Source organism: Triticum aestivum, chromosome 4A (genome assembly GCF_018294505.1).
Source record: "Triticum aestivum cultivar Chinese Spring chromosome 4A, IWGSC CS RefSeq v2.1, whole genome shotgun sequence".
Taxonomy (NCBI): domain Eukaryota; kingdom Viridiplantae; phylum Streptophyta; class Magnoliopsida; order Poales; family Poaceae; genus Triticum; species Triticum aestivum.
Genome location: NC_057803.1, coordinates 176,225,066 through 176,297,154, shown reverse-complemented (window position 1 = coordinate 176,297,154; position 72,089 = coordinate 176,225,066).

The following is a 72,089-nucleotide window of genomic DNA, read 5'->3' as shown; positions in this document are numbered from 1 at the left end:
AACGAGAGCATCACCGCCAAGTGCCTCGTGGCTAAAGCCACCAACAAGGTAACTTCCAACATCAAAAGTACCATCATTAATCATCCTTCCTCGACGGATAGCATTAATGAACTTGAGGGAGCTAATGTGGAGACTAACGAGTTTGAGGCCTTTATGGGCAAACTCAAGGGAAAATCCAAGAAGCACTTTGTTGCTCTCTTGGAACAACTTGGTGAAGCCAATGACATGATCGAGGCTCACGAAGACACCATCTCTAAGATGGAAGGGCATAGTCGTGACTATGCCGATGAGATTTCGGATCTTTCCAATGCTCTTGAGGAAGAGCGTGGTCTTCGTTTGGCTCTTGAGGAGTCACACAACGTTGATCATGCTAAGTTAAAGAAAGATTATGATCATGTCCTCATTGTTTCTCGTGTGCTAAATTCCGAGAAGGCCAAACTCGGGGTTGATCTTGCTAGACTCAAAGAGGAGTTTGATATACTTGACAAGGCCCACAAGGCCTTGAAGGGTATTCACGCTAGTCTCAAGGAGTCTCATGATCAACTCCAAGTCAAGCTAACTAAGGAGAAAGCAACTTTTCCTCATATGGTTCTAATTGATAATGCAAATGCTACTAACCCGTGTTGTGAGCATATACATCTTGTTGAGGAAAATGCTAAGTTGAAGGAGCAACTCGAGAGAGGTCTTGCAACTTTCATACAAGGCAAGAAGAACCTCAACGATCTCTTGATCAACCAAAAGGGAGGTGTGGCCAAGGAAGGGGTTGGGTACGTGCCCGACTCCAAGAACAAGAAGAAGAATGACAAGACCAAACGACCTCCTCCCCTCATGCAAACCTTTGTGAGGGAGGGAGAGAGTGCCCCCGAGGAGAAGAAGAAGAACAATGTCAAGAAGGGCAATGTCACCCCTCTCAACAAAGCCGGTGATTTTAACCCTTCTTATGTGTTATGCCGTGCTAGTGATGGGCATGTTTATGCCAAATTTGTTGGTTATCTTCATGAACACATTGAATGGTCTATTTGGGTTCCAAAAACCCTTGTTACTAACATCAAAGGACCCATTACAAAATGGGTACCTAAAACCAAGCATTGATCTCTTGTAGGTGTTTGCTTCTGGTGGGGGATCATGGTTGCTCGATAGCGGAGCTACAAATCATATGACCGGAAGCAAGGACTTGGTGGTGGACGTGCACAAGGTTCCATCTATGCCCACCAATGTCGAGTGGGGTGACGCCTCATCTTCTAAGGTATTGGGACTTGGCAAGGTGGTCATCTCTCATGATCTCACGATCGAGAAGGTCATGCTTGTTGAGTCCCTTGCATACAATTTACTTTCCGTTCGTCAACTTGCTATCATGGGCTTTGCCACTTTCTTTGATATCGATACCGTGGCCCTCTTGTGGAGCAAGACTCTTAAAGTAGCTTTTGTTGGGCATGTCGAGAACGGTCTCTATGTGATCAACTTTTCGAAGCGACCCACTAAGACCGCGACATGCCTAATGGCTAAAGTTGATGTGGGATGGCTTTGGCATCGCCGTTTAGCCCATGTCAATATGAGATCTTTGCAAAGTCTCCTCAAGGGGGACCATGTCCGTGGACTAACGAATGTTAGTTTTGCTAAAGATCGTGCTTGCAGTGCCTGTATCGAAGGAAAGCTACATGAGAAGGCTCACCCTCCCACGACTATCATTTATTCAAAGAGGCCTTTGGAGCTCCTTCACATGGATCTCTTTGGGCCTCCATCCTTCGATAGTCTTGGAGGTAGGAAGTATTGCTTGGTGATTGTGGATGACTACTCAAGGTACACGTGGGTGTATTTCTTCAAGAGGAAGAGCGAGACCCAACAAACTGTCATTGACTTTGCAAATGAAGCACAACGTCAACACAATGCAAAGATCTTGACAATAAGAAGTGACAATGGCACCGAGTTCAAGAACTACACCTTGGATGAGTTTCTTAGTGATGAGGGAATCAAGCATCAATATTCCGCACCCTACACCCCTCAACAAAACGGTGTTGCGGAGAGGAAGAACCGGACGTTGATGGATGCGGCAAGGACCATGATGGCGGAGTTCAAGTCTCCGTACAACTTTTGGGCCGAAGCCATCAACACCGCGTGTCATGCATCCAATCGGCTCTACCTCCGCAAGGGCTTGAACAAGACTCCATATGAGATACTCACCGGTAACAAGCCCAACCTCAAGTACTTCCGGGTATTCGGGTGTAAGTGTTTCATTCTCAAGAAAGGTGTTCGGTTGTCTAAATTTGAGGCTAGAGCTTATGAGGGCATATTTGTTGGCTATGCTACAAACTCTCATGCTTACCGTGTCCTCAATAAATTCACGGGACTTATTGAGGAGACGTGTAACGTGGAGTTTGATGAGAATAACGGCTCCCAAGTGGAGCAAAGTGGCACTTGTGATGTAGGTGATGAAATTCCTCCCCAAGCCATAAGAAGAATGGGTGTTGGCTTTATCCTACCCATTGAGGAACCCCTTGTGGCCGAAGGAGAAGGACAAAGCTCCACTCAAGTGGAGCCATCACCAACCCAAGGCCCACACGCTTCCGAAGAACAACATGAAGGCCCTCATCCTCAAGAACATGACCAAGGGCAAGATCACGCTCAAGACGGTGTTGACACATCAAGTGATGCCCAAGGTCAAGTTTTCTCATCCTCCGAGCAAGTTCAAGAACAAGAACAAGCCCAAGACGATGCTCAAGATGATCAAGTGACCACTCCTCGTCTCACCCCCGAGGAGGAATTAGAGCGTCGTGCCGCCAAGGTTGCTTCCAAGCTCTCCACCAAGGATCATCTCATGACGAATGTGCTTGGAAGCTTAAGAAAGGGGGTAAGCACTCGTAGACAATTAGCAAATTATTGTGAGCATCACGCATTTGTCTCTTGTGTGGAACCCCACAAGGTCTATGAGGCGCTAGAAGATCCGGATTGGCTCAATGCCATGCATGAAGAACTCAACAACTTCGAGCGCAACAAAGTGTGGAGATTGGTGCCAAGACCGACCGGGAATCACAATGTCATAGGAACCAAGTGGATATTTAAGAACAAGCAAGATGCCCATGGGATCATCATTCGCAACAAGGCTCGTTTGGTAGCACAAGGCTACTCCCAAGTCGAGGGTATCGACTACGGTGAAACCTTTGCTCCCGTTGCTCGTCTTGAATCCATTCGCATGTTGATTGCATATGCTTCTCATCACAACTTTAAGTTACAACAAATGGATGTGAAGAGTGCTTTTCTTAATGGTCCTATTAATGAATTGGTTTACGTCAAGCAACCCCCCGGGTTCGAGGATCCCTACTTTCCCGATCATGTGTATCAACTCGATAAGGCACTCTATGGCCTTAAACAAGCCCCACGTGCGTGGTATGACCACCTTACCGAGTTGTTACAAGACCGTGGTTTTGAAGTTGGGCTAATCGACCCCACTCTTTTTACTAAGAAGGTCAAAGGGGAGTTGTTTGTGTGCCAATTATATGTTGATGATATTATCTTTGGTTCCCCTAACAAAGCTTTCAATGAGGAATTTGCCGCTCTCATGACCTCAAAGTTCGAGATGTCTTCCATGGGAGAGTTGAAGTTCTTTCTATGGTTCGAAGTGAAGCAAAGAAGAGAAGGAACCTTCATCAATCAAGCCAAATATACTCAAGACATGCTCAAAAGATTCAAGCTAAGTGATGTCAAGCCGGCTTCCACTCCCATGCCTACCAAGTGCCAACTTGACATAGATCCCAATGGTAAAGCGGTGGATCAAAAGGTATATCGCTCCATGATAGGTTCATTGCTTTACCTTTGTGCATCTAGACCGGATATCATGTTGAGTGTGGGAATTTGTGCATGTTTTCAAGCTGCACCTAAGGAAAGTCACTATGTGGCGGTCAAACGAAACTTTCGATATTTGGCTCATACCCCAAACTTTGGCCTATGGTACCCAAAAGGAGCAAACTTCAAGCTTGTAGGGTATTCGGATTCCGATTGGGCGGGAGACAAAGTGGATAGGAAGTCCACTTCCGGAGGGTGCCAATTTCTTGGTTGCTCTTTGGTAAGTTGGTCCTCCAAAAAGCAAAGTTGTGTGTCTCTCTCGTCCATCGAAGCAGAGTATGTGGCGGCCGGTAGTTGTTGTGCACAACTCTTATGGATGAGGCAAACTCTAAAGGATTACGGTGTCATTTGTGACAAAGTGCCTCTTTGGTGTGACAATGAAAGTGCCATCAAGATCTCTCTCAACCCGGTGCAACACTTCAAGACGAAGCATATTGAGATTCGGTATCACTTCATCCGGGATCACATTAGGCGAGGAGAGATCGAGCTCAACTACGTCAACACTCATGATAACCTTGCAGATATCTTCACGAAGCCCTTGGATGAAGCAAGATTTCGCGAGTTAAGGCATGAGCTAAATATCATCGATTCGAGCAATGTTGCTTGAACCCTTGCACACCCCACCATACTCAACGTGTTGTCCTATTTAGATGTAGGCATGGACATAGGGGGAGTGATGTTCTCTCAATGAACTCTCCCTCCCCCCATTATGCATAAATCAATCAAGTCTTTCACATTAGCCATGTTTGATGGTACTTGTGCTTCAAAGACGAGTTTTGGTCATGGACCCAAGGATAATTCTTCGCGGTGCCATACCAATTGACTCAAACATAGGTGGCTACGGCCACCGCCCTCTCTTTTGGAGAGGTGGTGTCTCGTGGTTGGTTCGTTTGTCGTGTGCCTTTCTGGTTTTGTGTGTTGCGTGGTCTTGTGGTGTCGTGTTGGATCATAGTGTTTTGTGCAAAGATCCAGTTTTTCGTGTGCTCGAAACGTGCATCTTCTTGAGCTCACGGTACTACCGCGTCTGGCCGCGGTACTACCGCTTTGGGAGGCACGGTACTACCGCGCCACAGCACGGTACTACCGCTCTGGTGCGATACTTCGGAAGTACCGCGCCGGGCGGTACTACCGTGTCTGGGCACGGTACTACCGCGCCGTCGAGGGTGCGTGGGGGTTATGACTCGGGCAAGGGAGTTCCAACTTCCCATACCCATTCTTTTGTCTCTCTCTCCACGTCTCTCTCTCTCAAGAACGGCACCAGAGGCCCTCGCCGGATCTCCGTCTCCGGCTACTCTCCTTGGATTCCGACCGGTGGGATCGTTCCCCACCACTTCCTCTTGCCATGGACCAAGGTTTTTCCCCAAATCCCTCTTTTTCTTGGTTGTTCTCTTGCTTCTAGGTTTTTGGGGAGAAACTTGTCGTTCTTGAGATTTTAGGCCAAATCTGTGCAAGAGTAGGATGTAGGAGAGTCGTGATGCATAGGAAACATACTTGATATGCTCTCTTGTGGTAGCTTTGTCCAACCGTAGTACCGCCATGGTTTCGCGGGCTTTTTTCAGATTTGAACCTGTTCAGATCTGACGCGGTGCGGTACTACCGTGCCTAATGTGCGGTACTACCGCTCTTGCGGTACTACCGCCGGTCAGGTGCGGTACTACCATACCGTGCAGTACTACCGCTTTGCAGACGCGGTACTACCACGGCGCTAAGGTCGTACTACTGCTCCTACACCTGGTACTACCATGATCTTGCACGGTACTACCGCGTCTAAGAGCCGTACTACTATCTTAGCTCCGCAGCACTTGGTAGTACTACCGTAGGGATCAAATCTCTCTCTAGGCATTTATCATGTGTGCGTTCTGCTTGTTTCACTTGCTTTGTTGTGGTCTTTGCATTAATATCTCTTGGCTGTTGTGGGTGTTTTTGCGTTCTGTGTCTCAGGTGGTGGCTCTCGCCGTTCCAATCCCAGTCGTGACACTGGCTCCAAGCGTCTGCACAACCCCCAAGATGAAGCCCCAGAGGGCTCCAATGCCCCCAAGCGCAATGTCAAGACCACTGCCAGCTAGCAAAAGGAACCTGCTAAGGGCATGGACGAGATTTCTGTCACTGAGTATGTCGAACGCCGGAGGGTCAATCCCTATGTGACTCCTCGGGCTGTGCTCAGAGGCACTGAGATGTTCTGGAACAAGCAACAGGTTCTCATCTATCTGGATGTAATCAAGAGCAAGCAGAATACATTCGTGGAGGTCAAGTGGATAGACATGCATCACATGCGGAAGGACAAGTTTCGTGACTATTTTGGAGAGGCTCTGGACTTGGTGGAGCAGTTTGCTATTGAGCCGGTGATCTCTTTTCACCATGACTATGACCCTGAGCTCATCTGTCAGTTCTTTGCCTCAGTGTACTTTCATCCCGGGGAGGAGCGGAGGATGACCTGGATGACCAATGGCCGTCAGCTGTCTGCTACATGGAAAGAGTTCATGGATCTGCTGCACATTCCTGATGACGGGCTTCACACCCCCGTTGGTGTTCGCCCCCATGCCAACTCTGAGTCTGCCAACAAGAACCTGCTTCAGCCCTTCCTTGTTGAGAAGGTACTCCCCAATGGCAAGTCATCTTGGGTGTTAAACTCCTTTCTGGATATCATGCATCGCATCTTCCGCAACACTCTGTTCCCACGCATTGGCGACAAGGACAAGGTACATGCATATCTAGTGGACATGTTGCTCTTGTGTGCAGAGGCACGTTCTTCTCAGACTCAGCCACTTGATGTCTCACACATCATGTGGTGTGAGCTTCGGTTTGCGGTGTTCACTCGCAAGGTACCTATCTATGGACCGTACCTGTTTCTGCTGCTCTCCACCACTTGGGAGAAGATGTACCCGGGTGATGAGTTCCTTGCTCCAGACTGGATTCGCCATGAGTCCATCAGCCTCCGCGTCAAGCCCAACTGGGCCAACACCACTACCCGTGCTGAGGCCTCTTCTGCTAGGAGGGCTGCTGGTGAGGGGGAGGCTGCTGCTGCTGAGAATGTTGCTGAGGACCGTGCTGCTAGGTCCACCACTTCTTCCTCTGAGCCGTCATGGGCCAAGAAGCTAAAGGACAAGATGAAGACTCTCTTCTGCATGCAGGCGAAGGGACAGTACAGGGCTCACGTGGCAGACAAGGAGAGTCGCCGCCGTGACAAGAAGGTTATGAGGCTCTTTGGAGAGGATGTGTCTGGCGGGTCTGAGGACGTCATCACACCTGAGGCTGCCTGGATGTCAAAGCAGGGATACAAGTGGACCAGTTCAGAGGATGACCTCGAGGAGACTATCCCCGCCGCTGAGTCTGACGAGGAGCACGAGGAGCAGTGGGACGACTTCTCTGCCTGAGCCACCCCGTGTGTGTAGGTGTCCTCTCTGCCTTTTTGGCGTCTCGATGCCAAAGGGGGAGAGAGTGTAGGGATTTGCGTTGTGTCGTGCTTGTTGCGTTTATTTGCTTTGTCTTTTGGACCTCGTTTGTGCTTGGTTGCTCTTGTTTGGTTTGTGCTTTCAAGTCCTTTCCTTCATATGGTGTAAGACATATGCACTTTATCTATCGTAGTTAACTTATATGTGTGCTATCTTGTCTAGTGATAGATATGCCTTGTCTCTATAATATAGGGGGAGCTCTGTTCCTAGTATTCGTGTGCCATGCAGTCCATAGCACTCATCTAGGTGGCACACATCTAGGGGGAGCCCGTCTATATTATAGAGAGGAGGGGTTTGCATTTACTTAATAGTATTTTCTTTGTGCAAATCCCGTTTTGTCATCAATCCACCAAAAAGGGGGAGATTGTAAGGACATATTTATCCCTAAGTGTTTTGGTGATTGATGACAACACATTTGCGGACTAATCGTGTGCCATGAGTATTCCAGACACTTCTTTGCTAGGCACAAGACGATTGGGTGCCCCTCGAAGACTGACGAAGACGGCGTCTTTTCTACGTTTCTTTTTGGTGGATTTGAGTCGTAGGAAAGCCGTACTATTAAGAGGGGGTCCGCGTTGGAAAGGTCTGGGTGGAATCATCACGTACACGTCTCCTTCTTATCCCCTCCTTCTTCCTTGGAGCTTCCTCTGTTTTCTTGCCTCCCTTGTCTAGCTGCCGTTGTTGGTTGCGGTAGTACTACTCCCAGGTCAACGATAGTACCGCAGGTGCCCACGGTAGTACCGCGTTCGCCGAGCGGTAGTACCGCACTATGCAGTCATGCAGTAGTACCGCCCCTCGGCAGTACTACTGTGTCAGGTTTTTGCTACTTCCGTTTCTTTGTGGAAGTAGGCACGGAAGTTTCCCTTCTCCCCTGGCTGGGATTTTTGCCTCGCGGTAGTACCGCATGGGGGGGCACGGTAGTACCGCGCTTGCGGAAGTACTGCCCCCAGCTCCTGTGCGTCTGTTTATCGGTTCTGTGCTGGGGTTGCGGCAGTATCGTGGGTCGGTACGGTAGTACCGCACAGCCGTGCGGTAGTACCGCTTGGTTGCAAGCAGTAGTACCGCGCGGCCTTGCGGTAGTACCGCTGGCCACGCGCGGTAGTACCGCTGGCCGCGGGCTGGTTGGTGGGTAATGGTTGGATCTTTTCCACACAGTATATAAGGGGTCCCCTTCTTTCCCGTTGACTAACCTCTTCCACCACTAAGCTCCACTATTGCTCCAAGCTCCATTTTCGCCCGATCTCACTCCCTAGCCAACCAAACTTGTTGATTTGCTCGGGAGTGGTTGAGAAGGCCCCGATCTACACTTCCACCAAGAGATATTTGATTCCCCCACTAATCCCTTGCGGATCTTGTTACTCTTGGGTGTTTGAGCATCCTAGACGGTTGAGGTCACTGCGAAGCCATAGTCCATTGTGGTGAAGCTTCGTGGTGTCGTTGGGAGCCTCCAATTGAGTTGTGGTGATTTCCCCAACCTCGTTTGTAAAGGTTCGGTCGCCGCCTCCAAGGGCACCAATAGTGGAATCACGGCATCTCGCATTGTGTGAGGGCGTGAGGAGATTACGGTGGCCCTAGTGGCTTCTTGGGGAGCATTGTGCCTCCACACCGCTCCAACGGAGACGTACTTCCTCTCAAAGGGAAGGAACTTCGGCAACACATCCTCGTCTCCACTCTTGGTTATCTCGTGCCTTTTACTTGTGGAAGCTTATTTGTTTCATATATCTTGCTTGCTTGTGTTCCTATCCGTGTTGCATCATATAGGTTGCTCACCTAGTTGCATATCTAGACAACCTACTTTGATGCAAAGTTTAAATTTCTAAAGAAAAGCTAAAAATTGTTAGTTGTCTATTCACCCCCCTCTAGTCAACCATATCGATCCTTTCACCGGTACTAAAAGTCGTTTTTCTACTAGTGTAAGTTAAAACAAGACTAAACCAGAAATGTTCTGGAGTATTTTTGTCCGTAAAACTAAGCACAAAAACTACTACATTAGATGTAAGAGCTTCAGTTAAGACTGTAAGAAAATGCGAAGGTCAGGAAAGATTATTGAATCTACTGAATAGTTCACCCTAGAAGAAGATGAACCTACGAACTACGAGGAAGCAGTGATGGCGCCCAGCTAGAGAGGCATGACTTAAACAATTGAAATCCAAAGTGAATTCCAAATACAAGAAACAAGTTTTGAACTTGGTGAAACCTTCAGAAGGTGTTTTAGGCACAACAATGTAAATGGATCTTCGAATATTCATGGATAGTGATCCTGAAAGAAAGTTTTTACAACAGAGTTTTCTAGGAAGGGAAGAGTTGATCTTGTCAAATCCTCTTGTTAGTAGCAATACTAAAAGTATAAACGGATTACAATGGTGAGTGTTGTATATTATTGATATATAATAGACGAGTAACAAAACTATCACTAGTGCAGAAAGCCTAGCTATGGCGTGCCAAAAAGTGCCTTGTTGGCGTAGGAGCCCGATGATATGTCTCCAACGTATCTATAATTTTTGATTGTTCCATGCTATTATATTATCTGTTTTGGATGTTTTATGCATTAATATGCTATTTTATATTATTTTTGGGACTAACCTATTAACCTAGAGCCTAGTGCCAGTTCTATTTTTCCTTAGTTTGCAAAAAAGGAATACCAAAGGGAGTCCGAACGGAATAAAACCTTCACAATGATTTTTCTTGGACCAGAATACAACCAGGAGACTTGGAGATGAAGTCGGAGGAGCCACGAGGCAGCCACAAGGACGAAGGGCGCGCCCCCACCCTTGTGGGCCCCTCGTGCACCTCCTGGCCTAATTCTTTTGCCTATATATTCCCATATATCCCCAAACCACCAGAGGCATCCACAAAAAAGACTTTTCCACCGCTGCAACCTTCTCTACCCGTGAGATCCCATCTAGGGACCTTTTCCGGCACCCTACCGGAGGGGGATTCGATCATGGAGGGCTTCTACATCAACTCTATTTCCCTTCCGATGAAGCGTGAGTAGTTTACCACAGACCTACGGGTCCATAGCTAGTAGCTAGATGGCTTCTTCTCTCTCTTTTATTCTCAATACAATGTTCTCCTTGATGTTCTTGGAGACCTATTTGATGTAATACTTTTTTGCAGTGTGTTTTCGAGATCCGATGAATTGTGGATTTATGATCGGCTTATCTATGAATATTATTTGAATCTTCTCTAAATTCTTTTATGCATGATTTGATATCTTTGTAATTCTCTTCGAACTATCGGTTTAGTTTGGCCAACTAGATTGGTTTTTCTTGCAATGGGAGAAGTGCTTAGCTTTGGGTTCAATCTTGCGGTGTCCTTCTCCAGTAACAGTAGGGGAGGCAAGGCATGTATTGTATTGTTGCCATTGAGGATAAAAAATGGGGTTTTCATCATATTGCTTGAGTTAATTCCTCTACATCATGTCATCTTACTTAATGTGTTACTCCATTCTTTATGAACTTAATACTCTAGATGCATGCTGGATAGCGGTCGATGTGGGGAGTAATAGTAGTAGATGCAGAATCGTTTCGGTCTACTTGACACGGACATGATGCCTATATTCATGATCATTGCCTTAGATATCATCATAACTTGCGCTTTTCTATCAATTGCTCGACAGTAATTTGTTCACCCACCATATTATTTACTATCTTGGGAGAAGCCTCTGGTGAAACCTATGCCCCCCGGGTCTATTTTCCATCATATAAGTTTGCGATCTACTATTTTCCATCATATTAGTTTCTGATCTATTATTTTGCAATTTTTTACTTTTTAATATATAAACCAAAAATACCAAAAATATTTACTTTATAGTTTATCTATCTCTATCAGATCTCACTTTTGCAAGTAACCATGAAGGGATTGACAACCCCTTTACCGTGTTGGCTGCAAGTTGTTTGATTGTTTGTGCAGGTATTCGGTGATTTGTGCATTGTCTCCTATTGGATTGATACCTTGGTTCTCAAACTGAGGGAAATACTTATCTATACTTTGCTGCATCACCCTTTCCTCTTCAAGGGAAAAACCAACGCAAGCTTAAGAAGTAGCATCAAACCAAGTAAGGATCTTCTTCAACCTGGCTAACTTCGCCTGGTCGCTGCCGGTGATTTGCCCAATTCGCTGTTGGATCCTCTCCATAGATGTCCTTCTGAGAGGTTCAGTGCTAGCTTTGGAAGATGGGAGGAGAGATGTGTTGGAGATATGCCCTAGAGGCAATCATGTATGCTGGTATTTCCTATGTGTTTATGAATAAAGATAGTCCTTGGACATTATCAATGATGTGTATCAGCAAGTACGTGACTTGTTTGTGGGACTATGCATTGTATGATGGCTGTCCTAAAAGGTCCCTAGTCGAAAGGGTTGTGTGGATGCACATCCGACTAGACTAGCCTATGACATGGTCGATGGCTTCTCACTAGACATGGAGCATTGGATGCTAACCGGATAATATGGACTCAGAAGGATCTGGTCGGATTCGACATAGTCGGATCCGAGTTAAGATAAGGTCCGAGTCAGACATACCCAACTATGAGACACAACGATATGTCATATGTGAGTCTCTAGTACAACATACGTTCTATGTCCTAAGACCTGAGCTGGCGCATGTACTTGGGATGGTGACAGACTTGCTTTGGGCCAACCAAATGCTACTCCGTGACTGGGTAGTTACGAAGGTAGGTTTCGGGCTTGTCCAGGCCCATGCTGCCAGACATGGTCGAGCAAGATGGGATTTGCCCCTCCGATCAGGAGAGATATACTCTGGGCCCCTTGTGTGATCCGACCAAGATAAGCAAAACCATGCGACATGGATTATGAGATAATCCGGTTTGTGGTCGGCATCACTGGAACGAGAAAGAGGTCGGGCTAGCACAAGGATGACAGACTCGCCTTGAGCCCGACAACATATATCGTGTGGCAAAAGGAATGGAAGTATGATGTACAGGTTCGCCTAACCAGCTTCATAGTTTGCTTGGTGTTCGGCATGCCTTGCTAGAGGCCGCTACCAACCATGCAGTTCGGAGGTGATCCGAACTACGACCAAGCCGGCTTGAACCTAAGGGGCCATGCGCTTAAGGGAAGGAACCTATGAGGTCAGATCCGGGGACACTGGTCAGATGTGATCCGAGCTGTATTTGGATCGTGGCCGAGTAGACTTATGGGCTTTAGGGTCCGTGCGAGGCCCAAGTGTTGAGCCCGCGATGGACGCCTATATAAAGTGGGGTGCAGCACACTCATGCGGTTGATCGCTTCGGTGCTCTCACTAGGGTTTGCATGTGTTGCGAATAGACACCTCCACTCGCCACCAGTTGTGTGATCGAACCTAGCAGTCCGCCGCACGATGTTCCTCCGGCACGCATGGATACTGATGTCTACTACACAACCTTCTTCTTGTAGACGTTGTTGGGCCTCCAAGTGCGGAGGTTGTAGGACAGTAGCAAATTTCCCTCAAGTGGATGACCTAAGGTTTATCAATCCGTGGGAGGCGTAGGATGAAGATGGTCTCTCTCAAACAACCCTGCAACCAAATAACAAAGAGTCTCTTGTGTCCCCAACACACCCAATACAATGGTAAATTGTATAGGTGCGCTAGTTCGGCGAAGAGGTGGCGATACAAGTGCAATATGGATGGTAGATATAGGTTTTTGCAATCGGAAAATATAAAAACAACAAGGTAACTAATGGTAAAAGTGAGCGTAAACGGTATTGCAATGCTAGGAAACAAGGCCTGGGGTTCATACTTTCACTAGTGCAAGTTGTCTCAACAATAATAACATAATTGGATCATATAACTATCCCTCAACATGCAACAAAGAGTCACTCCAAAGTCACTAATAGCGGAGAACAAACGAAGAGATTATGGTAGGGTACGAAACCATCTCAAAGTTATCCTTTCTGATCGATCTATTCAAGAGTCCGTAGTAAAATAACATGAAGCTATTCTTTCCGTTCGATCTATCATAGAGTTCGTACTAGAATAACACCTTAAGACACAAATCAACCAAAACCCTAATGTCACCTAGATACTCCAATGTCACCTCAAGTATCTGTGGGTATGATTATACGATATGCATCACACAATCTCAGATTCATCTATTCAACCAACACAAAGAACTTCAAAGAGTGCCCCAAAGTTTATACCGGAGAGTCAAGATGAAAACGTGTGCCAACCCCTATGCATAAGTTCGCGAGGTCACGGAACTTGCAAGTTGATCACCAAAACATACATCAAGTGGATCACGTGATATCCCATTGTCACCATAGATAAGCACATGCCAGACATACATCAAGTGTTCTCAAATCCTTAAAGACTCAATCCGATAAGATAGCTTCAAAGGGAAAACTCAATTCATCACAAGGAGATAGAGGGGGAGAAACATCATAAGATCCAACTATAATAGCAAAGCTTGCGATACATCAAGATCGTGTCGAATCAAGAACACGAGAGAGAGAGATCAAACACGTAGCTACTAGTACATACCCTCAACCCCGAGGGTGAACTACTCCCTCCTCGTCATGGAGAGCGCTGGGATGATGAAGATGGCCACCGGAGAGGGATTCCCCCCCTCCGGCAGGGTGCCGGAACGGGTCTAGATTGGTTTTCGGTGGCTACGGAGGCTTGCGGCGGCGGAACTCCTGATCTAGGTTATGTTCTGGAAGTTTGGGTATATATAAGAGGTGTTGCATCGGGGACAAGTCAGGGGGGTCTCCGAGGCGGCCACGAGGTAGGGGGCGCGCCCAGGGGGTAGGGCACTCCCCCACCCTTATGGTGGCCTCGGGACTCTTATGGCCCATCTCCCGTACTCCGTGGGCTTCTTCTGGTCCAAAAATGATCTTCGTGAAGTTCAATTGGACTCCGTTTGATTTTCCTTTTCTGCGATACTCAAAAACAAGGAAAAGACAGAAACTGGCACTGGGCTCTAGGTTAATAGGTTAGTCTAAAAAATCATATAAAATAGCATATAAAACATCCAAGGTTGATAATATAATAGCATGGAACAATCAAAAATTATAGATACGTTGGAGACGTATCAAGCATCCCCAATCTTAATTCCTGCTCGTCCTCGAGTAGGTAAATGATAAAAACAGAATTTTTGATGTGGAATGCTACCTAATGTATTTATCCATGCAATTCTCTTTATTGTGGCAAGAATATTTCAGATCCATAAGATTCAAGACAAAAGTTTAATATTGACATAAAAATAATAATACTGCAAGCATACTAACTAAGCAATTATGTCTTCTCAAAATAACATGGCCACAGAAAGCTTATCCCTACAGAATCATATAGTTTGGCTATGCTTCATTTTCGTCACACAAAAATGCTCTCATCATGCACAACCCTGATGACAAGCCAATCAATTGTTTCATACTTTAGTAATCTCAAACTTTTTTCAACTTTCACGCAATACATGAGCGTGAGCCATGGACATAGCACTATGGGTGGAATAGAATATAATGATGGGGGTTGTGTGGAGAAGACAAAAAAGGAGAAATTCTCACATCGACGCGGCTAATAAATGGGCTATGGAGATGCCCATCGATTGATGTCAATGCGAGGAGTAGGGATTGCCATGCAACGGATGCACTAGAGCTATAAATGTATGAAAGCTCAACAAAAGAAACTAAGTGGGTGTGCATCCAACTTGCTTGATCACGAAGACCTAGGGCATTTGAGGAAGCCCATTGTTGGAATATACAAGCCAAGTTCTATAATGAAAAATTCCCACTAGTATATGAAAGTGACAAAACAAGAGACTCTCTATCATGAAGATCATGGTGCTAATTTGAAGCACAAGTGTGGAAAAAGGATAGTAGCATTGTCCCTTCTTATTATATATTTTTTATTTGGCCTTTCTCTTTTCTTTTTTATTTGGCCTTTCTCCTTTTTTTCTATTTTTCGGGACAATGCTCTATTAATGATGATCATCACACTTCTATTTATTTACAACTCAAAGATTACAACTCGATACTAGAACAAAATATGACTCCATATGAATGCCTCCGGCGGTGTACCGGGAAGGGCAATGAATCAAGAGTGACATGTATAACAAATTATGCACGGTGGCTTTTCCACAAATACGATGTCAACTACATGATTATGCAAGGCAGTATGACAATGATGAAGCATGTCATAAATGAAACGGTGGAAAGTTGCATGGCAATATATCTCGGAATGGTTATGGAAATGCCATAATAGGTAGGTATGGTGGCTGTTTTGAGGAAGATATAAGGAAGTTTATGTGTGATAGAGCGTATCATATCACGGGGTTTGGATGCACCGGTGAAGTTTGCACCAACTCTCGAGGTGAGAAAGGGCAATGCACTGTACTGAAGAGGCTAGCAATGATGGAAGGGTGAGAGTGTGTATAATCCATGGACTCAACATTAGTCATAAAGAACTCATATACTTATTGCAAAAATCTACAAGTCATTAAAAACCAAGCATTACGCGCAAGCTCGTAGGGGGATAGATTGGTAGGAAAAGACCATCGCTCTTCCCCGACCACCACTCATAAGGAAGGCAATCAAAGAAACACCTCATGCTTCAAATTTGTTACACAACGGTTACCATACGTGCATGCTACGGGACTTGCAAACCTCAACACAAGTATTTCTCAAATTCACAATTACACAACTAGCACGACTCTAATATTACCATCTTCATATATCAAAATAATCATCAAGTATCAAACTTATAGTATTCAATGCACTTTTATGAAAGTTTTTATTATACCAATCTTGGATGACTATCATATTAGGACTAAATTCATAACCAAAGAAAATTACCATGTTGTTCTAAAGACTCTCAAAATTATATAAGTGAAGCATGAGAGCTCAACAATTTCTTCAAAATAAAACTACCGCCATGCTCTAAGAAGATATAAGTAAAGCACTAGAGCAAATAACAAACTACTCTGAAAAATATAAGTGAAGATCAATGAGTACTCGAATAATTATGCAACTATGTGAAGACTCTCTAACATTTAAGAATTTCAGATCTTGGTATTTTATTCAAACATCAAGCAAAACAAAACAAAATAAAATGACGCTCCAAACAAAACACATATCATGTGGTGAATAAAAATATAGCTCCAAGTAAAGTTACCGATGAACGAAGACGAAAGAGGGGATGCCTTTCGGGGCATCCCCAAGCTTAGGCTCTTGGTTGTGCTTGAATATTACCTTGGGGTGACTTGGGAATCCCCAAGCTTAGGCTCTTGTCACTCCTTATTCCATAGTCCATCAAATCTTTACCCAAAACTTGAAAACTTCACAACACAAAACTTAACAGAAAACTTGTAAGCTCCATTAGTATAAGAAAATAAATCACCACTTAGGTACTGTTGTTAACTCATTCTAAATTCATATTGGTGTAATATCTACTGTATTCCAACTTCTCTATGGTTCATACCCTCCGATACTACTCATAGATTCATCAAAATAAGCAAACAACACATAGAAAACAGAATCTGTCAAAAACAGAACAGTATGTAGTAATCTGTATCAAACGTATACTTATGGAACTCAAAAAATTCTGAAATAAATTTTTGGACGTGAGGAATTTGTCTATTAATCGTATGCAAAAATAATCAACCTAATAGCACTCTCCAGTAAAAAATGGTAGCTAATCTCGTGAGCGCTAAAATTTCTGTTTTTTACAGCAAGATCACAAAGACTTCACCCAAGTCTTCCCAAAGGTTCTACTTGGCAAAAACACTAATTAAAACATAAACCACATCTAAACAGAGGCTAGATGAATTATTTATTACTAAACAGGAACAAAAAGCAAGGAAAAAAATAAAAATTGGGTTGCCACCCAACAAGCGCTATCGTTTCACGCCCCTAGCTAGGCATGATGATTTCAATGATGCTCACATAAAACATAAGAATTGAAACATAAAGAGAGCATCATGAAGAATATGACTAGCACATTTAAGTCTAACCCACTTCCTACGCATAGGTATTTTGTGAGCAAACAACTTGTGGGAACAAGAATCAACTTGCATAGGAAGGTAAAACAAGCAAATCTTCAAGATTTTCAACACATAGAGAGGAAACTTGATATTATTGCAATTCCTACAAGCATATGTTCCTCCCTCATAATAATTTTCAGTAGCATCATGAATGAATTCAACAATATAACCATTACATAAAGCATTCTTTTCATGATCTACAAGCATAGAAAATTTACTGCTCTCCACATGAGTAAAATTCTTCTCATTCGGAATAGTGAGAGTATCATAAGATACTCAAATACTATAAATTGTTTCCACATTAAAAGAGTAATGTTCAGAAAAAGGGTAATCAAAATCATGACAAGTTTTATAAATATAATCATCACTACTTTTTATAGCATAAGTATCATCACAATAATTATCATAAGTAGCTACTTTGTTCTCATCATAATTGATTGAAACCTCTTCCAAGATAGTGGAATCATTACTAAATAAAGTCATGACCTCTCCAAATCCACTTTTATAATTATCACAATAAGATTCAACATCCTCCAAAATAGTGGTATCATTACTTCCTAAAGTTGACACTCTTCCGAACCCACTTTCATCAATGTAATCATCATAAATAGGAGGCATGCTATCATCATAGTAAATTTGCTCATCAAAACTTGGGAGACTAAAAATATCATCTTTATTAATCATAGCATACCCAAGCTTGGGACAAATATTAATTGCAGCAAATACATTCTCAAACATGTCATCCTCATCAAACATAGCATCCCCAAGCTTGGGCCTTTTCATATCATAAGCATAATCACTCTCATCATTAATAGTATGGATAGCACCAATAATATAACAATTATCATCATCACAATGAGTAATAGGAGCAACATCATTTGGGAGGGATACATTTTTACCTTTGCTTCTCCATCTTTTCTTTCTATTCTTCACATCATGTGTGGGTTTAATCCTCTTTTCGGAGCTCCTTATTAATGAGATTGGTTGAATAGAAGGCTCCTCCTCATTACCTGATTCATCATAAGAAATAATAGGAGGATATTGGTAAGTCTCTTCCCTTTCATTAGTATTTTCTCCATCTTCTATTTGTTTTCTTGTCTTTATGTAATTGCCAATATAAGGATTTTCAATGCAATTCACCGCACAATAAATATAAATTTCCTCTAGATCAAAATCAAGAACTTTATCGAGGGCAAATTCTGGAATATCCTTAGTTATACATTTCATTTCTTCATAACCCAGAAGCAAACTAAGTTCATTATGATGCGCGAGGGATATCAAGTCATCCCAATTTTTGGACACGATTCGATCATGAAACAATTTGCATTGGATTTTTAAATGACCATGTTCATTGCAAAGTTCACAAGGATGGCTAAGAAAATTTAAATTTTTAGCACAAACATCTAGACTTTCTTGCAACCATTTAGTTTCTAAATACTTATGCTTCTTGCAAAATCTATCTTCCCTATTTGTTGTGTACTTGCAAACTCTATGCACTCCACAAAAAATGGCATGCTTATAAGAGACATTTTCATCATGACTAGTGCAATCATCATTAGTACTATGGATATTCAAAGAGTTCGTACTAACAACATTGCAATCATGCTCACCATTCAAAGATTTGGTGCCAAACATTTTAATGCATTCTTCTTCTAGCATTTTGGCACAATTACCGGAATCCTTATTTTCATGAAAGATATTAAAAAGATGAAACATATGAGGTATCCCCAATTCCATTTTTTTATAATTTTCTTTTATAAACTAAACTAGAGATAAAACAAGAAACTAAAAGATTCGATTGCAATATCTAAAGATATACCTTCAAGCGCTAACCTCCCCGGCAACAGCGCCAGAAAAGAGCTTGATGTCTACTACACAACCTTCTTCTTGTAGACGTTGTTGGGCCTCCAAGTGCAGAGGTTTGTAGGACAGTAGCAAATTTCCCTCAAGTGGATGACCTAAGGTTTATCAATCCGCGGGAGGCGTAGGATGAAGATGGTCTCTCTCAAACAACCCTGCAACCAAATAACAAAGAGTCTCTTGTGTCCCCAACACACCCAATACAATTGTAAATTGTATAGGTGCACTAGTTCGGCGAAGAGATGGTGATACAAGTGCAATATGGATGGTAGATATAGGTTTTTGTAATATGAAAATGTAAAAACAGCAAGGTAACTAATGGTAAAAGTGAGCATAAATGGTATTGCAATGCTAGGAAACAAGGCCTAGGGTTCATACTTTCACTAGTGCAAGTTCTCTCAACAATAATAACATAATTGGATCATATAACTATCCCTTAACATGCAACAAAGAGTCACTCCAAAGTCACTAATAGCGGAGAACAAACGAAGAGATTATGGTAGGGTACGAGACCACCTCAAAGTTATCCTTTCTGATCGATCTATTCAAGAGTTCGTAGTAAAATAACACGAAGTTATTCTTTCCGTTCGATCTATCATAGAGTTCGTACTAGAATAACACCTTAAGACACAAATCAACCGAAACCCTAATGTCACCTAGATACTCCAATGACACCTCAAGTATCCGTGGGTATGATTATACGATATGCATCACACAATCTCAGATTCATCTATTCAACCAACACAAAGAACTTCAAAGAGTGCCCCAAAGTTTCTACCGGAGAGTCAAGACGAAAATGTGTGCCAACCCCTATGTATAAGTTCACGAGGTCACGGAACTTGCAAGCTGATCACCAAAACATACATCAAGTGGATCACGTGATATCCCATTGTCACCACAGATAAGCACATGCAAGACATACATCAAGTGTTCTCAAATCCTTAAAGACTCAATCCGATAAGATAGCTTCAAAGGGAAAACTCAATTCATCACAAGGATATAGAGGGGGAGAAACATCATAAGATCCAACTATAATAGCAAAGCTCGCGATACATCAAGATCGTGCCGAATCAAGAACACGAGAGAGAGAGAGAGAGAGAGAGATCAAACACATAGCTACTAGTGCATACCCTCAACCCCAAGGGTGAACTACTCCCTCCTCATCATGGAGAGCGCCGGGATGATGAAGATGGCCACCGGAGAGGGATTCCCCCCTCCGGCAGGGTGCCGAAACGGGTCTAGATTGGTTTTCGGTGGCTACGGAGGCTTGCGGCGGGGGAACTCCCGATCTAGGTTATGCTCTGGAAGTTTGGGTATATATAAGAGGTGTTGGCGCCGGGGACAAGTCAGGGGGGTCTCCGAGGCGGCCACGAGGTAGGGGGCACGCCCCCCACCCTCGTGGTGGCCTCGGGACTCTTCTGGCCCATCTCTGGTACTCCGTGGGCTTCTTCTGGTCCAAAAATGAGCTCCATAAAATTTCAGGTTAATTGGACTCCGTTTGATTTTCCTTTTCTGCGATACTCAAAAACAAGGGGGAAACAGAAACTGACACTGGGCTCTAGGTTAATAGGTTAGTCCCAAAAATCATATAAAATAGCATATAAATGCATGTAAAATATCCAAGGTTGATAATATAATAGCATGGAACAATAAAAAATTATAGATACGTTGGAGACGTATCAGATACCGTTAGAGGCGGTGCGCCGCTCCGGCGAACCTATACGTGGGAGCCGACGACTGGCTGTTCGAGGGAGATCGAACAAGAAGGAGATGATCCACGCGGACGCGCCGCGCCAACTCTTCTTTCGCTGCACGGCACTACGTGTCTAGTGGTAACGAACTATGATCCATCTCCCATAGCATGTCCTTGGTTGTTCTGCATGTAGGATTTTTTTTATTTGCAGTTGACGCACCCTACCGTAGATCCCAACAAGATGGTGGTCTTGCAGTGGAGAAGAAGGAGAGGCGAGATGATGGTTTTGCAATGGAGAAGATGGAGAGGAGAGGGGTGGTTTGTAATGGAGAAGAGGGAGAGGCGAGACAATGGTTTTGGAATGGAGATGATGGAGAGGAGAGGAGGTGGTTTTGCAATGGAGAAGAGGGAGAGGAGCATGCGGCAGTGATTTAGGATTGGACAAGAGGGCCGGTGATAACCCACAAGTATAGGGATCGCAACATTTTTTGACGGTAGAGTATTCAACCCAAATTTATAGATTCGACACAAGGGGAGCCAAAGAATATTTGCAAGTATCACTACTGCAGGATGCTGCTAAGGCGACACTACGATCACAGACCCTTCGAGGAACTGTGTGTGATGCAATAATCGCGAATGGTGCTGTATGAAAACCGTCAGAAATGTATAAAATGTTTGCGATGACGGATGCATCAAACATGGTTCAGGTTTTAATTGCGTGTGCGATGAAGGGCATACGGTTCAGTTCAATTAACTGTTTGCGATGAGGAGGAAGAAAAGAAACGAGCAGTCAGATGAAGGCGTGTGCGATACACAGCATACAGTTCACTTGGATGAACTGTTTGTGATTAGGAAACACAAAAGAAACAGTCAGCCAGATGAAGGTGTGTGCGATATACAACATATGCTTCATTCGGATGAACTGTTTGGGATGAGGCAACACAAAAGAAATGGTCAACCAGATCAAGGTGTGTGCGATATACGCATGTGGTTCACTCAGCCCTTGTCGTCAGTGTGTGGCCTCTATGGCAACCGTTCGCTCCCCAGGTGCCTCTTCGTGTACCATGGCAACCGTCCACCGCCTCTTCGCCTTTCCCTCTCGATTTGGAACTGCTGTCGCACGCTCTTCCTCCCTCCTCCATTCGCCTTCACCCTTCCTTTTGCCATTGTTCGATCATCTTCTCCATGGAAGGAACAGGCCGGAAACGACCCTGTTATCTTGCCCCGATCTGAATGATGACGTGGTGGAGGAACTCATTGATCGGTGCAACATGTTGGAATATGCCCTAGAGGCAATTATAAATTAGTTATTATTATTATATTTCATTGTTCATGATAATCGTTTATTATCCATGCTAAAATTGTATTGATAGGAAACTCAGATACATGTGTGGATACATAGATGTGATGCCCCAAGACCGGAACTTCAGATACCTTCCTTGGGTTCTGAGTTTCGTTGGTGTTTTGTTTGGTCCCTTGCATTTCATCTTTGCATCATGTGCATTGCATCATGTCATCATGCCATCATGTCATTTCTTTTTTTAACTCAACTAAATAAATGGCATGGATCTTTGATCCATTTAAACCGAGGGAATTCACGTGGTGATTTCTCTATATAACATATCCTCTAAATATTTTAGGGAGCTATATTAAATATTCCTTTATTTTGGAATTCACCTCAACACACTTGCAAAATAATTCCCATGCCTTTGTCCCATGCATCATCTCCTTCTCCTTTCCTTCTAGTTCTTCCTTCTGCAAGTGCCACTTTCCCCTTCTCAATTAATGTTCATTATTTCCCTATAAATTCTCGACCATGCCTTCAACCTCTCTGTCAAATTTCATCTCGTTTGAAATTGTTTTGGTTAGGGTTAAAATGGTTCAAGTTTGAATTTAATTCAAACTTGAATTATTTTTACTTCCTTTAAAAATCTCCAAACCAATTTTGTTAAATAGGGCATGAATTCATGGTCATGAGGATATTTTTATATTTCTCATACACCTCTCATTTTCCCCTGTGCTTTTCTCTTTATTTTCTCCTTGTAGAAAATTAGAGAAAAGATAGCTGTAACTTTAGGCCAGCCGTAGCCCACTTGGGCCTCCCTCCAAACCGGCCCACCTAGGCCATCCTCTCCCACAAGCTGAGCTGCCAGGCCTCTCACCACCCCCTCTCTTCTGGGCTGGCCTCTAAGGCCCAGCCGCCCCACTTAACCTAACCCTAGGCCCAAGCGAGGCTACATCTCGTTCGATCCCTCTCCCTTCCCTCGTTCCCTCGCGCCGCCACACAGGGTCGAGTAGCCCCGATCCCATCCTCATCCTCCCTTCGACTCTCCTCTGGCCGATCCCATCTTTCCCTCGATCTCTCTTCTCGATCGCAGCAGCCCACTACCGTCGCCTCCCTCTGCTCTACCCCGCGCCGCGCCTCCTGACATGGCCTTCCTTCCTTGCCTCAATGGACGCGAGGGCCGAGCTCGCCGCCCTGCCGCATCGCCGGGGACGCCGGGCACCACAGCCTGCTGGGCCTCCCCTGCATCATTCTCGCCGGAGCGCTCCACCACCATGCGCCGCACGCCCAACCTCCCGCTCGCGCCTGCGTCCCTCCATCATCGACGAGGACCACCTCTGGCCTCCACGTCCTTTGTTTCGCCTCCTCACAACCCTGCCGCCCCGGCGACCTCGCCGCCGGCGACTGAACCGCATGCATCAGAGGCCATGGACGTCGCCGCCCCTTGGGAGGCCGCTGCCGTCGCTACGGAACCTCCCCAACGCCTAGCTCTTCCTTGCTGCTGCCCCATGGAGTTCCATCGGCCCAGATCTGGCCGGGAACCAGACGAGCCCCGTGCCTATTGATGTCGCTGTTTTCACTCTGTCAAACGAACGCAACACCTTCACCGGAGACCGCCAGGACCGTCAAGGATTTGCCAAGTACAACGCCGTTGGAGCCCCTCCAAGTTTGATGTTGGAACGTGTACGACCATGCAGATTCGCCAAGTACCACGATGTCGATGACCGTCAAGTTCAACTACTTTGACTACGAACGGTGACGATCCCGAACATCTACGGACGTGTACGACTATCGTTGCCATAGAACCGCGGGTCACAAGCGTAGTGAACAACTACCATCGCCGAAGACCTATGAACCTAAAACTTCAAGTTCGACTACCGTCAAAAGGACGAGACCGACAAGTCCGAAGACCCCAAGTACCTCCACGATGACCCGAACATCTACAGAAAAATGTGTACCTCTACCGTCGCCATGTGCCCCTACTTCCACTACAAACGTCCCGAGAACGTCTACTTCCCCTACACCGCATCGAACTTGGTCCATTCCGACAACACACGCTTCGAAGGTATAACCCCGAGACGACGCCCGTGAACGAATGTTGCGTGTTGTATGAAATACTCGCGTTTGCACCATGCCCAACGTGTTTCTTGCATGCTACCCATTGCCATACCGTCGTCTCGTGGGATACCCGGTAACTGGGATCACACCACCATCTTTTGCACGCTCCCGCCACACTTTCTTTTGCACCGACGTTCTCAACGAGTTGTCGGAACCGGAACATTGCAGTGGCACCGTTTCGTTATCGTCGCCGTGGCACCCCTTTCTTTCTACTACGGTGAAAATGCTTCGTAATGCTCTTGTCAACTTTTAATAAAAAATTGCATAAACTTGTTCATGTCATCTGCATCATGATAACAACTTCAAGAATGTTTAAATTGTTGTTTGCATTAATTTACTAATGCATATGGGGATTTACTGGATTTGTTGTTTGTTATATTCGGCCCTATTTAAAATTGTTTAGATAGATAATTCCTTTATGTTTCACCTCTTGCCATGTTAATCAACATTTAATTTTGTTAGGTACTTAAACGAGATCGAACTAAATAACTTGTTGTGGTGTTCCATCAATATGCATCCCGTTGCATATTGAGTTCCACTTAATTTGTAGGATTGTTTGTGCATTTTGCCATGCCATGCTTCATTAAACCGAACATGCATCATACTTGTTTGTGCATCATGCCATGCTTATGTGATGGTTGTTTACTATGTTGTTTGCTTCTTTCCGGTGTTGCTTCTTCGGGTTGTTTCCGGTAACATCGTGTTGTGAGGATTCGTTCGACTACGTTCGTTTGTCTTCTTCGTGGACTCGCTCTTCTTCCTTGCGGGATCTCAGGCAAGATGACCATACCCTCGAAATCACTTCTATCTTTGCTTGCTAGTTGCTCGCTCTTTTGCTATGCCTATGCTACGATGTCTACCACTTGCTTGCAAGCCTCCCAAATTGCCATGTCAAACCTCTAACCCACCATGTCCTAGCAAACCGTTGATTGGCTATGTTACTGCTTTGCTCACCCCTCTTATAGCGTTGCTAGTTGCAGGTGAAGTTTGGAGACCGTTCCTTGTTGGAACATTATTTACTTGTTGGGATATCATTATATTGCCATGTTATATTAATGCATCTATATACTTGGTAAAGGGTGGAAGGCTTGGCCTTATGCCTGGCGTTTTGTTCCACTCTTGCCGCCCTAGTTTCCGTCATATCGGTGTTATGTTCCCGGATTTTGCGTTCCTCATGCGGTTGGGTTATAATGGGAACCCCTTGACAGTTCACTTTGAATAAAACTCCTCTAGCAAGGCCCAACCTTGGTTTTACCATTCGCCACCTAGACTTTTCCCTTGGGAGTCGCGCATCCCGAGGGTCATCTTATTTTAACCCCCCAGGCCAGTGCTTGTCTAAGTGTTGGTCCGAAATGGGCAGCCTGCGGGGCCACCTCGGGGAAACTTGAGGGCTAGTTTTACTTGTAGCTTGACCTATCCGGTGTTGCCCTGAGAACGAGATATGTGCAGCTCCCATCAGGATGTCGGCGCATCGGGCGGCTTTGCTGGACTTGTTTTACCATTGTCGAGGATGTCTTGTAGAACCGGGATACCGAGTCTGATTGGAATGTCTCGGGAGGAGGTCTATTCCTTCATTGACCGTGAGAGCTTGTCATGGGCTAAGTTGGGACACCCCTGCAGGGATTTGAACTTTCGAAAGCCGTGCCCGCGGTTATGGGCAGATGGGAATTTGTTAATGTCCGGTTGTAGATAACCTGAACCTTAACTTAATTAAAATGAATCAACAGTGTGTGTAACCGTGATGGTCTCTTTTCGGCGGAGTCCGGGAAGTGAACACGGTTGTTGGAGTTATGCTTGATGTAGGTTGTTTTAGGATCACTTCTTGATCATACTTTCACGACCGCGCTTTGCCTTCTCTTCTCGTTCTTAATTGCGTATGTTAGCCACCATATATGCTAGTCGCTTGCTGGAGATCCACCTCATACTTTTACCTTACCCATAAGCTTAAATAGTCTTGATCGCGAGGGTGTGAGATTGCTGAGTCCTTGTGGCTCATAGATACTTCCAAAACCAGCTTGCAGGTGCCGTTGAACCGTGCTGATGACGCAACCAAGCTCAGGAGGAGCTCGATGAAGATCTTGTCCTTTGTGTTGTCCCGTTTTCCAGTTGATCAGTAGTGGAGCCCAGTTGGGGTCGATCGGGGACCTTGTCGCATTTGGGGTTCTTCTTTTGTTTTGCCTCCGTAGTCAGGCCCTGATTGTACTTGGATGTTGTAATGCTTTATTCATGTAATTGTGTGAAGTGGTGATTGTTAGCCAACTATGTATCTCTGTCCCTTATGTATTACATGGGTTGTGTGAAGATTTCCTCACTTGCGACATTGCTTTCAATGCGGTTATGCCTCTAAGTCATGCTTCGACACGTGGGAGATATAGCCGCATCGAGGGCGTTACAAGTTGGTATCAGAGCCTTCCCCGACCTTAGGAGCCCCCACTGATTGATCGTTTTTTAGCAGCCGAGTTGTGTCTAGAAAAATGTTTTGAGTCATTTAGGAATTATATATCGGAGAGTGTAGGAATTCTTTTTTACTTCCCAGTCTCCTCATCGCTCTGGTAAGGCATCCTGACGTGGAGTTTTGACTCTTCTCTTCTCAAATTTCACTAAAAAAATTTTAGGATCACGCGGGTATCTTGGAATCGTTCCGATGGTTTTATGACAAGAACATTGTCTTGGTGCCTCCTGTCAGGGGTTTTGTGGAAGTGTCCCGGGGAGTTGAGCTCTGAGGTGTTGTCGTCATAATTTTATCGTTGCAGTTCTGGAATACCTGAGTCTAGTACGCCAACATCGAAAATCTCTTTTATGCAGTTCGCTGGTGAGATAACCTCGACGCCACCCAGTACTGGGGCGGGAGTTCGGGAGTATCGCCATAACTTGTATAACGGATGCTTTTCGAAGGTTGAGGTAGATGATTTCCGAAGTTTTTCTCGGTTATGTGTTGAAGGATGGATACAGCTGGATGTAGGATTTGCTAGAATTGGGTGAGATATTATGCTTCCCCTGTATCCCCAACACCTGATTGCATAACCGGAAAATTTCGGGAGTTTCATAGGTGGGAATTCAAGTAGCTCTTAGGATATCTTTCCGACGGATATATGATATGAAATTGGGGTTCGACGTCTAGTGGTCCGCCTATTCACGGTTGGTTTTACAGTGGTCTCGTTGTGTCTTAAAGAGTCCTTGGCTATGCCGACTCGGGGATGCTTCGTATGTCATGTGCACTGCCTTGTACATGATGGTGCTGTACGATCGAGCCCGTGTAGGCCCCACCACGAAAACTTCGGACGAAATCTCTATCATATGTTTGTTCCGGCTTATTCTGCAAGCCAACCCTTTGTTTTGTTTTGAGCTGTGGTATTCGAGTTGCTTCGAAGTCAAACGTTGATTCCATACCTTTTCTAAATGGTGTTCTCATACTCCGATGTGAATACTAATCTTTCTTGATAATTGAGTTTGTCATGTAAATCCTTTTTCAACCGGTGTGTCTCTCTTCAAGTGGATCCGATCATTTCAACATCAGCAAGATCAATTATCATTTCTTCTCAATGGTGTTCGTTTCGTTCTCAATGGTGTTTTCCCACCCTCCCACCCTTGTTTTCTTCAAGGATTTAGAATTCTTGATCAAGTATCCATCTTATTGATGAGAAGTATCTCCATTCTTTTCCTTCAATGTTCTTACCCGGTGATTCTCATGAACATACTAACGGAGCTTCTAGTTCATCATTCTTCTTTCTTTTATCTTCTCCGGTGGTTTCAAGTCAAGCTTTGTTGATCTTACCCTTTTCCTCATTTCAATACCTTCTCATGCCGGTGCTCCTCATATTCATTCATTTCTCGCTATTCAATTGTTCCGGAGTGCTCAAGATATCTCGAAGATTCATGTTTCCACTCTGCATTCGTTCAAGCTCTTTCAAGATTGGTATCTCATTCAAGTCATGTAATTCAACCGGTGCAACCTCTCTTTTTAATCATTTCAACGGTGTTTCTCTTGAGTGGGCCCTAACCCACAGGTCTTTTCCAGGATCTTACCTGACTCTTCTATTTTCTCGGAGGTATTCTCAAATTCTTTTTGAAGTTTGACGTAAGAATGATTTACCATCAGTCAAATGTCTTTCTCCAAGATCTTTCAAAATTCTTTTCATCGTTGGCTCAACCTTTCCATTCGTCAATTCGGAGTGTCTAAATAATTCATGGTGGTGTTTCTCGTCATCATTCTCAACATTTAAAGACCAAGGAATAATTTTCTCTTCAATCATATCCGTTCTCGTGAAGATTCGTGATTCTAGCTTGTTGCCTTACTCTCATAATTGCTTTCGATTGTGATAATTCTTTTCACCCAGCCGGAGTAATTCAGGAGTCTTTCTAGTTTGTTTCTCCGGAGCCCATCATTTCAGAAGATTTATTAATTCTCAGCTTTCAGTTATCATTCTCCAATCCTACCGGTGCATCATTCAATATTCTCTAATCAGCTCATGATCTTTTGTTCTCGTGGATCTAATTTCCATCAAGTATTTTCATTCGTTCTCTACTTCCTTTCCGGTGATTCGTTATCTTTTATTCGTTCATTTGCAATTCCTATGGTGGTTCGTTCAAGATTCTTCTTCCTTCGTGTATCATATCAATTTATTGGTTGTTTCAATTCTACCGGTGGTTCGTTGAAGACCTTCCCAAGTTTGACGCTATATCTCTCTTAATCTTTTTTACGAGAATAAGTAATATGTCGAATCCGTTGATTGTCATCAATTTAATTGGTGAAGGATAAGCATAATGTAATTCTTATTCTTGCTTCATCGAGTTTATTCAATTCCTGTTTTCCGGAGTGGCTCATTATACTTATTCTTGGTTTCAAGTGTTCATCTTTCTTTCCCGGAGTTCCAAGCCCTAATTATCACGGAGATCCATCTAAATCATCACAAGGTTTCACCCTGTGTTGTCAACTTCTCTCTCTTTTCGTTATCTTTTGTTTACCGGAGTTCTTCATGAAGATTCTACATGATGGTTCATCAAGGATTTAATTCCTTCTCGAAGTGTTCGTCAAGATTCTTTTCAGGGGAACTCAAGTTTTCTTCTTCTTGCTATCCGGAGTGCAATTCTTTCTTCCGAATCATTGGAGGTGGTATTATGTCATTCTTGATAATTTGAGTTCATATTTCATGATTCACATGTTATTAAGAATGAGGTATTTTAAATCCACCAATCTCGTCATTGGGATTACCTTGGGTTATATTTCACCTAAAGCCTTTCCTAAGGTTTGTTGCTATCTATGGTGCTTATAAATGACCCACGTTCTTCATTTATCCTCCCGGTGATATAGTTTCTCGTCTCCTTGTTCATATCAATCCAATTCTTTTCCCGTGAGTGGCAGGTTGTCACCTCATAATTTGAGATGTATTCCATAAGACCATATCAAGCGTATTCTTTTCGTTGTTGGTTTTTCAACAACTCCGTTCTAGCATTTGTTGTAACCATGCTCTCTCAAGATATTGTTTCCCTTCGTTCCGGAGGCAGTGTTTTGAAATGTCATCAAGTATCTTCTCATCTTACCATGTTCTTATTCAATTTCTTTCTTCTCAACCGGTGTGCTGCCCGAATTTGGTCTTCCTTGATCCCCTTCCTTAACCGGAGTGTTTTCTATATATATCTTCCCTTCAACCTCAAGGTTTTCGCAATGTTTTGTCCCTCTTTTCTAACGGAGTGTTTTCAACCTCGTTCATCTATGTTGTATTCTTTCTTTCAATTTGTTCAACCTCTCAAGGTTCTTCGGTTTCATTCGTTTGTCAATTAAGCAACTTTGCCTTACCTCTTCTCTTTCTCTTCTGTTTTTCCCTCCGGTGCCATTCTAGATCTCGGGACGAGATCCTTTCATAGTGGTGGAGTGTTGTGACGCCCCAAGACCGGAACTTCAAATACCTTCCTTGGGTTCCGAGTTTTGTTGGTGTTTTTTTTGGTCCGTTGCATTTCATCTTTGCATCATGTGCATTGCATCATGTTATCATGCCATCATGTCATTTCTTTTTTTAACTCAACTAAATAAATGGCATGGATCTTTGATCCATTTAAACCGAGGGAATTCACGTGGTGATTTCTCTATATAACATATCCTCTAAATATTTTAGGGAGCTATATTAAATATTCCTTTATTTTGGAATTCACCTCAACACACTTGCAAAATAATTCCCATGCCTTTGTCCCATGCATCATCTCCTTCTCCTTTCCTTCTAGTTCTTCCTTCTGCAAGTGCCACTTTCCCCTTCTCAATTAGTGTTCATTATTTTCCTATAAATTCTCGACCATGCCTTCAACCTCTCTGTCAAATTTCATCTCGTTTGAAATTGTTTTGGTTAGAGTTAAAATGGTTCAAGTTTGAATTTAATTCAAACTTGAATTATTTTTACTTCCTTTAAAAATCTCCAAACCAATTTTGTTAAATAGGGCATGAATTCATGGTCATGAGGATATTTTTATATTTCTCATACACCTCTCATTTTCCCCTGTGCTTTTCTCTTTATTTTCTCCTTGTAGAAAATTAGAGAAAAGATAGCTGTAACTTTAGGCCAGCCGCAGCCCACTTGGGCCTCCCTCCAAACCGGCCCACCTAGGCCATCCTCTCCCACAAGCTGAGCTGCCAGGCCTCTCACCACCCCCTCTCTTCTGGGTCGGCCTCTAAGGCCCAGCCGCCCCACTTAACCTAACCCTAGGCCCGAGCGAGGCTACAACTCATTCGATCCCTCTCCCTTCCCTCGTTCCCTCGCGCCGCCACACAGGGTTGAGTAGCCCCGATCCCATCCTCATCCTCCCTTCGACTCTCCTCTGGCCGATCCTATCTTTCCCTCGATCTCTCTTCTCGATCGCAGCAGCCCACTACCGTCGCCTCCCTCTGCTCTACCCCACGCTACGCCTCCTGCCATGGCCTTCCTTCCTTGCCTTAATGGGTGCGAGGGCCGAGCTCGCTGCCCTACCGCGTCGCCGCGGACGCCGGGCACCACAGCCTGCTGGGCCTCCCCTGCATCATTCTCGTCGGAGCGCTCCACCACCATGCGCCGCACGCCCAACCTCCCGCTCGCGCCTACGTCCCTCCATCATCGACGAGGACCACCTCTGGCCTCCACGTCCTCTGTTTCGCCTCCTCACAACCCTGCCGCCCAGGCGACCTCGCCGCCGGCGACTGAACGGCATGCATCAGAGGCCATGGACGTCGCCGCCCCTTGGGAGGCTGCTGCCGTTGCTACGGAACCTCCCCAACGCCTAGCTCTTCCTTGCTGCCGCCCCATGGAGTTCCATCGGCCTAGATCTGGCCGGGAACCACACGAGCCCCGTGCCTGTTGATGTCGCTGTTTTCACTCTGTCAAACGAACGCAACACCTTCACCGGAGACCGCCAGGACCGTCAAGGATTCACCAAGTACAACACCGTCGGAGCCCCTCCAAGTTTGATGTTGGAACGTGTACGACCATGCAGATTCGCCAAGTACCACGACGTCGACGACCGTCAAGTTCAACTACTTTGACTACGAACAGTGACGATCCCGAACATCTACGGACGTGTATGACTATCGTTGCTGTAGAACCGCGGGTCACAAGCGCAGTGAACAACTACCGTCGCCGAAGACCTATGAACCTAAAACTTCAAGTTCGACTACCGTCAAAAGGACGAGACCGACAAGTCCGAAGACCCCAAGTACCTCCACGATGACCCGAACATCTACAGAAAAACATGTACCTCTACCGTCGCCATGTACCCCTACTTCCACTACGAACGTCCCGAGAACGTCTACTTCCCCTACACCGCATCGAACTTGGTCCATTCCGACAACACACGCTTCGAAGGTATAACCCCGAGACGACGCCCGTGAACGAATGTTGCATGTTGTATGAAATGATCGCGTTTGCACCGTTCCCGACGAGTTTCTTGCATGCTACCCGTTGCCATACCGTCGTCTCGTGGGACACCCGGTAACCGGGATCACCCCACCATCTTTTGCACGCTCCCGCCACACTTTCTTTTGCACCGACGTTCTCAATGAGTTGTCGGAACCGGAACGTTGCAGTGGCACCGTTTCGTTATCGTCGCCGTGGCACCCCTTTCTTTCCACTATGGTGAAAATGCTTCATAATGCTCTTGTCAACTTTAAATAAAAAATTGCATAAACTTGCTCATGTCATCTGCATCATGATAACAACTTCAAGAATGTTTAAATTGTTGTTTGCATTAATTTACTAATGCATATGGGGATTTACCGGATTTGTTGTTTGTTATATTCGGCCCTATTTAAAATTGTTTACATAGATTCCTTTATGTTTCACCTCTTGTGTCGGGTGGTAGGTGCGACATATGCCAACGGGTGGCTTATCATTGTGGGAGCCAGTAAGACGTCGCCGGTGCCTAGAAACGGGATGAGGTGAAGACATGCACGCCGGTGAATCTTACCCAGCTTCGGGGCTCTCCGTGGAGATAACACCCCTACTGCTGCTCTGCGGGGTCTCCGCATGATCACTAGCTGGACATGTAGCTACACAATGCTCCTTGAGCTGTTCGGTGGGAGGAGGAAGAAGGGCACGGCTAGCTTGCTTCTTCTCCTTGTGTGGTGTCTAGAACTAGCAGGGGGTCGAACCCTTTGCATGGGTGCCCCGGGGGGTTTATATAGGCCTACCCCCCGGGGGTACAATGGTAATCTGACTGGGCGCGGGGCCCAGCCGTCTGTGACTGCGCTCGCCGGCTTCTGCGCCGGCTGCTGGGGCCCGCCGACTGGTGGGTCCTGCCGACTGCCGGCCCCTTGGTCGACAGGCAGGCCCCACTGTCCAGGACCTGGTCGGCGGCTGGTTACTGTTGCTCTATCTTGGTGACGTGGGCTTCGTCGTGGTAGGCGCGACTACAGTGCCGCCGCCCGTCGGGCGATCGTTGTAGCCTCACCGCGTCTTGTCTCCTTAATGGGGCATCTCCTTCGAGGGAGGCGGCAAGCCGGCTGCGGGGAGCCGGCTCCGTCTTGGGCCGACTGGGGGGAGGCGTGGCCGCCTTCGGGTGTCTCTCTGCCCGAAGGGGCCCACCATCTGTGGGCCGCACTGGCGGCCCGTCGTGGGTGACACCAGGGTCAGCATGGCAATAGTGCCACGCCGGACGGGTCAGGCCCACCCCGTACGGTGCACTGTGCCAGGCGTGCTCCGGGATTCGGGGGAGGCAGGCTTCACTGTAGCCACGCCCCGTCACATCGCCGCTAGGTGGATGCAAACTTTGAGGGTACGGTCTCGACCGCTTTATGGGAGCCGGCTTCTTGGAGTCGGCCTTCTCGCGGCCGGCTTCTCGAAGTCGGCCCTCCCATGGCTTTCTTCACGAGGGCTAAAGTCGGGCCACCTTCCGAAAGCCGGCCTGGGTGACAGCCAGCAAGGGGAAGGCGGCCGCATGTCTTGGATTCTTGAGAGCCGGACGGGCTCGTAATTCTTTTAGAAGGGCCAAGGGAAGCCGGCTAGGCTACCCATGGCTATTTACTCCGACAGTAGTCCCCGAAGCTGATCGAGCTTCGAGGCGGACAAAGGGACGAGAAGCTTGGTCAGCTTCTTATCCTGAAGAGCCGGCTTCGCTGGTGTACGCCGATTTCGGGGAGCCCCACGTCTTGCAGGCGGGAAAGGGGTTGAACCGCGTGCTGACCGCGGGCCCTCCCGCGGCCACGTGGCAGCGAGATCCTGCCAGCGCACGCGCGCGACGGGACGCAGCCGCAGGCCCGGCCCCGCCACTCCTAGGCCTCGGCCCGAGCGCTGATCTTTTGTGGCCCAGGTGGACCGCTTGCCTTCCCGTGGCGATTTTATTTCGCCATTAGGGCGCAACAAGCGCGGGACGTGGGGGAGTGGGCACGATCGATCCCCACGTTTCCCCACGCCGCGCCTCCTCGGCTCCGCCACGCGAGCCTATAAGTAGGGGGTGGGGGGAGCGACAGAGGTTCGCACGCTCTCTCTCGCTCCGCCCCCTCTCGTCCTCCTTTCTTCCTCTCGTCGCCGCCGCAGCCTCTCGTCTCAGCGCCGCCACATCGTCTTGCTCCCATGGCGCTATCGAGCTCGTGGGACGGCTCCAACGTCCACGAGGACCATGTTGAATTCCTCCGCCAGACCCGGTGCCTGCCCGACGCCAACCTCGTGCGGGTCCGCCTGGCGCCGAAGACGGAGATTTCGCCGGCACCGGAGGAGGGCGAGCAGGTCGTCTTCCGCTCGCACTTCCTGTGCGGCTTTGGCCTTCCGGCGAGTGGATTTCTGGGCTCCTTCCTCGAGTTCTACAACCTTCAGCCGCATCACCTCACGCCCAATGCGGTGATGCTGCTGTCGGCCTTCGTCTCCCTCTGCGAAGGTTTCTTGGGGCTGCTCCCCACGCTGGAGCTCTGGGGAGAGTTCTTCCAGAGCAAACTCGGCACCGTCGTCGCAGGCGTGCCCGCCCCCTGCGGGGCCTTCATCGCCATGAGGAGGGCGGGCGAGAACAACCCGTTCCCGCCCATCCCCCTGATCCAGTCGGTGAAGATCTGGCAAAAATCATACTTCTACGTGAAGAACGTCGCCGAGCAAGGAGACCACGTCAACCTGCCGGCTTACGTAGCCGGCCCGCCGGCTGGGAGGCAGCCCTCATGGAGTTTCCGGTCCCAGTCACTGTCTCAGGCCGAGAACGCCGCCGTCTCCCGGCTTCGGGTGATGATCCAGTCGGAAGGCCTGAACGGGGCCGACTTGGTGGCCGCCTTCGTGGAGCGTCGGATATCTCTTCTCCAGAGCCGGCCCCACATGATGTGCCAGATGAGCGGCCGCTTCGACCCAAGCCGGCTGAGCACCAGGGAGATGCCTCATGCGGAGGTATCGTACATGGTAAATTACATCTCAAATTGCAAGCTCGCCGAAGACTGGCGATACGGCAAGGCGCCGTATTCTCATGCCAACCCTCCGCCCGTGGTAAGTTTTCCTTTTCTTCTTCTTGTTGGTAGCCGGCTTCATGATGGCCGGCTTCTGATCAGCCGGTTCTTCTTAGCAGAACCCCCTTCTCCCGCCGACGACCGGGGCAGCGGGGATAGAACGCCAATATGCCCCCGACCGCATGGTGGACGACGTCGACGACCCGGATTTGGGGGCGGCCGCCATGGAAGATGCCGTCGTGGGGGATGACGCCGAGCCTGGGGGCTCAAGGCTTACCGCCAGCTTCGAGGACTGGCCGGATGACGCTGAAGCCGAAGTCGCCCCGCGTCGCCAGCCGGCGGACAACCATCAGGGCGCGGGCTCGTCCATCGCGCCGGCTGCCGGCGGCGGTGCACAGAAGCGTCGGGCCGCTTCAGGCCTCTTTGGCAGTCAGCCTAAGAAGTCCAAAGCCTCCACCGCGGCGACCAAGCGAGATGAGGCGGCTGCAAAAGCGGCCCGCTTCCGCAAGGCGGTGAAGCAGCCTCAGGCGGTCTCAGCGTAAGTCGTCAATTGCCCTGTCGCATGTTTTTCATCATTCTCTTCTTGTTCGAACATTCTTCTTAACTTTTTCCCGCTTGCTGGACAGGGCGCCGCTTTCCCTTGAGAAGGGTCCGGGCGGCTCCGTAGTGGGTCCGGCTGGAGGGTCTTCGAGCTCCCGCCGCATGGACCCCCGCGCCGATCTCAGGGAAGCCACGGAGCGGAACGCCCGTGAGGCGCGGGAGGAGCGTGAGGCGGCAGAAAAAGCGGCCGCCCAGGCGGCGAAGGAGCAGGCCGGCGCGGCAGCCAAGGCCCAGGCGGAGTCGGCGACTGCGGAGACGGAGGCGGGGGGTTCACGCAACCAGCCTCCGCTGCTCGCCATTCCCCTCCGAGCCGTGGCCCCTGACACCCCACTGCCCTTGGCGGAGGAAATCGTCCAAGACCCACCGCTGATGAAGAGGACTCCGTGGCCTTCGCGAGGAGAGCACCGCCAGCAGTGCCAACCGGAGCGGGCCAAGGCAGCCAACCGTCAGCGGCGCCAGAGGAGCCGGCCGGGGTGAGCCGGAGGACAGAGCCGGCCTCGAGGTGCAGCCGGTGATGCATCGGCGCGCAGGGGGAGGCACCGCTCCGCCGGAGTCGCACCGAGTCGCGGGTGCACGCCAGTCGGCTGAAGATCTGGAGGCGGCCAGCACTGCCACGTCCGGGTGGACTCCCAGCGGGGGGACTGGCGAGCTGAATGTGGCGGCTCAAGGGGTCCAGAGCCGGCTTCAAGCTCAGGCCGCCTTGCTGCAGCAGTTCACCCAGGAGTTCCTGTCGACGCGAGCTGCCATCCGGGTGAGTCCTTCATTCTTGGCCGTTTTGATCTCTTGATTTCTTCCGTGGGGGCCTCGTCAGCGCACCCACTGGGTGTAGTCCCCGAGATTTGGGCCGACTGTTGCGCAGTCGGGTCGAATCTTTCTTGACGACCACCTTATCTTTGCTTCTTGTCTGAATCTTTTAGGAATATCATAACTCCCATGCTGCCGCCTTCAACTCCCAGGCTCGGGAGTTGAGTCGAAGGACCGACGACCTGGCCGACAGCCGAAGTAAGTACTTGATTTTGTCTATCTCCTGTGGGGGCGGGTCAGCGCACCCACTGGGTGTAGTCCCCGAGATTCGGGCCGACTGCTGCGCAGTCGGGTCGGATCTTTCTTGATGACTTTTTCCTTATTGGTTTGTCTTTTTCTTTGTCTTTAGGGGCCAACGCCGACTTGAGGAAGGAGCTCGGCGAAGCACATGCCGCCCTTCATACCAAGGACGCCGAGTATGCTGTCTTGGTCCAGGAGCGTGACCGCCTGGCCAAGAAGCTGGCTGACCAGGAGAAGAGCCACAAGGCAGCCCTGCAGCAAGCGCGGGATAGCGAGGCTGCGCTGAAGGCAGAGTTTGAGACCGAGGCGGTGAGCTGGGCTGAGACCCGGCGAGCACTGGATGAGGGCTTCGGCCGCATCGAGGACTTGATCGACGGTAAGCCGCCTTCCTCGCTCCTCTCCTGCCCCTTGGCGTCTGGTCCTTGTTCTAACTTGTGCTGCTGCCTATTTCCTTGCGCAGACTACTTTCCCGGCTACTCCGCCTTTGCCGCCCAAAGCATCGAAGCCCATCGCGAGGCGCACTGTCAGGCGGGGGCCAACATCACGTCGGATGCGAACCAGACGCTTGAGGAGCAGCTCTTGGCTGTCCAGGCGCGGTTGCAGCCGGCTCATCGAATGCTTCGTCGGCTCCAACGTGCCGGGGCGCAAGTGTTGGCCGCCCTCTGGCCCGGCGAGACGATCCCCCGCACCCCAAGCCGGACTACCGACTGGCTGGTGGTCACAATCGGTCGCTTTGAGGCTTGGAAGGCGTCGGCGGCCCGCCTCGGAGCCGGGCGGGCGTTGGAGTTCGTTCGGGCTTGGTACCCAGGGCTGAGCCTGGACCAGCTGCGCACTTGGCGGATGGAGGCCGACGCGGAGCTAGAGGAGGTGAGGCCGGCTATCGCCCAGCGTGCTTCGACGATCGCCGAGTGCACCGACATCAGCGTTTTTGCACCCGAAATCGATGATGACGGTGTTGCCCAGCCAGAGGAGTGGTTCGGGCTGAACCCGGCGGTGGGCGAGGACTCGGCAGAGGAGATCGCCTCCAGCGACGAGGGTGAGGATGACGAAGAGGAGGACGGTGAAGACGTCGAGCCGACTGGTGGAACAACCGGCCGACCTCAGGCCGACCGTGCCTCCAGCAACGAGGCGCGTGGAAGCGCGCCCTCTGCGGGAGGCGGTGACCAAGCCGAGGTTCGCCAGCCGGCCGCTCCTTCAGCCGGCACAACCGTCTCCGCCAACCAGCCCGGCTCGTCGGTCGCTCCGCCAGCTTGACCTGCCGTCCTTATTTTTCCTGCTTGTTGTCTTTTGAACAATCTTCATTAAGTTTTCGCAGTTCCACCCACTGGGGGTGTATCCAAACTATGTTGAATGCTGGCCTCTCGGAGGTCTTTTATGTAAATATTATTATGTGCATGTTTGGTTTCCATTCGCGTATGCTTTTTATCCTTAGGCTTTTTCCTTTGCCGCCTTCCCTCTTTGGGGAGGCAAGTACTTGAGCTTTCTTGGATTGAAGTGAAGTGAATGGAAACCGGCCGGCCGGCTACTCTGGTAGCCATTCGGCGGTGGGAGAAAAACCGGCTTTTGTTATATTAGTCCGTTAGTCCCTAGCCGTTTTTTGTGTGGGCGCCCGTTCCTGCCTTTAACTCTTGCCAGTCGGACAGCCGGTTCTTCGAACTGCGACTTTTGGCAAGAGAAAGCTTGGGAGCTGGCACACTACTTGTCTGACTGCGGGTAGGATTTCTAATATAACTCCAGTCGGCCAGTCCCCGGGCCGACTAGTCGAACCCGGTGCCGGACGGAACAAGTAAATGAAATGACAAAGTCATAAGCATGATGCTTTTCATTCATAGATAAGAGATGGCAGTCCCCGAGCCCTCCTCGGGGGGCCTATTGTCTTGTACTTAATACAAAAGTTAGCGTGATACATACTGCATTTCAACTGTAAAATCTTCGAAGGAGGTTGGTGTTCCATGGTCGTTCCGACTCCTTGCCGGAGTCGTCTCTCTTGCGTGCCTTCGGCTTCTGCGCGTCGATCAGGTAGTAGGAGTCGTTGCCTAAGGCTCTGCTGATGACGAAGGGGCCCTCCCAAGGGGCCGAGAGCTTGTGCTGGCCGGCTGTTCGCTGGATCAGCCGGAGCACAAGATCGCCCTCTTGGAAGGATCTTGGCTTGACCTTCCGGCTGTGGTAGCGGTGCAGGCCCTGCTGGTAGATGACAGACCGGCTGAGGGCTAACAGCCGGCTTTCTTCCAGCAGGTCGACGCCGTCTTCTCGTGCTTCCTTGGCCTCCGCTTCCGTGTACATGGTTACTCGAGGCGAGTCGAACTCGATGTCAGTTGGGATGACCGCCTCGGCACCATACACAAGGAAGAAAGGGGTGAAGCCAGTTGACTTGTTTGCTGTAGTGCGCAGACTCCAGAGGACAGCCGGCAGCTCATCGAGCCAACAGCCGGCTGAACGCTCCAGAGGTACGACCAGTCGGGGCTTGATGCCGGAGAGGATGAGGCCGTTGGCTCGCTCGACCTGGCCGTTTGACTGCGGGTGGGCGACGGACGCTAAGTCCAGCCGAATACCTTGGGCTGCGCAGAAACGTGCCAAGGCTCCTTTGGCAAAATTCGTGCCATTGTCGGTGATGATGCTGTGTGGCACGCCGTACCGAGTTGTTATGTCTGCGATGAATGTCACAGCAGTCGGCCCATTCAGCTTCTTGATCGGCTTTGCCTCAATCCACTTGGTGAATTTGTCCACGGCGACGAGCAAATGCGTCATGCTGCCGCGCGCCGTCTTGAATGGGCCCACCATGTCCAGTCCCCAAACGGCGAAGGGCCAGGTGAGGGGAATGGTCTTGAGTGCCGAAGCCGGCATGTGTTGCTTGGAGCTGAAAAGTTGGCACCCTTTGCAATATTTAACTAATTCTTTGGTGTCATCCAAAGCAGTCGGCCAGAAGAAACCATGGCGGAAGGCTTTGGCGACGAGTGATCTTGAGGCCGCATGGTGGCCGCATTCTCCTTGGTGAATGTCTCTGAGGATTGCAATGCCCTTCTCTTGCTCGACGCACCGTTGGAGGACTCCAGTGACACTGCGCTTGACTAGTTCTCTGTTGACGATTGTGTATGCTCCGGCTCGACGTTGGACTTGTCTTGCCTCTGTTTCGTCAGCCGGCAGATCTTGGTTTACTAGGAAGTTGAGGATGGACTGAGCCCATGACGGAGCCGCGACTTCTCCCACTGCCAATGTGGCTACTGCCACCAGGGTGGGCGGGCTGGGTGGTGAAATGCTGGAGTCGGCCGCCGGCTGTTGTGTTGGTGCAGTCCCTGGGCCGGCTACTGCAGTCCCCGAGCCGGCTACTGCAGTCCCCGAGCCGGTGTGGCAGTCCCCGAGCCGGTTGCCGAAGTCCCCGGGCCGATTACTGAAGTCCCGGGGTCGCCCGCTTGGTTCTTCGAGCCGGACCCGGCCGCGTCGGGGTCAGGCGGCACGAAGATGGAATCGGACTCTGGAGACGGCTTGATGGACGGCTTGAGGAGGCGTTGTAGAGCGACGCCGGTTGGTATTGCTTGCCGAGTGGAGCCTATTCGAGCCAGGGCATCGGCTGGCTCGTTGTCGGCTCGCGGTACGTGGAGGAACTCGCATCCTTCAAAGTATCCGCTGAGTTGTTGAACCAGGAAGCGGTAGCTCGCCATATTTGCGTCCTTGGCGTCCCAGTCGCCGGATGATTGCTGGACCACCAAGTCCGAGTCGCCATAACATAGGATCCGGCGAATGCCGAGTTCTTTGGCAAGCCGGAGCCCGTGTATGAGCACCTCGTACTCGACCACGTTGTTGGAGGCGGCAAAGTGAATCTGCAGCGTGTATCTGAGCTTGTCGCCTTTGGGAGAGGTAAGGACGATGTCGGCTCCCAAGCCGGTGCGCATCTTGGACCCGTCAAAGTGCATGCGCCAATGGGTGGAGTCGGGAGCCGGCGGCAGGTACTGGGTCTCGGCCCAGTCGACGAGGAAGTCGGCCAGTGCTTGGGACTTGATGGCGGTGCGGGGCTGGTAGAAGATTGTGTAAGGGGCCAGCTCGATGGCCCATTTCGCCACCCGGCCGGATGCGTCCCGGCTGCCTATGATCTCGGCCAGCGGGGCGGTGCATACGACCGTGATGGGATGCTCTTGAAAGTAGGGCTTCAATTTCTTGGCGGTGAAGTACACGCCGTAACACATCTTCTGGTAGTGCGGGTAGTTCTGCTTTGAAGCGGACAGCACCTTGCTCAAATAATACACCGGCCTCTGGACCGGCTGGGCTCGGCCTTCTTCTGGGCGTTGGACTACGATGACGGTGCTGACCACCCGGCTGGTGGCGGCAATGTAAAGGAGCATGGGCTCTTTCTCAGTCGGCGCCGCAGGACAGGCGGCGTGGCCAGCATCCTCTTCAGCTCGTGAAAAGCTTGGTCGGCCTGGACGTTCCACTCGAAGTGAGTGCTCTTCTTCATGAGGCGATAGAGGGGGAGAGCCTTCTCTCCGAGCCGGCTGATGAAGCGGTTCAAGGAGGCCAAGCATCCGGTGAACTTTTGGATGTCTCGAAGCTTGGTGGGGATCGCCATTCTCTCGATGGCCTTGATCTTCACCGGGTTGCATTCGATGCCGCGTTCGGAGACCAGGAAGCCTAAGAGCTGGCCGGCTGGCACTCCGAACACGCATTTCTCGGGGTTGAGCTTGATTTAGAACCGGCGTAGGTTCTCAAACGTTTCCTTGAGGTCTCCCAGCAAAGTGCCGCGCTTCTCCGTCTTCACCACAATGTCGTCCACGTAGACGTGAGCGTTTCTGCCGAGTTGCTTGAGGAGGCACTTCTGCATGCAACGCTGAAAAGTGGCACCGGCATTTCTTAAGCCGAATGTCATAGTCAGGTAGCAGAAGGCTCCAAATGGCGTGATGAAGGCGGTCTTCAGGCGGTCGTCCGGATCTAGCTTTATCTGGTGATATCCTGAGTAAGCATCCAAGAAACTCAACAGCTCGCATCCGGCCGTGGAGTCTATCACTTGGTCAATCCTTGGCAGGGCAAAGGGATCTTTGGGGCAAGCCTTGTTGAGGCTCGTGTAGTCTATACACATGCGCCACTTGTTATTCTTCTTTAGCACAAGGACCGGGTTGGCGAGCCACTCTGGAAAGAAAACTTCCATAATGAAGCCGGCTGCCAGAAGCCGGGCTATCTCCTCTCCCACAATCCTGCGTTTCTCCTCCGACAGTCGGCGAAGGGGTTGTTTGACTGGCTTTGCGTCTTCTCGGACGTGTAGTTTGTGCTCGGCGAATTTCCTCGGAACACCCGGCATGTCCTTGGGGGACCATGCAAAGATGTCCCGATTCTCACGGAGGAAATCGGCGAGCTCGCCTTCCTATTTGCTGTTCAGGCTTGCCCCGATGACGGCAAACCTCTCTGGATGCTCGGGGTCAAGAGGTATCTTCTTCGTCTCCTTGGCCGGCTGGAAAGATCCTTGAGCATCATGCTCCTTGGGGTCGGGGGACACGGCCGACTGCTTGCCGGCTATGGCCACGACTCGGTCCAACATCTTCTTTTCTTCGGCAATCACAAGGGACTCGGCCAGCCGGCTGCTGGCTGCCGCGCACTCAGAGGACTTCTTGTAATCGCCGGCTACGGTGATGACGCCTTTGGTGCTTGGTATCTTCATCTTGAGGTATGTATAGTGGGGAACTGCCATGAATTTGGCCAAGGCAGGTCGGCCAAGCAATGCATGGTAAGGGCTCTCCAGGTCCACCACTTCAAACCAGATCGCTTCCCGGCGGAAATGCTCCTTGTCCCCAAAAAGTACATCAATCTTGATCTTGCCAATGGGGGCGCAGGACAGGCCGGGTACGATGCCATGGAACACTGTCCGAGTAGGCATGAGCTGCTTTGTCTTGACATTTAACTTCTCCAGGGTGTCACGGTACAGGATGTTGATGCTGCTCCCGCCGTCTATCAGCACGCGGGAGAAGCGGGCGGCGTGTCTGTCCGTCGCGAGGGTGGCTTCCAGGACCAATGCATAAGAGCCGGGAGACGGCATCACCTCTGGATGGTCGGCCCGGCTCCAGCTGATGGGCTTTTCTGACCAATGCATGTGTTTGGTGGGGTCGGCAGCGACCATGCTGACTTCCTGGTGCTCTCGGCGTTTGCTGCGCCGGTCTTCGGGCTGGCTTGTAAAGACGATGTAGGTTGCTTGCTCGTCAGGGAATTCGTCATGCACGGCTCCGACTGCGGGCCGAGCGGCCGGAGGCGGCGGGCCGGCAGGCGGAGGCGGCGCGAGCTCCTCACCTTTGGAGATTCGGGTGAGCCAATGGCACTTCCGGGTTGTGTGGTTGGACGGCTTCGCGCCGCTGTGGAACTTGCACGGGGTGTCGAGAGTTTGCTCGTAGGAGAAGGCCGGCTGCCAAGCCGGCCAGCCGCCCTTGGGTTTCTTGGGCGCGGGTCGCCCTTCGGGCGGCACGTCTTCAACTGAGGCCACCTGCTGACTGGCGGGAGGCGGCGCGGGGCCCTTGCGCTTGTGGTCGTTCGAGTGTGGGCGTCGGCCGGAATCCCTAGCCGGCGTCTTGGGCGCCGGGTTGAGTACTTTTCCGGACGCGTCTACACGAAGCTCGGTCTTCATCGAGGAGTCAGCGGTGGCGTACTTGTCGGCTATGTCCAGAAGCTCGTCGAGGGTAGTCGGCTTGTTGCAGAGGAGCTTGTGCTTAAGGAGGGTGCCTTCTCGGCATCCGGCTGTAAAGTATTCTATGGCTTGCACCTCGTGCACCCCTTCACAAGAGTTGCGGAGCTCGGCCCAACGCGTGAGGTAGTCGCGAGTGGACTCGGCGGGGCCTTGTACACACAAGGAGAGCTGTCTGGGCTTGGGAGCCCGCTTGTAGGTGCTGGTGAAGTTGCGGATGAAGGCTTCGGTGAAGTCTAGCCAGCTGTTGATGCTGCGTGGTTTGAGGCTGTTGAGCCAGGTTCGCACCGTGCCTTGCAGCATGAGGGGCACGTACTTCATGGCAACGCGCCGGTTGCCGTTAGCTATGCTAACCGCAGTGGAGTAGTCGATCAGCCAGTCTTCCAGCTTTACGAAGCCGTTGTACTTGGGCGTGTCTCTTGGGAGCGAGAACCCTTTGGGGAAGGGCTCGTCGCGGATGCGGGGGCCGAAACAAGGCGGGCCGACATCGTCTTCTTCTTCCAGCGCCAGGGATCGCGCTAGGCGGTCGATCCGATGGCGGGCGTCGTTCTCGCCGACTGGTCGCCCGCTGAGAGTCGGGTGCGCCACCGACGGCGGGGTGGGATATCTCTCTCCACGGGGTCGAGGCGGAGGTGGGTTGCCCTGCCATTCCATGGCTCGGGGATGGCCGTCCGCATCTCGCTCGATGGAGATTCGGGTCCGGCTGCGGCTGGCAGTTGGCTCTTTCTCGCGCCGCGCGTGGGCGTTGCTCGTAGCCGACGTCCGGGACGTCGCGCCGTGATCTCGGCGCGGGGGAGGGCTTCCCGCGCGGGCGTCGGCTTCGTGCCGCTGCGCGGCCGCATCGATCAGTTGCTGGATGCGCCGGGTCATGTGGGGGAGGTCTTCGGCCTCCAAGCCGTCCAACTCGTCTACGGCCGCCTGGGCGGCACGCAAGTTCTCGAGCGGAGTGGCATAGACCGGGCGGTCGACTCCCAGCGTGTCGGCGATGACGGCGCCGCGTTGCTTGACAAGGCCGGCCCGGCTTGGCCCGCCCGGGGCAAGCGTGCCGAAGGCGGCGCGGTCAGCTTCGCGCTGGTAGGCCTCAGTGAGGCGTCTTACGGAAGCCAGCCTCCGGCCCTCTGCGAGGAGGGCGAGGCGGCGTGCCTCCAGTGCTTCGTCGTCGGCATTAGCCGGGAGGGGGGTGGACAAGTCGTGGGCCGCCGCGTGCGGGGCGTCGTGGGCGCTCTCGTCGGCCGGGCCGCCGTGGCCGACAACCATCACTTCGGTGGTGACAGCATCGCAGCCGTCGGCTCGAGGAAGCGGGTCGTTGTAGATCGTGACGTTGGTGGGGAAGGTGTCGTAGGAGGCCGTGTCGGAGTCGACAGGCATCGGGTCGGTGGAGCCAACCGACTCCAGATCCACAGCGGGCTCGCTGGAGACATGGAGCTGGCCGAGGAGGTTGGCGAGGTGGTCGGTGCCCGCATCGGAGGCGAGCTCGTCGGAGATGAGGGTTTCGTCGAGGAGATCGGCGAGGCTGCTCGCCGCGCAGATGCTGGTGACGCCTTGCAGCGCGTCGTGGCAAGCGCCATCGGGCGTGCCGGGCTGGCTACGCTCGCTGGGGAGGAAGAGGGTTCCCGTCCAGAACAGGTCTCCGGACGACGGTGCACCTGGCCCCACGGTGGGCGCCAAATGTCGGGTGGTAGGTGCGACATATGCCAACGGGTGGCTTATCATTGTGGGAGCCAGTAAGACGTCGCCGGTGCCTGGAAACGGGATGAGGCGAAGACATGCACACCCGCGAATCTTACCCAGCTTCGGGGCTCTCCGTGGAGATAACACCCCTACTGCTGCTCTGCGGGGTCTCCGCATGATCACTAGATGGACAAGTAGCTACACAATGCTCCTTGAGCTGTTCGGTGGGAGGAGGAAGAAGGGCACGGCTAGCTTGCTTCTTCTCCTTGTGTGGTGTCTAGAACTAGCAGGGGGTCGAACCCTTTGCATGGGTGCCCTGGGGGGTTTATATAGGCCTACCCCCGGGGGTACAATGGTAATCCGACTGGGCGCGGGGCCCAGCCGTCTGTGACTGCGCTCGCCGGCTGCTCGGGCCCGCCGACTGGTGGGTCCCGCCGGCTGCCGGCCCCTTGGTCGACAGGCAGGCCCCACTATCCAGGACCTGGTCGGCGGCTGGTTACTGTTGCTCTATCTTGGTGACGTGGGCTTCATCGTGGTAGGCGCGGCTACAGTGCCGCCGCCCGTCGGGCGATCGCTGTAGCCTCACCGCGTCTTGTCTCCTTAATGGGGCATCTCCTTCGAGGGAGGCGGCAAGCCGGCTGCGGGGAGCTGGCTCCGTCTTGGGCCGACTGGGGGGAGGCGTGGCCGCCTTCGGGTGTCTCTCTGCCCGAAGGGGCCCACCATCTGTGGGCCGCACTGGCGGCCCGTCGTGGGTGACACCAGGGTCAGCATGGCAACAGTGCCGCGCCGGACGGGTCAGGCCCACCCTGTACGGCGCACTGTGCCAGGCGTGCTCCGGGATTCAGGGGAGGCAGGCTTCACTGTAGCCACGCCCGTCACATCGCCGCTAGGTGGATGCAAACTTTGAGGGTACGGTCTCGACCGCTTTATGGGAGCCGGCTTCTTAGAGTCGGCCTTCTCGCGGCCGGCTTCTCGAAGTCGGCCCTCCCATGGCTTTCTTCATGAGGGCTAAAGTCTGGCCACCTTCCGAAAGCCGGCCTGGTGACAGCCAGCAAGGGGAAGGCGGCCTCATGTCTTGGATTCTTGAGAGCCGGACGGGCTCGTAATTCTTTCAGAAGGGCCAGGGGAAGCCGGCTAGGCTACCCATGGCTATTTACTCCGACATCTTGCCATGTTAATCAACATTTAATTTTGTTAGGTACTTAAACGAGATCGAACTAAATAACTTGTTGTGGTGTTTCCAATCAATATGCATCCCGTTGCTATATTGAGCTCCACTTAATTTGTAGGATTGTTTGTGCATTTTGCCATGCCATGCTTCATTAAACCGGACATGCATCATAGTTGTTTGTGCATCATGCCATGCTTATGTGATGGTTGTTTACTATGTTGTTTGCTTCTTTCCGGTGTTGCTTCTTCGGGTTGTTTCCGGTAACGTCGTGTTGTGAGGATTCGTTTGACTGCGTCCGTTTGTCTTCTTCATGGACTCGTTCTTCTTCCTTGCGGGATCTCAGGCAAGATGACCATACCCTCGAAATCACTTCTATCTTTGCTTGCTAGTTGCTCGCTCTTTTGCTATGCCTATGCTACGATGCCTACCACTTGCTTGCAAGCCTCCCAAATTGCCATGTCAAACCTCTAACCCACCATGTCCTAGCAAACCGTTGATTGGCTATGTTACCGGTTTGCTCAGCCCCTCTTATAGCGTTGCTAGTTGCAGGTGAAGTTTGGAGACCGTTCCTTGTTGGAACATTATTTACTTGTTGGGATATCATTATATTGCCATGTTATATTAATGCATCTATATACTTGGGCCTTATGCCTGGTGTTTTGTTCCACTCTTGCCTCCCTAGTTTCCGTCATATCAGTGTTATGTTCCCGGATTTTGCGTTCCTCACGCGGTTGGGTTATAATGGGAACCCCTTGACAGTTCGCTTTGAATAAAACTCCTCCAGCAAGGCCCAACCTTGGTTTTACCATTCGCCACCTAGACTTTTCCCTTAGGAGTCGCGCATCCCGAGGGTCATCTTATTTTAACCCCCCCGGGCCAGTGCTTGTCTAAGTGTTGGTCCGAAATGGGCAGCCTGCGGGGCCACCTCGGGGAAACTTGAGGGCTGGTTTTACTCGTAGCTTGACCTATTCGGTGTTGCCCTGAGAACAAGATATGTGCAGCTCCCATCAGGATGTCGGCGCATCAGGCGGCTTTGCTGGACTTGTTTTACCATTGTCGAGGATGTCTTGTAGAATCGGGATACCGAGTCTGATCGGAATGTCTCGGGAGGAGGTCTATTCCTTCGTTGACCGTGAGAGCTTGTGATGGGCTAAGTTGGGACACCCCTGCAGGGATTTGAACTTTCGAAAGCCGTACCCGCGGTTATGGGCAGATGTGTAAGTGCATCTAGTGCCACCCCTAGTTGGTTTTGGAGTATTGACGACAAACCTAGTTGAGGGACTAATGTGTTTCTGAGAATTGCAGGATAACACAGGTAGAAGTCCCTCATTGATTCGGTTTTCCTAGCAGAGATGACCCCTAAAAATGTATGAAGACATTGAAGTCAAAGGTGGTATATGAAGATATTCACATTGAAGACTATGACAAGAGAAGACACCACATGAAGCCTATGGAGCTCGAAGACTTAGATCTTTCGTAGTTCTTTTTCTTTTGTGTTGAGTCATAGGAACCACCGTACTGTTAAGTGGGGTCCAAGAGAACCAGTCAGACTGACTGAAGTGATGCCTAACCAAAAACCTATGTCTTCGAGTGAAGACTATGAGAGCGAATCTTGTCCAGAGTCGGACAAGTCATCTTTGCTTGTAGCCCAAGTAAAGTTGCCGTGTGAGTTTGAAATCTGACCGTTGGAACACGTGTTAGTTCCTTAGTGACCCAGGGTCATTTCGGACAAATCAGGTCGGGTTGCCAAGTGGCTATAAATAGGCCACCCCCCACAACCATAAACGGTTGGCTGCTCAGATTGAGAGTACGGCTTTTGTCGTTTGAGAGCAACCCACCATGAAGCCTTTGAGAGAGAATTCCTTGCGAGGATAAAGCCCTAACCACCCAGAGCCAGAAAGAATTGGTCATCACTTAAGTCTTCTTGTCTGTGTGATCTGAAGACTTATTACACTTGAGGACTGTGCATCCTCTAGCCGGTTAGGCGTTGCGTTCTGAGCATCCAAGAGACATTGTGGATTGCCGGTGAATGAAGTCTGTGAAGGTTTGGGAGTCTACCTTGAAGACTTACCAGAGTGATTGGGCGAGGTCTGTGTGACCTTAGCTCAAGGAGAATACGGCGAGGACTGGGTGTCCTGAGCTGCGTGTTCAGGACTGGGTGTCCGGGACTGTGTGTCCTAAGGTTTGAATACCTAGCCGCCCCAACCATATGTACAGTTGTCACAGCAACTGGAACTGGTCCAACAAATCATTGTCTTCAACGAGTCACTGGTTTCATCTTCCCTTCCCTTTACTTACTGTTGCTCCTTGTGAAGTCATTGTATGTTTGCACTATCTTTTGTCTTCACTGAGTGACTGCATGTTCTGTATGGCTTCATAATATCTTCCTACCTGATCCTTACTATATTGCTGCTATTAAGTCATTGTGCTTTCACTTCATTGAATACTTGACTATGGCTTGTCTAGTGTAGTCTACCTTCCGCTGCATGGTAATAGGTTTATTTCTATCGTTTGTCTTCATAACTTCCATATTTTGAAGACTTTCATAAAAATCGCCTATTCACCCCCCCTCTAGTCGATATAACGCACTTTCAATTGGTATCGGAGCAAGGTGCTCCCTTGTTCTATGTGATTCGGTTTAACCACCTGGAGCTTTAGCTATGTCGACTGCAGGGATAATTAAAGTCTCCGTTGCGTGCCCCGTCTTTGATGGAACTGAATATCCCTACTGGAAGAATAAGATGCGCATGCATCTTGAAGCCATTGACGTCGACCTATGGTATGTCGTCGAGAACGGTGTTCCCAAGGCTGGAGAAGGTGTCACTGCTGCTGATGTCAAGAAATTCGTTCAACTGGACTCTACTGCCAAAAATATCATCTGTGGTCATCTGATCAAAGGACATTATGGCCGTGTGAGTGATTTGAAGACATCTAAGCTGGTCTGGGACTGGCTCTCCAAGGTTAATGAAGGCATCTCAACCCAGAGAGATCAGAGAATCAGTGTCCTTCGCAACCTCTTCAACCGCTTCAAGTGAAATGACAATGAGAATGTCCAGCACACATTTGACCGACTCACTGACATCACAAATGAGCTTCAAGCCCACGGTGCTACTAAGATCACCAAACATGAAGTCGTCAAGACACTACTGAGATCACTTGATAATTCGTTTGACATCCTAGCCCTGATGATTCAAGAACGTCCTGATTTCAAGACACTCAATCCATCTGACATACTTGAGAGGCTCAATACACATGAGTTTCAGCTTTCTGAGAAAAGAGATATCTACGGTCCAAACTATGGGCGAGCTCGTGCCTTGAAGGCAAAAGCTGTTTCCTCATCTGAAGAAGAATCTGACAGCAGTTCTGATGATCCTGAAGACATTGGAAGGGAACTTGCTATGCTTGTGAAGAAGTTCCAAAAATTCACCAAGAAGAAAGGCTTCAGAAAGTCTTCCCGATCAAGCTCAAGGAATGATGAAGCTTCTGCTCACAACTACAAGAAGAAAACATGTCACAAGTGCAAGAAACCTGGCCACTTCATCTTTGAGTGTCCACAGTGGGACAATGAGAACAAAAAGAAGAAGAAGAGCAAGGAATATGACTCTGATGACAAGAAGAAGAAGAAATACTCAAAGTCTTCGTCCAAGTCTTCCTCAAAGTCTTCATCACACAAGAAGAGCTCATCTGTCAAGGCACGTGCGTTTGTTGGCAAGGAAATGGATTCAGAGGAGGAGTCCGCTTCTAAGGAGGCGGAGGTGGAGTCTGAGGAGGAGTCCGATTCAGGCATCGCAAGTCTGGCTACAACATACGTTGCCAAGTCCATCTTCAATACTGAAGATAATGACCTCGTCACCGACACCGATGCAAATGACAAGGACTACTCCGCTTCTACCTACTGCTTCATGGCACGCGGTGCCAAGGTAAACACACGCACTACTCACTATCAAACATCTAGTGACGATGACTCTGATTGTGATTCAAAACCCAGCTACAAAACACTTGCTAAAATTGCAACTGAACAGCAGAAAGCTATGGAACATATTCAAAAACTGTTAGACAGAAGCGATGATCTGTTAGGTGCTGAAATGACTCGATCTGAATCCTTAATTGAAGACATAAAAAATCTTCACGTTAAGTATCAGGAACTTGAAAGTCGTCATGAAACTCTCTCAACAACTCATGAAAAGCTTTCCTATGATTATCTTCAAAGGAAGCAAGATCTTGAGAAATTGAGAGCGGTTCATGAAGATCTTCAAAAGGAAAACGAGTCACTTCACTCCAAACAGATCAGTCCCGCTCAGGAAGGATTTGAACCACCATGTCTTAAATGCATTGAGTGTGATAATGCTACTTTTGTTGCTGAATGTTCTACTGCTACTACTGTTGCAATATCTTCAACTGTTGATGTGGTAACTAACCCCTCTGCTGAGGATACCACTGCTATTGCTGATGAGAATGCTAGGTTGAAGACATTGCTTGAAACAGGGATGTACAAAAGTCTTAAAGGGCATCAGACACTATGTGATGTCCTCAAAAAGCAGATTCTAAACCGAAACCCGAGGAAAGAGGGTGTTGGGTTCGTAAGGAAAATGAATGCTGATGGATCTTACTGGAAACCTGAGCAGTACCCCAAAACCATGTGGGTTGCTGCAAAGGAACCTTCAGCAGACCCATCCAATCTATCTGGCTTCACCTATGCTAACCCCATTATCATTGATGAATCCTTTGATGCAAACTATATACTGTTTAAGAATCAGAATGGTGAAGTGTTTTCCAGATACATTGGTACTAACTGTAGGAATGGACCGCCTATGAAGAAGATCTGGGTTCCGAAAAGGTGTCTGGAGAATCTTCCTGTGAATGTCATCATGACACCTCACGTGAAGAAGACAAACCTCAGACCAAAGGCTTCATACGGTCCAAAGGCTTCATACAGACAGAGGACTCACCTGAGTCGCACTAACGCAAATGTTTTGCAGGGAAACCATACTCAGGCATATGAATATGAGAGCGGTTCATCAAACCGCCATGTTCATAAGACCAAGAACTATTCTGCTTATTCTTATGAGTACTATTGTCCGCCTGCAAGACTGTTTGCTAGGGCTCCAAAGCCAAAATTCTCAGATGCTGCACTTAGACTCATTGCTTCTCAGTCACCCTTGAAGATGTGGGTGGCTAAGAAAGCTTAACTCTCTTTTGTAGGGAAAGGTCTCCAGCAGAAAACCAAAATCGTCTGACGCCATTACTGGGGACCTTAAACATCTTGTAGGGCGCAAGATCAAATGCCCAAATGGTCTTACTATGTACTTCGTTCCTGAATCGCTTGCTACTCTTCCTATTAGTCCTAATCTGGATCTAAGCTTTCATAACCCACTGGTTCGTCAAATGTTTTTGCTTCACAATGCTCTTGGTGAAGCCTATCCCCCTAACTGCACTGTAGGGTACGACACCAGCGTCTTCAGAATGGATTATTGATAGTGGGTGTACAAATCACATGACTGGCAAAAGAAGTCTTCTTATGGACTCAACCTTACGTCCATCCGACAAGAGCCACATCACATTTGCTGACACTGGTAAAAGTAAGGTATTGGGTCTAGGTAGAGTTGCAATCTCAAGGGATCAACACATGGACAAAGTCATGCTTGTTGAATCCCTTGGCTTCAACTTAATGTCTGTCTCAATGCTTTGCGATTTGAACATGATCGTAATATTTGGAAAATATCGTTGCCTTGTACTAATGGAATCTGACAAGTCTCTAGTGTTTGAAGGGTATCGAAAAGATGATTTGTAGTGGTAGATTTCTCAGCAGGACCACAGCTTGCCGTATGTCTTCTAGCAAAAGCTTCAGAATGCTGGCTCTGGCATCGGAGGCTTGGGCATGCTGGCATGAGGAACCTCCACACCCTTGCGAAGAAGAAGCATGTCATAGGCATCGAGGGCGTCAAGTTCAAGAAAGACCACTTATGCGGTGCCTGTGAAGCAGGGAAGATGACGAGGGCCAAACATCCTTCGAAGACAATCATGACCACTACTCGACCCTTCGAACTGCTTCACATGGATCTTTTCGGTCCCACTCATTACTCAACTCTTACTACTACTGCATGCCTCTATGGCTTCATTATTGTTGATGATTACTCTAGATACACCTGGGTGCACATAATCCTCTACAAGACTGAAGTGCAGGATGTCTTCAGACGCTTCGCAAATCGAGCTATGAACAATTATGGCGCCAAGATAAAGCACATCAGAAGTGACAATGGCACTGAATTCAAGAACACTGGCCTTGATACATATCTTGATACCTTGGGCATCACACATGAATTCTCAGCCCCGTACATGCCACAGCAGAATGGCGTCGTCGAACGCAAGAACAGAACACTCATTGAGATGGCCAGAACGATGCTAGATGAATACAAGACCCCAAGAAAATTCTGGCCTGAAGCCATTGATACTGCATGCCATACAATCAATCGTGTTTATCTTCACAAGCTTCTGAACAAGACATCTTATGAGCTCCTTACTGGTAAGAAGCCAAATGTCAGTTACTTCAGAGTATTTGGCGCAAGGTGCTGGATCAAGGACCCACATCACACCTCAAAGTTTGCACCAAAAGCACATGAGGGTTTTATGCTTGGATATGGAAAGGATTCGCATTCCTACAGAGTCTTCAATCTTTTTCATTACAAAGTGGTTGAAATAGTGGATGTGCGGTTCGATGAGACCAATGGTTCACAAAGAGAGCAACTGCCAAATGTGCTAGATGAAGTTCCATCCAGTGAATCAATCAAGCTAATGGGAACTGGAGAAATTATACCTTCTGAAGCTCATCCTGAAGAAGAACTTATCATCTCAGCACCTGATCAACATGAAGACAATGCTCAGCCTGAAAACATTCCTTCTAACAACGACAATGATCAGCAAGAGCAAAGTCTTCGCCCTGTACATCCTCGCGTTGCCAATGAAGTGCAGATTGAAAGAATAATTGATAGCATCAATGCACCCGGTCCACTCACTCGTTCAAGGGCAACTCAGCTAGCAAATTTCTATGGGCACTTCGCATTCGTCTCAATAACAGAACCCAAGAAAGTTGAAGAAGCCTTCATGGAACCTGAATGGATTCAAGCTATGCAAGAAGAGCTTCAACAGTTTGAGCTGAATAATGTATGGGAACTAGTTAAGCGTCCTGATCCACGGAAGCACAATATAATAGGCACCAAATGGATATACCACAACAAGCAAGATGAGCATGGTCAAGTTGTCAGAAACAAAGCTCGTCTCGTTGCTCAAGGATATACTCAAGTGGAAGGCATTGACTTCAATGAAACATTTGCTCCTGTGGCTAGACTTGAAGCCATACGCATACTGCTGGCCTATGCAAATCATCACAACATACTTCTATATCAAATGGATGTGAAGAGTGCTTTTCTCAATGGCAAGGTTGAAGAAGAAGTGTATGTTGCACAACCGCCTGGCTTTGAAGATCCAAAACATCCTGACATGGTATACAAGCTCAACAAGGCACTGTATGGCCTCAAACAAGCCCCTCGGGCCTGGTATGACACACTCAAATACTTCCTGAAGAGCAAAGGCTTCATACCTGGTTCCCTAGACCCCACTCTCTTCACGAAGACATGTGATGGTGAACTGTTTGTGTGCCAAATATATGTGGATGACATTATCTTCGGCTGCACCAATCAGAAGTACAGTGAAGAGTTTGGATATATGATGCAAGAGCAATATCAGATGTCCATGATGGGAGAGCTGAAGTTCTTCCTCGGTCTTCAAATACGACAACAACGCAACGACATCTTCATATCTCAAGAGAAATATCTCAAAGATTGCCTGAAGAAGTTCGGTATGCAAGACTGCAAAGGCTTCACAACACCAATGCCAGCCAAACATCATCTGGGTCCCGACGACAATGGTAAAGAGTTCGATCAAAAGGTATACCGCTCCATGATTGGTTCTTTACTTTATCTATGTGCATCTAGGCCAGATATTATGCTTAGTGTTTGCATGTGTGCTCGATTTCAAGCGGCACCAAAGGAGTCGCATCACTTAGCTGTGAAGCGAATTCTTTGATATTTGGCTCACACCCCAACTCTAGGATTATGGTATCCAAAGGGCTCAGAGTTTGATCTGGTTGGATTCTCGGATGCTGATTATGCTGGTGACAAAGTTGATCGAAAGTCTACATCAGGCACATGTCACTTTCTGGGACGATCACTTGTATGTTGGTCTTCAAAGAAGCAGAACTGTGTATCTCTCTCCACTGCTGAATCTGAATACATTGCTGCTGGATCTTGCTGCGCTCAGCTTCTGTGGATGAAGCAAACACTCAAGGACTATGGCATTCATCTGAAGCAAGTGCCACTTTACTGCGACAACGAAAGCGCCATCAAGATCGCCAACAACCCAGTTCAGCACTCGAAGACAAAGCGCATTGAAATTCGTCATCACTTTCTCAGAGATCATGTTGTGAAGGAAGATATTGATATCATACACGTCAACACTGAAGATCAATTGGCAGATATCTTCACCAAGCCCTTGGATGAGAAGAGATTTTGTAAGTTACAGTGTGAGCTAAATATCCTAGAATCCTCAAATGTCATGTGACCAGACACACATCCTAACCCTTATGCATATTGATGACTTAGATGTGCAACACACAAAGTAAAGTATATCTTCAATCAATGAAGACATATATTCTAAGTGTGAATACATTAATGTGGAATTTGACTTTGGAGCGCCACGATAATTGTGCGCCGTGTCTGGGTCTAATACTTCCTATACGGTGGGTAACGCCACCACCAAATGTTCTATTTTGAAGTGTTTCACTCATGGCGTTACCTTGCAATGTCTTCACATTTGGTTTGGCTTCGATCTCAACATATCTTCATGATTATCTTCACTATGTTGATTATATATATATATATATATATATATATATATATATATTAGTGTTCTGTCCTCTACAGCATTCACTTATAGCTATGTCTTCATTGTTGAATCTTTTGAACTAAGTGAATGTGATCGGACCCTAACCTCTCTATGCTTTCTATCTCAAATTCTATCTCTCCGAATCATATGCATTCTATTGAAACTGTCGAATGTCTTCTCTGCGTCCTTGTCAGCAGAAGATACAGAGACAACCATTAAGTCTGTTTTCAATGCTCATTCCTCCACATGAAGTAGGAATGACCACCCGACAATCAAGGTGTGCGTGGGACGTGGAACAAACCCCAAAATTCCGCATAATGGCCACGTGTTCCTTAGATGCCAATCGCCAGGGGCACCTGTGTAATAGCGCAGTGCCGCCCATGTACCTATAAATACACACTTCATAGCGGTCATTATCTCTTCTTCCACTCTCGCACGAACCCTAGCGCCACCGCTAGCCCTCGACGATGCCGGTGACGAAGCGCTTCGCTGCCGCAACCTCTCCGACGCTGTCTTCACGCCGACCGCGGACATCGTCCTCTCCGCCGTCGCCATAGGTGTCCTCCGTCACCAAGTTAGGGCACGGAAGATCGAACTGCTCGGCCTCATCTTCCACTTCGTCTAGCAGTTCTTAGTGTGGTAAATAAAACTTCCTTTTTACAGCACCGCTGATCCTATGGATTTGTCACTTTCTACCACAAGCAGTTTCTATTCACACAAGTTAGATCTCTCTCATACTGCATCTCATAACATGCCTAGTATATTCACTTATGCTTCACAAAGTAGTTAGATTCCTCACTTGTACTGATCTGTGGATTCGTACAAATCTGGAACCAACTCCGTATCTATGAGTGAATGTCTTCGCAAAGTGAGGTCAATGTCTTCTAAACTGATTTATCTTCAAAATCTTCTGAGAATGCATATGACCTCTTCCCCTTCCCTCGCACCTTAATGCTGTCACAGGTACATGTCCGTGGGAGAATCCTTTGGCTCTCATAGTCTGCATTCATTTACAAAATTCTTACAGCATCACATTAATTCTCCCGAAGCCAGTTCTTGTTGGTCCAGCAAGCGAAAACCTTTGAAGCCTTTGAACATGTTGAAGCCTTTCAAGTTAAAATTTATGGCTTCAGAGAAAGCAGCAAGGAAGGGTGGCAGAAAGCATCGTGGAAAAACATCCAGAGATCTGCTAGATGAACTCTCAGAACTGTACAAGACAGATCCTGAAGAGGATTACAATCAGCGCAAGACCCGAATCCAATGGATTCGAAGATATTGGGCAGAACAATGGTTCAAATACCGATTTGTAACCCAAGAATATGCTGAGAAAAATGCCATCAAGAGATCGTGGGGAGACATCCAATACAAGAATCTTCTACCCAGGTCCAGAGATGAAGCCATTGCTCAAGGCTTCTATCCCTGCATGGTCCATGGGCCATAGCCAGCTGATGCACACCCATCGTCACTACTATGGTGGCGTGACGACAATCTATTCAAGCGCAACTTCCAGTTTGCCCAGAACTCAGCGAAGCAGAACAAGAAGACTTTGGAGTTAGACTTCAACCCTGGTCCCTCAGCACCAAGGGCAGATGGCACACGAGATGCAGAACCCAATGTCATCGGTCCTTTCTCCAACCTTGAAGGCCTCATCACCTGCATCTTAGTTCAAGGGACTGCAGTGAATGAGCCTGCAGCTGACGCTGAATCAGAAGAAGCTCCTGCAGCACCGAAGACAAAGAAGATGAAGAAGCCTAAAGCTTCAAAGCCTGCCCCCTCACCAAAAATCTCAAGGGCGAAGCCACTGGCAACTGCACCTCCTGAAGACAGTGTGCAGTCCGAAGACTTATCTCGCGTCTCCAAGCCCCAGAAAGTCAAGATGCCTCTGCCTCACACCGGACAAGAGCTAACTGCTGCTGCCATTCTGCGCAATGACAACATTGATCTGTCAAGTGATGAAGATCTAGCAGATGACGCTCTTGAGCAACTCATCAAGAGCAAAGAAGAAGCAGAAATCTTCAACGATCTGCCTCTCTTTGATGTGACCATCATCCACAACTTCATTGACGAGTGGTTTGACACGCCAAACATCAACTTTGAAGATCTGCAGCTACCAATTGGCCTCAGTGTCGCCTTCCAAGGCGCCATTGCTTCAGAACTCGCTATTGCCCAGCGCATTGTTGAACTGAAGCAAAAGATTGACTATGAAAAGGCTCAGTTCAAGAAGCATATGGCCAAGATCAGCGTGCAGGAAGTGAAGAACTTCAAGAGTATGATGCACGAGCTCAAGGAAGCCTTTGTAAAGAAACGTGCAGAAGCTCAGGGTTCGCGTGAGCGCATGAAGACTCTGGCTGACAGATGTGTGCAAGCCTACAATGAGGCTGAGAAGTGCAAGGCCCTTGGGCGTCTTGGCATCGACCCCAGGATGGCCGCAAAGAAGAAGAAGAAGCCTGCTGCGGCTGAACCTGACGCACCAAGGCAGGAAGCAGTTCCTATTGTCTTCACAACTAAAATGACTGGCTCGAAGCCAAAAAGCCGGTCAACAGCTTCAGAGCTCAAGAAGACAAGGACTGCTGAGGCTGAAGCCAGAAAGAGGAAACATTCTGAAGCCTCTCCAACTGCCCCCTCCAAGAAGAAGAGGAAGACCAAGAAAGATCGGGCAGCTCCCACAGAGCCCTTGATAGTTGAACCCATTTCTATGGTCTATCCTGAAGCTGAACGCCATGAACACCAACTGACTATCCATGAGCCTGCTTCCACAGAGGCTCATGAAGCTGAAGACTTTCCAGCAGCTGATCCCATCGCTGCTGAAGACATTGGTCAACATGACAATGTAGAAGATGGTCCAGTCCTTCCTCAGAACAGCGAACTCATCAGCATTGGTCGTCCACTGACGCAAATTGCACAGGATGCTTCATAGGTAGATCGCCCACAAGAGGAAGAAGACTATGAGGCCCAACCCACTCCAACTCCACAGACGTCGCCCGCATTGCGCAGGCTTCGCAAAGGTCCAAGGCCTCAAGTCTCTGCTGAAGACAATCCGGCTGCATCAGCCGCGGAAGATGAAGTCCCACGAGTTGCCACTCCACTGTCCCACCAAGAAGCAGTTCTCAAGGAGAACGTGCTTGAAAATCTTGCGGCTGCCACAACCACCAATGAAGCTAATGTGGAGCCCTCCCCAACGGAAAAAGAAGAGAGCGAAGCCACTGATCCCGTCACTTCTGTTCCTGAGTCTGCTGCCGGTCCACAGTTCGACTATCATGTTGAGCACAGGCCTCAGGCACAGAAGCCAATCCCAAGATTGCCAAGGTTCCCAGGTCCTGCATCAACACCTGACTCCTTCAATATCAATGGCTTCAGGGCAGACAACACATTCTTCAATAGCTCCAGGAACCCCTACTCAAGGGAAAGGATATCATCTGATCGGTTCTGGAGCTATCCTCAGCGAAGCTATTACTCATGCATTCTTTACAACCAAGGTCGCATCTTCCCACACAAGCGCCTTGACATTGAAGCCATAGCTTGTCTGCCTTGTCTGGAAGAAGCTTTGGATTGTTTCAAGGAAGTTGGACTGCTGCCGTTCGTTACTGACCAAGAGCATTGGAATGAAGAGTTGCTGCTCCAATTCTATGCCACACTTCACATCCGCGGGTACAGCAGAGATCCAAAGACTTGGGGTCCTGGAGTGGATGACCGGAAATGTTCATCACGAAGCCAATGCATTTGACATCATTGAGCTCACTGGTTTGCCCACTCCTGGCGATCTCTACGAGCATGGCTGTCAGCTGCATAGTGAAGCTATTGAGAGCATCTTTAAGAGGCCGGAACCTGATATGAGTCAGATGCTCAGCATGATGAAGCCATTGCCCCAAGATGCTACTTATCCAACAGAGTTCTTCGTTGAAAACCTTGAGTATCTGCCATGAACCATCTATCACATCATCAGGCGAACTCTCTGGCCCATCAAAGGGCACTCTCCAAATGCCAAGTTTGAGGGTGCAATGAAGACTTTGGTCTTCTATATTCTTCATGGAAAATGCTTCAATGCACATGACTTATTCATCCGCCAACTTGCTGCCTCGGGCTCTGATCTGTTTGGCTTGAAGTTCTACGCCCCATGGGTAATGCGGCTAATTAAACTTCACTCTGATATCTCATATCAGCCATCTGCTCGCAATCATAGGATTTTTCTGCCTGATGTGGATATCTCTACTGAAGCCATCTATCCTGAGCCTGCAAAGGAACCTCTAAGTCTTCAGAATGCAGAGCATCAGAGTTTCTCATAGAACATTGAAGGAGTTGAAGCAGTCACTCGGGTGTATCCTTTGGCTGGCACTACACGTGCACCACACCCTGCATCTACTGAAGCCACTGATAGTACAACTGCTCCAAGACCCAAGAAGCGCACTCGTGTTCTCAACGACCGAGAGCTTCTTGTGGCTCTTCATCAGAAACAGGATAGGCATCATGACTGGCTGAAGCGTCAGATGAAAAGCCTCTTGGTGGAAATTAATCGCATTCGCAATCTTGCCACCAAGAATGCTTTCGTTGCCCATGAAACCTGTCGTCGTACATGGAAAGGGCTAACGATGATGTGTTCTGAAGATGATCTCCAAGAGGATGGCTTCACTGAGCGATTCAAGTTTGACTCCACACCTCCTCGAAGAGCTGTGCTGCTAGGAACTCCATCCCTTGAAGACTCTGAGTTCTCTTCATCTGCTGCAACAGTGACTGCCAGAGTTACCGAGGATGAAGATGATGCTACTTCACCACCACCTCCTTCAGCATGTGTCAACTCTGCTCCAAGCTCTTCAGTACCGCCAAACACCACCAACGACCCTGCTACTTCACCTACTCCGCCTGGGAACGAGTAGATGCTCTATGTCTTCAAACCTTTTTGGTCCTTACTGACAAAAGGGGGAGAAGCATATGAGGTTGATAGTATTCAAGCAGGTCCATATGGGCGGGTGCTTTATATTTTGCTTCGTGCTTACAACTCTCGTTTTGCTACATTTGGTTCTTTGAGTTGTAACACTTAAACTCGATGTCCGTCTGCTACTTATCTGCCACTTTGTTTTGCGATGATAAATTCCACATGTGCGACGATAAATTCCGCACTTAGATCATTATGCAGACGTCCATTTTCCATTATGCATGTCATTATCTTCATATACTTTCACATGCATAGTGGATTGTCATCATAAGTTGAAGTGGATCTCCACAAGTACAACCTGCCATGTGCATTTGCATTCCAAAAGCAAATTACCTATATGCACATCTTCAGGGGGAGCCCTCGCAACTTATGAAGACAATTCCTTATCCTTTACAATTTCACAGATTATATTCCCCGTTGAAAACTTCAACTAGTTTGTCATCAATCACCAAAAAGGGGGAGATTGTAAGTGCATCTAGTGCCACCCCTAGTTGGTTTTGGAGTATTGACGACAAACCTAGTTGAGGGACTAATGTGTTTGTGAGAATTGCAGGATAACACAGGTAGAAGTCCCTCATTGATTCGGTTTTCCTACCAGAGATGACCCCTAAAAATGTATGAAGACATTGAAGTCAAAGGTGGTATATGAAGATATTCACATTGAAGACTATGACAAGAGAAGACACCACATGAAGCCTATGGAGCTCGAAGACTTAGATCTTTCGTAGTTCTTTTTCTTTTGTGTTGAGTCATAGGAACCACCGTACTATTAAGCGGGGTCCAAGAGAACCAGTCAGACTGACTGAAGTGATGCCTAACCAAAAACCTATGTCCTCGAGTGAAGACTATGAGAGCGAATCTTGTCCAGAGTCGGACAAGTCAGCTTTGCTTATAGCCCAAGTAAAGTTGCCGTGTGAGTTTGAAATCTGACCGTTGGAACACGTGTCAGTTCCTTAGTGACCCAGGGTCATTTCCGACAAATCAGGTCGGGTTGCCAAGTGGCTATAAATAGCCCACCCCCACAACTATAAACCGTTGGCTGCTCAGATTGAGAGTACGGCTTTTGTCGTTTGAGAGCAACCCACCTCGAAGCCTTTGAGAGAGAATTCCTTGCAAGGATAAAGCCCTAACCACCCAGAGCCAGAAAGAATTGGGCATCACTTAAGTCTTCTTGTCTGTGTGATCTGAAGACTTATTACACTTGAGGACTGTGCATCCTCCAGCCGGTTAGGCGTCGCGTTCTGAGCATCCAAGAGACATTATGGATTGCCGGTGAACGAAGTCTATGAAGATTTGGGAGTCTACCTTGAAGACTTACCAGAGTGATTGGGCGAGGTCCGTGTGACCTTAGCTCAAGGGGAATACGGTGAGGACTGGGTGTCCTGAGCTGCGTGTTCAGGACTGGGTGTCCGGGACTGTGTGTCCTAAGGTTTGAATACCTAGCTGCCCCAACCAGACGTACAGTTGTCACAGCAACTGGAACTGGTCCAACAAATCATTGTCTTCAACGAGTCACTGGTTTCATCTTCCCTTCCCTTTACTTACTGTTGCTCCTTGTGAAGTCATTGTATGTTTGCACTATCTTTTGTCTTCACTGAGTGACTGCATGTTCTGTATGGCTTCATAATATCTTCCTACCTGATCCTTACTACATTGCTGCTATTAAGTCATTGTGCTTTCACTTCATTGAATACTTGACTATGGCTTGTCTAGTGTAGTCTACCTTCCGCTGCATGGTAATAGGTTTATTTCTATCGTTTGTCTTCATAACTTCCATGTTTTGAAGACTTTCATAAAAATCGCCTATTCACCCCCCTCTAGTCGATATAACGCACTTTCAAGATGGGAATTTGTTAATGTCCGGTTGTAGATAACCTGAACCTTAACTTAATTAAAATGAATCAACAGTGTGTGTAACCGTGATGGTCTCTTTCCGGCGGAGTCCGGGAAGTGAACACGGTTGTTGGAGTTATGCTTGACGTAGGTTGTTTTAGGATCACTTCTTGATCATACTTTCACGACCACGCTTTGCCTTCTCTTCTCGTTCTTAATTGTGTATGTTAGCCACCATATATGCTAGTCGCTTGCTGCAGCTCCACCTCATTCTTTTACCTTACCCATAAGCTTAAATAGTCTTGATCGCGAGGCTGTGAGATTGCTGAGTCCCTGTGGCTCACAGATACTTCCAAAACCAGCTTGCAGGTGACATTGAACCGTGCTGATGACGCAACCAAGCTCAGGAGGAGCTCGATGAAGATCTTGTCCTTTGTGTTGTCCTGTTTTCCAGTTGATCAGTAGTGGAGCCCAGTTGGGGTCAATCGGGGACCTTGTCGCATTTGGGGTTCTTCTTTTATTTTGGCTCCGTAGTCGGGCCTTGATTGTACTTGGATGTTGTAATGCTTTATTCATGTAATTGTGTGAAGTGGCGATTGTAAGCCAACTATGTATCTCTGTCCCTTATGTATTACATGGGTTGTGTGAAGATTTCCTTACTTGCGGCATTGCTTTCAATGCGGTTATGCCTCTAAGTCATGCTTCGACACGTGGGAGATATAGCCGCATCGAGGGCGTTACAATAGACAACACCATGTCCCTAGTAAGCCTCTAGTTGACTAGCTCGTTGATCAATAGATGGTTACGGTTTCGTGACCATGGACATTGGATGTCGTTGATAACGGGATCACATCATTAGGAGAATGTGTTGGAAATATGCCCTAGAGGCAATAATAAAATGGTTATTATTATATTTCTTTGTTCATGATAATTGTCTATTGTTCATGCTATAATTGTGTTATCCAGAATCGTAATACATGTGTGAATACATAGACCACAACACGTCCCTAGTGAGCCTCTAGTTGACTAGCTCGTTGATCAAAGGATAGTCATGATTTCCTGACTATGGACATTAGATGTCATTGATAACGGGATCACATCATTAGGAGAATGATGTGGACAAGACCCAATCCTAAGCTTAGCTCAAAGATCATGTAGTTCGTTTGCTGTAGCTTTTCTGAATGTCAAGTATCATTTCCTTAGACCATGAGATTGTGCAACTCCCGGATACCGTAGGAGTACCTTGCCGGTGATTTGGATCGCGACGAGTACGACTCCATCAACCCCGTTCACTTGAACGCTTCCGCTTAGCGATCTACAAGGGTATGTAGATGCACTCTCCTTCCCCTCGTTGCTAGATTACTCCATAGATTGATCTTGGTGATGCGTAGAAAAATTTAAATTTCTGCTACGATCCCCAGCAGTGGTATCAGAGCTAGGTCTATGCATAGTTTCTATGCACGAGTAGAACACAAGTTGTTGTGGGCATCGATTTTGTCAATTTACTTGCCGTTACTAGTCTTATCTTGATTCGGCGACATCGTGGGATGAAGTGGCCCGGACCGACCTTACACGTACTCTTACGTGAGACTGGTTCCACCGACTGACATGCACTAGTTGCATAAGGTGGCTAGCGGGTGTCTGTCTCTCCCACTTTAGTCGGATCGGATTCGATGAAAAAGGGTCCTTATGAAGGGTAAATAGAAATTGGCATATCACGTTGCCCGATGATCGGCAAGCCATTGAGATAAATGGATCTTTAAGAAGAAGACGGACGTGGGCGGAAATGTTACCGTCTATGAAGCTCGACTTGTGGGAAAGAGTCTTTTCACAAGTTCAAGGAGTTGACTACGATGAGAATTTCTCAACCGTAGCGATGCTTAAGTCCATCGGAATCATGTTAGCATTAGCTGTATTTTTCGATTATGAAATCTGACAGATGGATGTCAAAAACAAGTTTTCTTACCAATTTTCGTAAGAAAGAGTTGTATGTGATACAATCAAAGTTTTGTCGATCCTAAGGATGCTAAAAGGTATGCTGGCTCCAGCGATCCTTCTATGGACTAGAGCAAGCATCTCGGAGTCAGAATATGTGCTTTGATAGAGTGATTGAAGCTTTTAGGTTTATACAATGTTTGCTAGAAACTTGTATTTACAAGAAAGTGAGAGGGAGCACTACAACATTTCTGATAAGTATATGTGGATGACATATTGTAGATCCGAAATAATGTAGAATTTCTGGAAAGCATAAATGGTTGTTTGAAGAGTGTTTTTCAAAGGAAGACCTGGATAAAGCTGCTTACATATTGGGCATCAAGATCTATAGAGATAGATAAAAACGCCTGATGATACTTTCAAAGAATGCACACCTTGACATGTTTTTGAAGGAGTTCAAAATAGATCAGTCAAAGAAGGGGTTCTTACCTGAGTTGTAAGGTGTGAAGTTGAGTAAGACTCAAAGATTGACCACGGCAGAAGAAAGAGGAAGGACGAAGGTCGTCCCCTATGCTCATGTCATAGGCCCTATACGATATGCCATGCTGAGTACCGCACCTGATGTGTGCCTTGCCACATGTCTGGCAAGAGGGTACAAAGGTGATCTAGGACTGGATCACCAGATAGCGGTCAAAATTGTCCTTAGAGGAATAAGGAAATGTTTCTCGGTTATGGAGATGATAAAGAGTTCGACGTAAAGAGTTACGTCGATGCAAGCTTAACACCTATCCGGATAGCTCTGAGTAGAGATACCGGATACTTATAATGGAGCAACAATTTGGAATAGCTCCAAGTGGAACGTGGTAGTAGCATCTATGATATGACATAAAGTTTTGCAAAATACATAGGGATCTGAATATGGAAAGACCCATTGACTACAACCTCTCTCACAAGCATAACATGATCAAACCCAGAACTCATTGAGTGTTAATCACATAGTGATGTGAACTAGATTATTCAGTCTAGTAAACTCTTTGGATGTTGGTCACATGGCGATGTGACCTGTGTGTGTTAATCACATGGCGATGTGAACTAGATTATTGACTCTAGTGCAAGTGGGAGACTGTTGGAAATATGCCCTAGAGGCAATGATAAATTAGTTATTATTATTATATTTCATTGTTCATGATAATCGTTTATTATCCATGCTAGAATTGTATTGATAGGAAACTCAGATACATGTGTGGATACATAGACAACACCATGTCCCTAGTAAGCCTCTAGTTGACTAGCTCGTTGATCAATAGATGGTTATGGTTTTCTGACCATGGACATTGGATGTCGTTGATAACAGGATGACATCATTAGGAGAATGATGTGATGGACAAGACCCAATCCTAAGCCTAGCACAAGATCGTGTAGTTCGTTTGCTAAAGCTTTTCTAATGTCAAGTATCATTTCCTTAGACCATGAGATTGTGCAACTCCCGGATACCGTAGGAGTGCTTTGGGTGTGCCAAACGTCACAACGTAACTGGGTGGTTATAAAGGCACACTACAGGTATCTCTGAAAGTGTCTGTTGGGTTGGCACGAATCGAGACTGGGATTTGTCACTTCGTGTAACGGAGAGGTATCTCTGGGCCCACTCGGTAGGACATCATCATAATGTGCACAATGTGACCAAGGAGTTGATCACGGGGTGATGTGTTATGGAATGAGTAAAGAGACTTGCCGGTAACGAGATTGAACAAGGTATCGGGATACCGACGATCGAATCTCGGGCAAGTAACGTACCGACAGACAAAGGGAATTGAATACGGGATTGATTGAATCCTCGACATCGTGGTTCATCCAATGAGATCATCGTGGAACATGTGGGAGGCAACATGGGTATCCAGATACCGCTGTTGGTTATTGGCCGGAGAGTTGTCTCGGTCATGTCTGCATGGTTCCCGAACCCGTAGGGTCTACACACTTAAGGTTCGATGATGCTAGGGTTATTAGGAAGACTTGTATGTGATTACCGAATGTTGTTCGGAGTCCCGGATGAGATCCCGGATGTCACGAGGAGTTCCGGAATGGTCCGGAGGTAAATATTTATATATGGAAAGTTGTTGTTCGGGTTCCGGGAAAAGTTCGGTTTTTTCCGGTATTGTACCGGGAAGCTTCCGGAAGGTTCCGGAGGATTCCAGAGGGGTCCGGAGGTCCGGAAAATGTTCCACCACGTCCAATACAGCAGCATGGGCTGTAGGGGGGCGCCCTAACCTTAATGGGCCAAAGCACCAGCCCCCCCAAGGCCCATGCGCATGGGAGAGGGGAAACCCTAAGGGGGAGGGCCTCCACTTGACTTGGGAGGCACTCCTCCCCCTGGCCGCCGCCCCCAACCCTAGATGGGATCTAAGGGGGGCCGGCCCCCTCTCTCCCCACCTATAAATAGTGGAGGGGTGGGAGGGCGGCCACACCCTTGAACCTGGCGCAGCCCCTCCCCTCCAATACCTCCTCTCCTCTGCGTGAGCTTGGCGAAGCCCTGCCAAAGAACTGCCACTCCATCACCACCACGTCGTCGTGCTGCTATTGGACTCTCTTCCTCAACCTCTCCCTCCTCGTTGCTGGATCAAGGCGTGGGAGACGTCTCCATTCCGTACGTGTGTTGAACGCGGAGGTGCCGTCCGTTCAGCGCTAGGATCATCGGTGATTTGGATCACGACGAGTACGCCTCCATCAACCCCGTTCACCTGAACGCTTCCGCTTAGCGATCTACAAGGGTATGTAGATGCACTCTCCTTCCCCTCGTTGCTAGATTACTCCATAGATTGATCTTGGTGATGCGTAGAAAAATTTAAATTTCTGCTACGATCCCCAACACAACATCATCACCTCGGCTAGTATGGCAGGTTCGTTCAAGACCATTCTCGACTCAACTAATAACATCATTATAAGGAACCCAAGGGTCCAGGAGCGGTTTGATCTCCCCTATCTTCTTCGCCGTGACCCTGCTGACTGGCACGGGGACGAGGGAAGCGTCGCCTTGTGCAGGTTGATGCCGCTTGATAATGATACGTATGATGTTAAGATGCCATCGCTTGAGGGCAAGGCTTGGGCAGGCGCAAATGGAGATTGGGTTGTTTACATTGGGTACAACTGCGAGTGGGAACTTGCGAATGTGTACACTCGTCACCAGGTTCCACTTCGAAAAATCTCAGACGACTGCCCAGAGGTTGAGTACACCGGTATTCTACGTGAGTTCAAATACGATCATGGTGACTGTCGTCTATGGAAGATAGCAATTTGTCGAGTTCCCAGCCACTCTTGGGATTACTCGAACTATGAAGTTATTGCTATCTTCGACAAGCTTGTTGCCTTCCTTACTTCCACGTCTTGATGGATATTGCTCAAAAATCAATTTTTGTACACGAATGAGTACTGTGATGCAATTCAATACGAGGGTCTTGTGTTTGTTGCCACCACTCTAGGCACTATTTTTGCATGGAATCGTCATGCTTTCAGTATGTTTGTCTTCCACCGTAATTATAATTGCTTCATCCACATGCATGCGGGTTAGCTAGTTTCCCTTTACTAATTAATTAACCTTCTTGTGTTTCCAAGGTCCTGTGAACATTCCACCACCTATACTTTTAAATTTTTATAACCAAGGGGGAGATGACGATGTTGATGATCACGAGCATAAGGACGAGCCGGACCCATATACTCAGTGGCGCCTGGCAACTTATTCTGATGGATCACCTCTTCTTCTTGTCTGTATACAGGGCACTACTGATGTTACTAAGGAAGCAAGTGTTGTCTGGCATGGTCACACTCTCCGGACCTATTCCAACATCCGTTGCAGGGTATTCGGGATGGATACTAGTGTACTAGTGCCAACACCTTCTCCCTGGTTCAGTATTGAAAGTCTTGGAGGAAACTCGCTCTTCCTTGGACAAAACTATCCAATGATGGTGGAAGGCAATCCAGCTGCTGTTGACACAATGTTACTACCATTTATGAGAAGCAAATGTATCTATACCTCAGACATTGCTATGCTTCACTACCATCCCAATATGGGTCCTGACATAGGCCACTTCAGCCTGGATGATCAGTCCTGCGTTGGTCTCGAGATTGACAGTAGTCGGCCCTTCCCAGAGAATCACTTCTGGTTCAAAGCAAGCGTTTCCAACGCCGACGAGTGGTTGAGATGAAGTTCATTTTATTGCTTTATTATTTGTTGTGTGATAAAAACTTTACTAGAATGTTTTGTTGGAAATGATCTATAATCCAACGTGTATCCTCATTGTCGTTGTGGGTTGATGAGTTGTTGTATGTAACCAATGGTACATTTGCATATGCGTCCATCAACTCACGCCTGCTAGTGATGTCCATATGAACAATGCTAGTGATTTTAGTTGCAAAAATTAGATAGTGCTAGTGATTTTTAGCTGCATATTTTGACAAATCGCACTGTTACAAGGTTGACAAATGGCAATGTTACTAGATAAACAAATGTCAATCTTTCCAGTTTGACAAATGGAAACATACCCAAAATGACAGATATGCAAATCTTACCCAATTGTTTGTACGTGGTTGCACACGGGTCATGCAAAACAACCATTTGCGTTGAAGGGATGCAGAAATCCTGCTCGGCACATTTTCCCTTGGCTTCTTGGGGAAGCTGTCGGTTTGCATCCGGGTGTTCTAACTAAAATGTTTGCGATGAGTGTTTTATATTTAAAAACCATTGACGTTTTTTTCAAAGGAAAATCGTTTGATGAGTCTGTACATTAAGAGAGAAAAATGCAAGTTTGTTCAAACCATATATTTCATTCAGTCACACTACGAATTTATATTCATATGATAGAGAATTCGAGATACAATATTAAACCCCAAAAAAACTATTTCCGCGGTGGCGGCGTGCCGCACCGTCGTTGTCGTTGTCGTCCTCTGAGACGCTGTTGTTGAAGTCTTCAAGGCAGCACAAAATGTTCTTCACTTGTAAATCAAACATCATGTCGTCGCGCGATCGACGGGCGGGGCACGGGAGGACGGCAACTAGCGCCACTGAGAGGTAGCGGTCGACGGCAGCATCCCATGCCGCTAAGGGGGTGCACGCACGGGCACGAGCATGGGTGGAGTCAAACGCACGGGGGCCGGTGCCACGGTGGGTGGAGGGGCGCGCACGGGCACGGGCGCTGGCATGTACACAAGCTCGCGTGGGTCCGCGGAGACCTCGCTGACACTCGCGACTTCCAGCTCTGTGATAGTGCTCGGCGACCAGCCCGTCAATGCTATAGGGATGGTCGCTGGCGCGGGCACGGGGATGGGAGCGGGGACGGGAGCGGGGGTAGCAACCGCCGCGGCCAGCTAGTTCTGGGCCATGTCCATGAGGCCCCATTCCTCCTTATTTTCTATCTCCTCCGGCTCGGAGTCGACTTCACCAAACTTGAAGACTAGTGGCAGATGATCGTTCTGCGGCATGGCGTTGGTGGAGGTCTGCGGCTACGGGAGGGAGGGGAATGGGAGGCGAACAGTAAGGCCACCTGTATTAAATAGGGGCTCGGGCGCCATTAATGGAGAGAAAGGCGGGCGGCCATGGAAGTCAAAGGGCTCGCTTCCCAGTGAGCCTGCGCAGCGTATAACACACACGCTTCCCGATGAGCCTGCGCATTGGAGGACAACTTGCACGCCTCTCGGTGAGCTTGCGCACCGGACTACGCTCGCACGCCTCCTGTTCAGTCAAGGTCAAGCAGCTATCTGCATGGCACCTCCTACAGCCATTAAAACTAAGACACGTGGCGTCACGTGAATGGTTAAAAGAACACACACGGTTTGAATTCTACAAACGTTTGAGATATCAAAGTGGCAGCTATTTTTTCAAAATGCCTTTGTTGGCTGTCATTATTCGAGTGTGCCTTCTCTCAAAATGGACACGAAAAATGCCACAACATGTCGGGTGGCATTCCATGATAGCATGCCAAGTTTCATGAATTTCAGACGAGTTTTGGATTTACTAGAATTTAAAAACCAGGCATCTCAATGTTTTGCCGGCAATCAACGGTGCCCTGGTGTTTGAAATTCATTCCCATTTCTTACATGGGACCTAAGCATGCACCCAATGACACATATTTGATTTTTAAACCAATTTATATGCTTTGGAGCATGTGCATGTAGTTCAAATTTGAATTATGCACATGAATGCATTGAAAACTCAGTTAATGCATAAAAATGTCCAAACAAACACGAAAAATCCCAAAAATTGACACAACACTCCTGTTGTTCTATCTTGACACGAGAAAATTTATGAAAGCAATAAGAGGCAATGGATATCATTTCGTACCCAAAGATGGGACGTTCCCTACTGAAACCATCATGCTAGTTGTGAGAAGCGTATACCCGAACCTGCCCCGAATGGAACAATTTTTTTACCACGGCATGTTGATGCCGCTCCATGATAGCATGCCAAGTTTCATGAATTTCAGACGAGTTATAGATTTACTAGAATTTAAAAACCAGGCATCTCAATGTTTTGCTGGCAATCAATAGTGCCCTGGTGTTTGAATTTCATTCTCATCTCTTGCATGGGACCTAAAAATTCACCCAAGGACACCGATTCGATTTTTCAACCAACTTTAGTGCACTGGAGCATGTGCTTGTAGTTCAAATTTGAATTATGCACATAAATGCATTGAAAACTCAGTTAATGCATAAAAATATCCAAACGAACACCGAAAAATCACAAAAATTGACACAACACTCCTGTTGTTCTATGTTGACACTAGAAATTTTTTGAAAGCAATAAGAGGCAATGGATATCGTTTCATCCCCAAAGGCGGGACGTTCCCTATCGAAACCATCATGCTAGTTGTGAGAAGCTCTGGTTGGTGAGAAGCTTACACCCGAACCTGCCCCAAATGGGACAAAATTTTACCACAGCATGTTGATGCTGCTCCATGATAGCATGCCAAGTTTCATGAATTTTAGACGAGTTATGGATTTACTAGAATTTAAAAACCAGGCATCTCAACGTTTTGCCGGCAATAAACAATGCCTTGGTGTTTGAATTTCATTCCAATCCCTTGCATGGGACCTAGAATTTCACCCTAGGACACACATGTGATTTTTCAACCAACTTTGGTGCATTGGAGCATGTGATTGTAGTTCAAATTTGAAATGTGAACATAAAATGGCTACAAAACCCAGTTAATGTATAAAAAAGGCCAAACGAACCCCGAAAAATTCCAATATTAAACACAACACTCCTGTTGTTCTATGTTGACACTAGAATTTTTTTGAAAGCAATAAGAGGCAACATATATTGTCCCGTTCCCAAAGGTGGTACGTTCCCTATCGAAACCATCATGCTTGTTGTGAGAAGCTCTGGTTTGTGAGAAGCTTATACCCAAACCTGTCCCAAATGGGAAAAAAATTTCACCACGGCATGTTGATGCCGCTCCATGATAGCATGCCAAGTTTCATGAATTTCAGACAAGTTTTGAATTTACCAGAATTTAAAAACCAGGTATCTCAACGTTTTGCCGGTAATCGACAGTGCCCTGGTGTTTCAAATTCATCCCCGTCTCTTGCATGGGACCTTAGCATGCACCCAAGGACACACATGTGATTTTTCAACCAATTTATATTCACTGGAGCATGTGCATGTAGTTCAATTTTGAATTATGCACATAAAATGCCTAGAAAACTCAGTTAATGCATAAAAATGTCCAAACGAACCCTGAAAAATCCCAAAAATTGACACAACACTCCTGTTGTTCTATGTTGACACGAGAAATTTTTTGAAAGCAATAAGAGGCAATGGATATCGTTTCATCCCCAAAGGTGGGACATACGTTCCCTACCGAAACCATCAGGCTTGTTGTGAGAAGCTCTAGTTTATGAGAAGCATATACCCAAACCTGCCCCCAAATGGGATAATTTTTTTACCATGGCATGTTTATGCCGCTCCATGATAGCATGCCAAGTTTCATGAATTTCAGATGAGTTTTGGATTTACTAGAATTTGAAAACCAGGCATCTCAATGTTTTGCCGGCAATCAACAGTGCCCTGGTGTTTGAAATTCATTCCCATTTCTTGCATGGGACCTAAGCATGCACCCAAGGACACATATTTGATTTTTCAACCAATTTATATGCACTGGAGCATGTGCATGTAGTTAAAATTTGAATTATGCACATAAATGCATGGAAAACTCAGTTAATGCAT